This window comes from Gracilinanus agilis, chromosome 4, assembly GCF_016433145.1.
Source record: "Gracilinanus agilis isolate LMUSP501 chromosome 4, AgileGrace, whole genome shotgun sequence".
Classification (NCBI taxonomy): Eukaryota; Metazoa; Chordata; class Mammalia; order Didelphimorphia; family Didelphidae; genus Gracilinanus; species Gracilinanus agilis.
The window spans coordinates 31,150,774-31,221,909 of NC_058133.1; the positions used below are offsets into that span (position 1 = coordinate 31,150,774).

The 71,136-nt window shown below is 45.0% G+C and overlaps 2 protein-coding genes across 2 annotated transcripts in view; both read left to right on the top strand.

Moving 5' to 3' along the window:
• Positions 1–2,582: 2,582 nt before the first annotated feature.
• Positions 2,583–59,421, top strand: STIL (STIL centriolar assembly protein). Its single transcript, XM_044672268.1, has 17 exons — positions 2,583–2,639; positions 5,809–5,866; positions 12,307–12,414; positions 13,760–13,872; positions 16,462–16,649; positions 19,142–19,389; positions 21,047–21,130; positions 23,847–23,933; positions 29,533–29,683; positions 33,076–33,185; positions 34,922–35,039; positions 35,889–36,869; positions 38,958–39,120; positions 44,080–44,305; positions 51,664–51,883; positions 52,961–53,211; positions 58,100–59,421. Exons 2-17 carry the CDS (start codon positions 5,823–5,825, stop codon positions 58,923–58,925), a joined length of 3,918 nt encoding a protein of 1,305 aa, XP_044528203.1. The 5' UTR covers positions 2,583–2,639; positions 5,809–5,822; the 3' UTR covers positions 58,926–59,421.
• A 10,676-nt stretch (positions 59,422–70,097) lies between these two features.
• Positions 70,098–71,136, top strand: part of TAL1 (TAL bHLH transcription factor 1, erythroid differentiation factor) — a 32,430-nt gene continuing 31,391 nt past the window's right edge. The window contains exon 1 of the mRNA XM_044674816.1: positions 70,098–70,207. Coding sequence (XP_044530751.1) covers positions 70,098–70,207 — 110 coding nt within the window. The remainder of the gene's footprint in view (positions 70,208–71,136) is intronic.

Here is a 71,136-nt window from a genome sequence, read left to right on the forward strand (position 1 = left end):
TCTCCCTGTGCTTTCTTATCCTGGAAGATCACTCTACTCCTATAGCCTCTTCCTCTGATCAGTCATACCTCAGGGAACCCCCATTTTAAGGAGAATGTTCAAGCTGGCCATATTCAAGCTTTTATTCTTCTCAGGGTTCTTTCTCACTCTTCCCTCTACCCCAGCTTTTCACCTCTCAGTTATGTAGTAGAATGTCTGCTTCTTTTTTTTTTTTAAACCCTTAACTTCTGTGTATTGACTCCTTGGTGGAAGAGTGGTAAGGGTGGGCAATGGGGGTCAAGTGACTTGCCCAGGGTCACACAGCCGGGAAGTATCTGAGGCCAGATTTGAACCTAGGACCTCTGGTCTCTAGGCCTGACTCTCAATCCACTGAGATACCCAGCTGCCCCCCTTACTTATTATAGTTGTTATTAATCTGGGAAGCTATGATTTAATTCCCTTGATGGCTGGTGCAGGGACACCCAAGTCCTGCCACTCAGCTGGATGTTATAATAACTGCCCTTCTTTTTAACAGTGCCCAGGCAGGATCCCTAAAGGTCAGTGGATGGGTAACCCTTTCAGGTCCCACGTGGGGTTGATTGATTATTAACATTGGGCTTTATCAGCCTTGGATAATGTTCATCTGACTGCGTTGCTCCCTCCCCAGAGTGGTGATGTAATAACTACTCAAGGAAGGTACTTAATAAATTTTATCTATGTTGTTATAAGGGAAAGGAAAGATCAGGAACAGATTGGGAATGGGCGACCTTATCACTAAAGCTAAGACAATAATCCCTCAGGACTGTAGGCTGTTCAGTAATGCTGGTTTCTGTTCTTCACCTCCTCTGGCTCAGCCTGGCCATAGTCAAACCAGAGTAAGCAATCTGTTTGGATGACACAAATATTGATGATCTCTCTCAGCTTCTTACTTCTAGTTGTTGTGCCAGGCCTACAGCCTTCAGGAAATACCAACCTTACCACCTTCTTCTTCTTTTCCTACCCACTTCCCAGTCCCCCCAGGCCCACGATACCTAATTATCTAGAGATGGTTTAGGTACCTAAATATTTAGGGGAATTCAGATAGAAACAGAGGATCCACGGTCAGACCCACAGGTCAGTCAATGTTCAAGATCAATGTCCAAGGCAAGAGTTTAGGCCAAGGCTCCAAAACCCAAAAGCCCAGGCAAAGCCAAAGCCAAAGCCAAAAGGGTCCCTCTCAGCTGGCTGTCAGGGTATTTATATCCTCTGGCCAACTGCCTTTCCTCTTGTCCTCACAGCCTCTGGGAACATTCGGATGTCTCCAACTGTCTTCACCTGTCAAGGTGAGGCTCTCAACTTCCAGAGTTTGAATATGATAGCAGATAGAATGGAACAGTGGATAGAGTGCACAGTCTAGAGTTAGGAAGACTCATTTTCTTGAGCTCAAATTGGGGGCTCTCACTTATTAGTTGGGTGGCATCCAGACAAGTCACTTATCTCAGTTTGCCTCAGTTCCTCATCTGTAAAATGAGCCAGAGAAGGAAATGACAAAACCACCCCAGTAACTTTGCCAAGAAAACTTCCAACGGTGTCATGTGGAGTCAGAAACTACTGAATAACAAATTTACACAGTACTCAGGGTTTGCAAAGTACTTTATAGATATTATTTCATTTTACCCTTACAAAAACCCTTGGAGATAAAAGGCTAATTTTACAGAGGAGGAAACTGAGGCACAGATTAAGCGTCTTGCCCAGTTTCAGACAGCTTAAGTTGTCTGACTGGATTTGAATTCAGGTTCAAATGAAGGTCGGAACTGCCTTGTTAAGCAGCCAGGACAAGGTTTTGCATGCAGCAGTCGCTCAGTCCACGCTTGTAGGCTGAATGACTGAATGTATTTGCCCGTTTCCACCAGGTCCTCCCACTCCTCCATAGCTCATAATTCATAAACGTCCTTTTTTAAAGGGATGTAGGAAGAGGAGTAAAAGAGACAAAATATTTAAACTGTTTTGTTAGCGTAGCAGTGACACGTAGTATCTGATGTTTCAGTCATTCATTGTAAGGAAATCTGGGGATGTAGACTGCCAGCCCTGGAGAATGGCCAGCCTGGGCGGAGAGTGCCCGCCCTCTTTGGAATGCTCGGTAGGTTCTGAACGCAAACGCCGTTTCCTAGACAACACACAAGCTGGCTTGAACTTCCGGCTTCCTTTGCTTTTCCTTCCCCTCAACCCGCTTCTGCGCACGCGCCGTACGGCCCTGACCGTTGGCAAAAGCCAAAAGTTTAAAATGCCTCCGCGCGCGGGGGCGGGACTTCTCCAGAGTGACAGCTGAGGTGGCGGGGCTGAATGGGGAGAGACGGGCTCTGGCTGGGCGCGCGGGTTGAGCGGTCGGCGGAACGGCTCCCGATTGGTCAAGGGCGGGGCGACCTCGGTCTCTGATTGGTCATCCTGCATGGGCCCCGCCCTCCTCCGCCGACGTCGCGTCTCTGTCAGCCTTGCTGTGGGATGTGTCTCGCTTTACCGCTTCTCTTCCCGCCGAGTCAACGGGTCTAAGTCGCACCCCCGCCTCCGCTGGGGGATCCAGCGCCGGCCGGGTGCCGGGAGGAGGGACCCTGGAGACACAGAGAGAAACCGAGGCACGGAGCGAAGCCGCTGGCGGCGGGACGGAGGCGCCCAGCTCGGAGGTAGGCGGTGACGACCCGGGAAGGCTTGGGCTCCTGGGTCTTTGACTCAGCCCACTAACTCTTTTGTAGGCACCTCCTGTGTACGAGGCCCTGCCCTGAGGGCTGGGAAAACCGAGAGAAGCCAAAGGGCGATTCTTGCCCTCTGGGAGCTTCCAGGCTAAGTGGGATGGGAAGTGGGGGCAGCTTGCCCACTGCCGGGTCTGTGCAGGCCAAATGGGCGGTAATCTCGGAGGGAATACTGAGAAACTTAAGGCAGAGGTGAGCAGGGAGAGCTTCCAAACCGGGGGAACGACTAATCCAAAGGCTTGGAGTTGGGAGATTGAGCAAGCAAATCATTGTCCCAGCAGTACGGAACATCTCGTGAGGAGGCGTGTGTGTGTGTGTGTGTGTGTGTGTGTGTGTGTGTGCGCGCGCAGATTGGAAGTGTTTTCGCCAAATAGAGGATTTTGCATGTCTTTGATCCTGGAGCTGATAGGGAGTCATAGAGTTTATTGCGTCTGAGGGAGTGATTTGGACATACTTGAACTTCAGTCTCTGAGTCTCTACCAGAAAGGCTCAAGGCAGGGAAAACTCTGCAAATTATTGCCTAGGGGTCTTTCTCTGTGAACTGATGGGGTTCAGTGAGAGTGAGAGACTAGGCTTGGGGTGAGAGAATGGATGATAATCTTGGGGGGCGGGGGAATGAGTGTGAGAATATTTAAATTTCTCACCCACGGCGTTATGGGGAAAGCCTTTATAAATCTTTTTAGGGCTAGAGAAGTGGATGTCCATTTGATTGGTTAGGGAACTCCCTCTGAACCAATTTCCTCTGTCAATGAGTTCAGTTATCTATGCAGGTCATTCAAGGACCTTTATATCCAGCTCTGCTCTCTTTCCACTTCTACAGCACCAACTGCCTGTTGGACACTTCCCCAGGATTTCTCTTATCCATCTCTTATCCATCTCAAACTCATCATGTCCAACAGTGAGCTCCTTCTCTTTCTCTCCAAACACTCCTCTTCTGAGCAGGCTGCTGCTCAGGGCATCCTCATCCTTTTAGCCTCCCCCCCTCCACCCCCCTTCACAACCTCAGAGCTAACCTCAATTCCTCACTTTTCCTCACCCAACCTGTGTAGACAGCTACCAGGTCTTACAGTTCTTCTTCAGCCAGTGTTTCAAACTCACTGAACCACCATCCTGTACAGACCCTTATCACCTCTCACCTAGGAGTGATATTAAAGAAGACTCTTGGGCTGTCTGCTGGAGTTGCCTAGTGATGTTTCTAGAGCACCAGTCCATCACTCTTCTGCTTAAGAAGTTTCAGGGACCAAATCCGTGATTTCCTTGGTATTATAATTACTTGGTGAGGACTTCCTCTAGTATTGCCCAGTGACTTTGGCCATGTAATATTCTTTGGGGGGTGGGAGTGGGGGCAGATACTTGTTTATCATCTCCTCTTGCTGGACCAGGACCTAATATAATATAGCTCATCCATAGACATCTTAGTTCTCTTAAACTTTTTTTTAAAAACTCTTGTCTTTCATCTTAGAATCAATACTGTTTACTGATTCCAAGGCAGAATAGTGGTAAGGGTAGGCAATGGGGGTCAAGTGACTTGCCCAGGGTCACACAGCCAGGAAATGTCTGAGGCCAGATTTGAACCCAGGACCACCTATTCCTAGGCCTGGCCCTCAATCCATTGAGCTACCTAGCTGCCCCCCTCATTTTCTTTCAATGCCAACAACCCAAGATTGCACTGTGTGTTGGTAGTTATAATAACATCTGCCTCACAGTCCCCTAGGAGGAACAATACTTATCTCCATTTTAAACTAGGACCTCAAGGGATTTGTCTGATGTCCTATTGTCTGACAGAGTCTCAGATTCTGCTGTCAATCAATAATAGGTATTTATTAATTGCTTCCTGTGGGCCAGGTCCATGCGGCTACTCCAAAAATATTGCCCAGAAAATGTTTCCTATAGTCTGAATTACAATAGAAATGGTTTTAGGGTTCTTCCTCCTTGTTGTTTATCAAGGAAGATGAGAGATGGAAAGCACTTGCTAGGCTTCTTGTCAGCTCAAGTCAGTGTCAGCCCTTATTAGTTGAGTGACTTGTAAATTCTCCTTGGGGGACAAATATAACAGTTGTTTTTACTTTGTGAAGCTTTTTTGATGCCTGTTAAGAATATAAGGGGGTGGGGCAGCTGGGTGGCTCAGTGGATTGATTGAGAGGCAGGACTAGAGACAGGAGGTCCTAGGTTCAAATGTGGTCTCAGACACTTCCTAGCTGTGTGACCCTGGGCAAGTCACTTTACCCCCATTGCCTAGTCCTTCCCACTCTTCTGCCTTGGAGCCAATACACAGTATTGACTCCAAGACGGAAGGTAAGAGTTTAAAAAAAAAAAAAGAATATAAGGGGGCAGGTAGGTAGCTTGGTGAATAGAAAGCCAGGCCTGGAGATGGGAGATACTGGATTCAAATTTAGCCTTAGACACTTGGGATCCTGGACAAGTCGCTTAACCCCTGTTGCCTAGCCTTTACGGCCCTTCTGCCTTGGAACCAAAACACCAAATTGATCCTAAAAAGGAAAGTAACCATTTTAGGAAAAATTATTTGAGAGGCAGAGAGGGCTCTCCTGGACTTGGAGCCAGAAAATCCACTCTATTTCATTGCTGGTCAGGCCTCAGTTTCCTAAATCTAAAGATGGGGATAATTCTTGTACTCTCCCCTCATCTATTTGTAGGGAGGAAAGTGCTTTATAAATCTTAAAGCACCCTGTGGATGAATAGTACTATTTCTGAGAGGATTCTAGAAGAATGTCTATAAAATGAGACTTCTTAAGTGTGTCATTATAGTCACACCTCATATGTGATATCTGGGGCTCATCATTCTCAGTTAGTGGCAATTATGCTTTAAATAGTATCTCTTATAGAACCTCCCCCCTCTCCTTTGCAGAGAAAGTTGTTTCCATGGCTATAATACACTGTGTATTGACCGCTTAAGAGGATGAATTGATCTATCCTGCTGGCTTTTTTTTTCCTAAAAAAAAAAAATCTTTGTTTTATAACAAAATAATGACCCCATGGATAGGGGGGAATACAGAAAGACATATAAGAAATGGTAAGTAAGAAACATCAATGAAAATTTATTTTCAAATAGCATCTCCCATTTTTTCCTCTTTGTTTTTCCTAGTGTTCAGACCTGTCATGGAGCCTGTGTACGTCCCCTTGAGCCACCTGATGAATCCCAGGTATGTGGATGTGATCCTGCAGTACTTCCCGTACAGTGTACTCACAGATATTTTATGCATTGTGTCATTATCTTGAGAATTGCTCTTCCATTTCTAATTTCTCCTGGATTTTGTTATTGGGGGCATACAAGAGCTCTTGTTTTTCAGATTTGTTCCACATCCTGCTACTTTACAAAAGTTGTCAGTTGGGTCACTTCATTCCCTTGTATCTTCTCTGGCGTTTCATAAGCATATCATAAGGCCATCTTCCAGTAAGGCAATTTCATTTATTCTTTGCCTGCCTATCTTTATGTTTTTCACTATTTCCCTCTTGTTTTATTACTAGCACTGGCATTTTTAGTACGAGGTCAAGAAGCATTGGGGAAACCTTACTCTTAAATTGGGGAAGTTTCTTATATTTTCAGTCAGGGCCGAGGTTTGGGCTGAGTTCTGCTATGGGGCATCCCTAGAGCTTGACCCTGGGTTACAGCCTGTGAATAGCCTTTTGCTCACTGTATTGGGCTTGTGGAGCTGGTTGGTGGTGGAAACTCTAAATGTTAATTATTCAAATATTAACCTTGGTGCTAATTGATGACATTTTTACTGTGTGACAGGTCTGTCTTCTTGTAGATTTAGGCAGCTAGGTGGTGCAGTGGCTAGAGCATTAAGGGCATAACCAGAAAGCCCTGAGTTCAGATTCTGCCTCAGACTCTGTCACTTTTTTTTTTTAAGAGTCCAGGATCACTTAACTTGTATGTGCCTCAATTTCCTCATCTGTAAAACGAATATAATTCTTATGAGACTTGTTATGAACTCTAATGAGATAACATATAGAAAGCCCTTTGCAAACCTTAAAGTTACTATTTAGCTGTGATACTTTTTATCTGGTATAAATTTCTTTTGAAGTTTGAAATTTGTAAAAGTTTGTAGAAAGCACCTACTTAGCTATCTTTTCAGATCAGATGACAGCTTATAAGGATCCCTTTATATTTTATTTTTAAACCCGTGTCTTAAGTAAGTATTCTAAAGCAAAAGATTGGTAAGGGGTAGTCAGTGGGAGTTATGTGACTTGTCCGGAGTCACACAGTTAGGAAGTGTCAAAGGTCAAATTTCAACCTAGGACTTCTTGTCTAGGCCTGGCTATCAACTGAACTACCTAGCTGCTCCCCCTTAAATCTTTTTAAACTCACTGTCCTTTTGGAAATACAGTTTGGAATGTTGATAATTCTCAAGCATCTGTAAAGGATGCTTCCCTCTTCCCCCCCCTCCCCCCCTCACCTCCCCTTCTTGTATCTTGGTCATCTTCCTGAGGATCCATGACCTACTATGTTCAGAAATCTGTTGCTACCTGAGGCCTGAAGATCCTGCCCTCTTTTATTGCCACTGAAGCATAGCTGAGTACCCCAGTAGGAGACTAAAAACTAGGTGTTTATTCTCTCTGGGTACAGTTCTCAGGCCCTAGCTTGGATTTGAATTTCTCTAGGCTGGAAATTCTTTGACCCTGCACCTGCTTCCCTTTTTCTCCCAAGGGGGAAAAAAAATTCATGTGTTTGTCTTAAGACACTCTCCAGTATTGATTTTGGTTTTTGGCTCTTTAGGTTACCTGAAAGGAACTCACCCATTTATTTTACTTTCTCAATAAAGAACCTATCTAATTAGGTATCAGGTCTTTCAAGAGTCTTCCATTAATATACTTACCTAATCACTCAGTGACTACCCAGAGAATCTCAGAAATTCAGAATTGGATGGGAACCCAGTGGCTAACTAGTCCAATTTATTATTAGTTTTCTTTAGGGAGTCTTTATAGTAAGCCTAAAATCTTCCTCTTTCCTACTAACTGCCTCCCATGCATGGAATCTTGTTCTGCTGCCCAGGGGTCAAAGAGCATAATTCTTCCCTCTTCTACATGCCAGGTCTTCAGACACTTGGATTCAGCTGTTGTGTCTCCTTTGAGTCATTTCTTTGCCAGACTAAATGTGCCTCATGCCTTCAGTTGACCATCATAGGGTACCATCTTGGTTGCCTTCTTCTTCTTCTTGAGTATTGGTTCCAAGGCAGAATAATGGTAAGGGTAGGCAATGGGGGTCAAGTGACTTGCTCAGGGTCACACAGCTGGGAAGTGTCTGAGGCCAGATTTGAACCCAGGACCTCCCATCTCTAGGCCTGGCTCTCAATCCACTGAGCTATCCAGCTGCCCCTTTGGTTGCCTTTTTGAGATGTTTATGAGCTTCTGGGACTAGAGTTCAAAAGAGACAAGGAAAGATATGTAGGTCTAGAAGTCATATGAATACTAATCCCATGGGAACTGATTAGGTTACCAAGTGAGAGTTTATAAAGAAAAAGGTCCAGGACATAACCTTGCATTATATTATACAGATGATGCTTTCAGAGAAGATTGAGAAGGAGTGGTCAAATAGGTAGGAGAACCAAGAGAGATCTGCGTCTTAAAAGAAGAGAGTTTCTAGGCAGAGAGAGTGGTCTGTAGTGGCAAATGCTACAGCAAGATTAAGAAGGGTAAGGATTGAGAAAAGGCCACTGAATCTGCCATTTAAGAGAATAATGATGTCTTCAATGAGAGTAATTTAATTTTTTATGATTTTTAAAATTTAATTAATAAATTTAGAATATTTTTCCATGGCTACATGATGCATGTTCTTTCCCTCCTCTCCTCCCTCCTCCTGGAGCTGACAAGCAATTCCACTAGGTTTTACATGTATCATCATTCAAAACCTATTTCCATATTATTAATATTTGCAATAGAGTGATCATTTAAAGTCAACATCCCCAATCATATCCCCATCGAACCATGTGATTGATCCTATGTTTTTTCTTCTGTGTTTCTGCTCCCACAGTTCTTTCTCTGGATGTGGATAACATTCTTTCTCATAAGTCCCTCAGAATTGTCCTGGATCATTGCATTGCTGCTAATAGAGAAGTCCGTTAAATTCGATTGTGTCACAGTGTGTCAATCTCTGTAAAATGTTCTCCTGGTTCTGCTCCTTTCACTCTGCATCGCTTCCTGGAGATCTTTCCAGTTCACATGGAATTCCTCCAGTTCATTATTCCTTTCAGCACAATAGTATTCCATCACCATCAGACACCATAATTTGTTCAGCCATTCCCCAATTGAAGGGCCTCCCCTCATTTTCCAGTTTTTTGCCACCACAAAGATTGTGGCTATACATATTTTCATACACGTATTTTTCTGTATTATCAATGCGAGTAGTTTCAGGTGACTTGGGATTGAGAAGTGAGAGAGAGAAACGGAATTGGAGCAACATGAATTGACAGTTCTTCTAGAAATTTGGTTGAGAAAGGGAAATCTTTCTAGATTGTTAGAATTATAGCTCAAGGGAGTGGTAGAAGCCAGTGAGGATTTTTTTAAGGAGAGGAAGTCCAGGGCATCTTTGTAGACAGCAGGGAAGGAGCCAGTAGAAAGGGAGGGATTGAAGAGTATGTGGAGAGGAGAGAAAGAATGGAGGGATGATCCCTAACTGGACCCCTAAGGAGAGAAGTTCCTTTTGGGAGGAAGTGAGGGACATAGTGGGATTTGCCATGCCAAGTCAACTATGGATGGCTTTGTCCATAGACCTTACTTAACATGTTACCTTATTAACCAAAGACACAGAAATACACATACTGACAGAAATGAGATTCCACCTGACTATAAGGTAAGGGAGAGGGTGGGGTTTGTGAAACCAGGAAAGAAATCTCTTAGGACCCACCTAAAAAGACCCTGAAATTTGTAAGGGGAATTTTGGGGGAAATCAAGAATCTGTGAACTGAAGAATGGAATAGGTTGTATCAGTTCTCAGGGAGACTTCTCTCTCTTGGGACCTTATGTTTTTGGGACTTGTATTTTTAGGTCATTGGTAGGAGTAAGAGGGCATCTTTGCTTAGGAAGGTTTCTTTTTGAAAGCTCTCCATGTCTAGGCTGGGATGGAGATTTTCAATTTCTCTTGGGAAATTTTACTTTTACTCTGATGGTAAAGTTAGGATTGGTCCTCTCTTTTTCTGTAGAGATTTCTTTGTTGGGGTGGGATGCTCTCTATACATTTAGATCAAGAGAAAGTCAGGGAAATAGAGACATTGTTCCTATCACTTCAAAAAATCTGAATCATGTCATATAATATACAGATCCATGGCTAGTATTCGCAAAAGTTAATTCCTTCCATGCACTGGGAGAACATTTTGTTTCCTCTGCTCTTTGTGTGAATTTCTTGACCTGATTCCAGCTTTGACTCCCTGGACACCTCAGACGTCCCTGGCCTTCTGGATTCTGCCATTAGCCTTCAATGGGTGGGAGGAGTGTGCCACCTGTCTCTTGATTTTCTCAGTATATGGGAATAGTTGGGAACCAGGTTGATAAGGCTGGTTTCTGTCTTTAGATTCTCTTTATGCCAGCTGTTCTTGGTGTAAGATTGCTGAAACAAGATCCTAGAAGGCAGTTTTCTTCTGTTCGACTCAACCTCCATTTTCCTCATTAAAGCTATAATTATATGTTCATGGAAGGGCATTTTTGTTTATAAAACCTAATTTATACCTGACAGAAGCAGCTCATTTATAAAAGAAGAGAACTAGGATAGATGCCATCCCTTCTGGGTTTTATTGCAGACTAGAGGACCGACTGGAAGGCATGTGAGATATGGAAGGACTCTGCAGCTTTGGGTCTAGCTTGATGACTTCTATTGGCCCTTCCAAAGCTGCCCACCTGGGAATCCTATGAAAGCCCCCATGCCAGAGAAGCAGAAGAATTGGGAAACCTAGAATATTCTCTCTCCTGTTATTCATCATCTGGATTTAGGCCTGATTGATGCCCTAGTGTTGAAAGTAAGGTGCTAGTCATGCTTGACAGTGGAAGATGGCTCATTATGGCTGAGGTGACCAGAGGACTTGGAAGAACTTGATTCTTTCCATGTTTTCACCCACTGTGATGCCAGCCAGCTGACTTTTCATCTTCCCTCAACTCTTGAATAGTGTGGTTTTTGAGTAGAGACTTTTCAGGTGTTCTGTGGGGAGATGTCCTTTAGACTGAGCCTCTAATATCAGTGTATGTACAGGGGGCTAAGGACCCTTCTACCAAACACCGTTAAAGTCTCCAACATGAACTTGGCCTAGGGTAAAATGGCCTTTTGGCTTAGCCCAGAGCAGTTGGTTTCCTTCTTTATTTTTGTTTTGCCTGTTTTATTTTGTTAGAGTTGTTTTCTTAGGTAAAACAAAACGGCTCCATCTGAAGACTACCTTGGAGAATTCTTCTCGAGTTTCCCACCACAGGATTGGTTCTGGTGGGCCTTCTCTTACCATGCTCCTCTGCACCTGGTGGGAAACTGCTGTGAGATGGAGTTTTTCAGGGAATTCAGGACTGTCCTTATTTAAAAATATTTGTTAGGGAAGAGAAACATGGGAAGGGAAAGGGATAAGCATTTCTCAAAAGCCTACTATGTGTTAGGCATGTTACAAATATTACCTCATTTGATCCTCACAGCAATCCTGGGAGGTTGATGTTATTATTATTGCCATTTTGCCAGTTGAAGAAATTGAGGCACCTAGAAGTTAAATGGTTTACTGAGTGTTATGTAGCTAATAAATGTCTGAGACTAGATTTGAACTTAGGTCTTTCTGATTGCAGGCCTACTGCTGTGTCCTCTACTCCACCTAGCTGCCTATTACATATCTGCTTTACTTTAGGGGATTTATATTGTTTAATCAGCCATCATCCTAGTACAGTGATGGGCAACCTTTTAAGCTTGGTGTGTCAAAATTCACCAAAAAACTGAGCATAACTCGGGTGGTGTGTCTCTTCGAGGAAAAAACCATAATTTCACAATATTTATAGTTTAAATAACAAAAATGTATAATTGTAATATACAACTATATTTAATAAGCAAAAAACTAATTATTTAACTTGCCTGCTTAGTGACAGTTGTTTTGGCTTACAGACCTCCGGCACAGAGTGTCTACACTACACTACAGCAAATGTTTCATCCTCAGCATTTGGCTCCATACTTCTCTGTATGCGGCTACATGTCATTGAAAATGGCTATGTGTGGGGCAGCTAGGTAGCTCAGTGGATTGAGAGTCAGGCCTAGAGACGGGAGGTCCTCAGTTCAAATCTGGCCTCAGATACTTCCCAGCTGTGTGACCCTGGGCAAGTCACTTGACCCCCATTGCCCACCCTTGCCACTCTTCTGCCTAGGAGCCAATACACAGAAGTTAAGGGTTTAAAATAAAAAAAATAATTAAAAAAAAAGAAAAAGAAAATGGCTATGCGGGTCAGTACTGACCCTCGTGTCATAGATTTGTCATCAGGGTCCTAGTGATTGGAGAATTAGTCCTGGGTTGGAGATCAAGAATTTCACTACATTTCTTCTATTGCTTTTCCTCTGCTTTAGGCTAGAGATATATTTAAAAAGATAAGCATGTCTTAACCAAATCTACATTTATTTGTATTTTAATTAAAGGATTACTTCAAGCAAAATGGTACCACTCAGCTTTCCTCCATCAAAGAGTAAGCTTTGGGATCCAACTCCGATGGGAGATGTCAAGCATTTACATCTTAGTTACTACAGGTATGAAATGTTGTCCCCTGGTTCTCATTAGTGTAATTAAGATAAAGAGGCCTTATAAAAGAAGTTAAATGCTTTTATAATCCTCCTCTTCTCTATTTTTCAAAAGCTCTCAGTTCCCTTTTAACAAATTCCTTTGTTTTTTTCCCATAAGAATTCTCTTTAGCTCTTCTTTGTTGACTTGTTCCTTGGGTCGTGTTTCTCAGGTCCTTGCTAGGTTTTTAGCACTGTGTTAGGCACTGTAATGTCAGCCTTCTCCAGCCCATTTTACAGATAAATAAAGTGAGGCAAAGAGGGTAAAGTGTCAACAAGGTCCTCAGGGCATGTGGCATTGGGATGGGCGAAGAGGAAGGCATTTCTGACGAGAGGAACGATATAAATGCAGTGAGCATGTGGCAGAGAGGAGACCAACCTACCTGGGAGGGAGGGCATATGTTTAAACAGGCCTAGTGGAAACTTGGGTAAGAACTGGAAGGCTATGGTAGGCTGAGGAGTTTAGATGTGGGAAATGAGTGTGATGGGAGGATAACGTTAGGAAACTGTATTAGTCTGGTCTGGAATTGGTAGGCAGGGTGGCTTGGGAGATGGCAGAGCTTATGGTCCAGAAATTAGCCAGGTGCTGGTTGTAGTGTAGATTTAGGCATAAACTGGTCAAGGCCTGCCTCAGAGTTGAGTCAGTGTGGGATACCAAAGAAAGGAACAGAGAAGTAATTTCAGAAGGGAAACTGAGAACTTAGGAAATGAAACCAAGAGATGCCCACATGTGACACTGAGATTTTGAGCCCTTGGGGTCCAGGGCAAGGGTGGTGTCACTGGCAAAAACAAGAAACTCCTGAAGAGGGGAGCAGGGTGGGAGGTGAAGGCCCTTATCCATTAAGGTTTAGTTTTATGTTGAACCTAAGGTGAGCTATCCAAGCAAAGGTTCACACTAGAATGATTGAGATTTGGTATGGAAATAGAGGTTTTTAAATCCTCAGCAGAGAAAAGGTAGTTAAATCCACACAAGAAAGAGCAGTAGGAGAAAACTCAAGATTGTATCTATGGGGTCATAGAAGCTGGAGGAGATCATGGCCTGAGATCCCTCAGGAAGAGTACTAAAGGTAGAGATAATGGTTGGTTTTGCCCATTGGGCCATCTTTAGTCTTCAAAAGGAGGCTCTCAATAATGGAGGGAACAGAGAGAAATTAGACAACTAAAAGGGGCAGTCAGATGAAGCTCAGGTTTTCTGCCCTGGAGAGATCTGTGCTTAATAATGCCTGAAAATTGATTTCTTAAGTGTGAAGTTAATGTACCAGATCTCATTAAAAAACAAAGCTCAAGGTGGCAAATGCATTTCAATATTTTCCAGAAATCCGAAGCTTGTGGTGACTGAGAAGGCCCTGCGTCTTGCTTATCGTCATGCTAAGCAGAATGACCCAAATTTGTCCTGTTTTTTGCTTGGGACACTCATAATAGATGAAGGTAACACACTTAAAAACAATTTAGCATTTGGGGTATGACTGGTGTTTTTGATGGGCTTTGGTGATGTTTTTTTCTGGTTGGATTGATTGCTGAGCTCAGGACCAGGCTCACTCACAGTCTTTCTCCACTGCCATCTCCTGTTCTCCTCCTTGGGGACTTCACACTTCCCGATACTCCCTTAAACATACTGACTTCTCAGCTTTTCCACTTTGTCATTTCCCATGACCCACTTTCCACCCAGCTCAGAGATGGTCATGAACTTGAATTTACCACCACCACCAACCTCTCCATTTCCATGTTCATGAATTTGGAGACTGAGCTATTTGAACCTCATCTTTTATTTTTCTAGTTTTCTGTCAGCCTTGTGATCTCCAACCCTTCTTCCTCCTTGTGAGCTCCAATCCAGCCACCCCTCAGGCTTTTCCCAGATTACACTCTCCTTCCTTCTCCATCTGGGGTGCCGAAACTGTTCAGCTCTGCTGTCCTCTACCCTTGAGGCCTGATTGTAGATCAACTTTACAATCTGCCACCTTGGCTTTTATTTATTAATTTACTGTCGAAATGGAAAAAAGTCATGGAACTGCTGCCTAGGTTCACTACAATTTATGTTACATAATCTCAATTAGACCCTTACTATGGTGAGGTGATCCTTTGACATTGACTCACTGTCCCCCTCTCCACTGTGGCTCTTCCAGACCTTTCCATCCCCCTTCAAACCTCCCAGGGCTTCTTTTTCACTGAGAAAGGTAAAGCCTTGGATGCCTTTTCTTGCTGTCATCCTTATCCCTTTCTTCCTTGAAGAGATGGCCTTCTCCACCCATATCCTTCTGAGCTCGCGTCGTTTTGATTTCTCCAGGAGATGACTCCTGCCATGTGCACATTCACTCATCTTCAGTCTCTCCCTGACTAGTGGCTCTTTTCCTGCTGCCTATAAATATGCCCTTGTCTCTCCCATCCTCAAAAATTCCTCATTTACCTTCTCAATTCTCACTGGGCTACTCCCATAGATCTTGGGAATCTCTCTACAATAAGTGACTACTTTCCTCATTCTCTTCTTTTTATTTTAATTTTTATTTTTTAAACCCTTACTTTCCATCTTAGACTCAGTACAGTGTTTTGGTTCCAAGGCAAAAGAGTGGGAAGGGCTAGGCAGTGGGGGTTAAATGACTTTCCCAGGATCACACAACTAGAAAGTGTCTGAGGTCAGATTTGAACCCAGAACCTCCTGTCTCTTGGTCTGATTCTCAGTCCACTGAGCCACCTTGCTGTCCCTTTCATTCTCTTCTAAACTCTCTGCAGTCTAGCTTCTGACCTCATGTTTTAAATGAAACTGCTCTTTCCAACATGATCAGTAATTCCTTTATTGCCAAATCTAATAGGCATTCTTCCATTTTTATCTTCACTGGCCTCTCTATAGGCTTTGAAATTGCTGATTATCTTCTGATATTTTCTTCTCTCTGTTTTTATGACATGCCTCTCTATAGGTTCTCCTACTTATCTGACTTCTTCTCTGTCTCCTTTATTGGCTCTTCATCCAAATTGTTCTCAGTGACTTCAGATGTCCTCCTAGGGTCTGCCTTAGCCATCTCTTCTTAGTCTATAGTATCTTAATTAGCCATCTTATCAGCTCTCGTTGATTCAATTATCTTAATGCTGTTGAGTCTCAGATTTATTTACCTAGGCCTAATCTCTCTAGAATGCCTTTATTGCCTTAACAATAGCTTTTTTGGACATCTCAAACTTGTTGATCATAGACATCTTAAACACAACATAGCCAAAATGGAATTCATTATCTTTCCCCTAAATCTTCCCCTCTTCCCAATTTCCCTTTTGCTGTTTGGGCATCCATCCTCTCATTCACCCAGGCTCCTAGTCGTGGTGTCATCCTTAACACCTTATGTCTGCTCATGATGCATTTCCAGCCTGTCACCAAGTCTTTCGTTTCTACCTTCACAGTGTCTCATATGTGCCACCTTCTCTTGACTCATAGGTGCCTCTCTGGTGCCGACCCTCATCACCACCTGCCTTAAGTCCTACTACATTCCAGCTGGTTCTTCATTCAGCTGCCAACATAGTTTTCCTACAGAGCCCCCTGACAAGTCACTCTAGCCCCGGGAGGATTGAATCTCAAATCCTCCATCTGGATTTTAAAGCATGACAAGACCTGACATGATGTTAGGTGATGTGACATCACAGCCCCCTCCCTTTCCAGTCTTCTTATACTCTTCCCCCAGGGCTCTAATCCAGCCACACTGGCTTTGGGCTGTCCCTTGAGCACGTTGCAACTCCCAACACCACATCTTCCAGCTCCTTGGCTGACCCCCATGGTGGCCCGCTCTTTCTCTCTCCCACTTTTCCAAAAGAGGCCCCTCTAGTCCCCCACTTCATTCCAACATTATCTTCCATGGACCTTCCCTGCATCTCCTTGTACAGAATCTCTTGCCTGTTATCTCCCCGGTGGACTGTGAGCTCCCACACTTAGGGCAGTGCCTGGCTCATGGTAGATGCTTATGGATGGTGACATGATGATGGGTCAGTGGAGTAGCGATGTAAACTAATATTGTACGTGTTTCTATTTGGATTCTTTAGATGAGGAAGGCGTGAAGCTGAAAATAGACCGCTTTGATCCTGGTCGAGAAGTACCCGGATGCCTCATGAAAGTCCCAACTGCCCCCCTACCTGGAGACTTTGTGATTCCATGCACAGTTAACACTGAGGGGCTTTGCCCCACAGAAATGATTGTCCATGATGCTGAAGACTTTAACTCAGCCTTTCAGGTTAGCTGCATTTAAGAACATGATTTAATCTCTTTTTTTTTTTTTAAACCTTTACTTGCCATCTTAGAATCAATACTGTGTATTGTTTCCAAGGCAGAAGAGGGGTCAGGGCTAGGCAAGGGGAGGGGTTAAGTGATTCACCCAGGGCCACACAGCTAGGAAGTGCCTAAGGTTAGATTTGAACCTAAGACCTCCCATCTTGGCTCTCCATCTAAAGAACCACCTCATCCAATGAATCACCGCTGTTTCCTAACATGATTAATCACAGTGAAGAGAGAGAAAGGACCAAAATAGAAAGTGTGTGCAGATTTAAAACAACTGAAAACAGACTCTTAGCCAGACTCATCTGGTTCAATGTAAAAGGAAGTTGAGTTTGGTTTCTTAAGTAATTTCTAGTACAAAAATCATCTATTTTCATTAGAAAAGAAGTAGATACCTCATAGTCAACCCTGTTCTATAAAGACCCTTTTTTGGTCCCCTCTGGGAGTACGGATGAGGAAGGCCAGTACTTAATGTGCCCATCTGACACTTGCACAGAAGCATGGGAGCTCCAGTCTGGCTCTTCCCACTGTCCTCAGATCCGGAGGCATTTACAGGTGCCTCTCCAGCACTCCAAGCTGCCCTTTTGGTCCTTTGGCCCTGTCTTCCCTGTCCCGTTCTTTCATCTTCAAGGCTTGTGTTTCTGCCTCAGAGCCCTGGGATTTCAGCAGTGTTTCTTCTCCTTCCTGGAATGCCAGGAGCAGCCCATCTCCAACATAGCATGAGGTCTCTGAGCTCCCATGGTTCTGCCCCTGTCTTGGTGAGGTGCCTCTGCCCTTAGGGAGATGGCCCATCTGACTCCTTCCGAAAGTCTTGGCAGCTTGGTTCGATTGGCCCTGGGGTGGCATCTGAGAAGTCAAATAAGAGTTATGAATTTGCCTTTCCAGATAGGGGATGGAGAAAGAGTCAGGCCTAGGGACAGGAAGTCCTGGATTCAATTTTGACCTCAGACACTTCTCAGCTGGAGGACCCTGGGCAAGTCATTTAATCCCCATTGTCTAGTCCTTATAACTCTTCCGCCTGGGAACCAATACACAGTATGATTTTAAGACCGAGGGTAGGGGTTTAAAAAGAAACAAAAACCAAAAACTTGTGTGTGTGTGTGTGTGTGTGTGTGTGTGTGTGTGTGTGTGTGTGTGTGTGTGTGTGTGTGTGTGTGTGTCCTCAGACACTGGTAATTTGCTGAGATTTAGAGGGCTTCTTTTTCAGCTGCAAATCCATGCATGCCGTGGGGTCTGAGACATTGTTCCTGCCACTGGCCTTGTCCTCCTTCAGGAGAGACAGAAGGGGTGGCAGAGAGGCAGGAGCAAGGTCCACATTCAGAAGTCAAGTGTGCTGGGTCTTAGTTCAACATACACAAAGCTGGGTGGTCAAAACATGGGTTTTGTTGCCTTGAAAGGTAGTGAGTTCCCTGTCAGTGAAGCCTTCTAGTGGAAATTGATCACTTACTAGTGTAGGGATCTAGGAAGGCCCCAGGCTGGGCTCCTTCTCTTCCTCTTGGAGATCTTTTAGTATAAGTTTACTGTTTGTATCCTCCCTGTCCCTCAGGCCGCTTTGTTTTTGTCTTTGTGCCAGATAAAGGCTTAGTAAATGAATGTGATGGGGCTAGTCCTTCCAGAAGATAGGATTTCCTTTGTCATGGAAGAGACATTCCAGTGTACCCAACTGCATAAATCCTGAAAATCCAAAGTCACATTTGGGAGGGACTCTAGAGATCAAGTCCAATCTCCAGTACTGGATAAGGAAGGATCCCCATCTCCCCCAGCAGCATCCCCACAGTCTTTTTTTTTTTTTTTTTAAGACAATCAGGGTTAAGTGACTCTCCCAGGGTCTTACAGCTAGGAGTCATATCTGAACCCAGGTCTTCCTGATTCTAGGCTGGATGCTCTATCTACTCTACTACCTAGCTGCCCCTGAGACATAGTCTTTAAACCTCTGCTTGAACATTTCTATTATTGGAGAGCTCATTACATCATGAGGGAGTAAATTTTGTATTCTGTTGACCCAAAATCTGCTTCCCTGTATCTTCTATCTACTGCCTTTGGGAACTGCATGGAACAGGTCTTCCCTTGAGGGCCCCTCAGGTACCCAAGGAATGCTGTTGTCTTCATTTTTCCAGGGAGGCCCTCCCAGACCCTTCCCCAGCCTGGCCAGCCTTTTTGGGATGCCTTCCAATATGTTGGTCTTCCTTAGAATGTGATTCCAAACCTTATTATCAGAGGACACCCAGTAGGACCACTCTCTGCTGAAAGAGGCTCCCTAGGCAGGATGGTTTTTGGGTGGTGATGACAATCCCAGGGCCACGTCAGTGCTTAGTCACTGCAGCATTGCTCAGGAAGAAATGGCAGGCTTGGAAGTGGTGGGCCCAGATCCCTCAGTGCCTGTTGATTGGGCCAGGAGGAGCCCATGTCACTTCTGGGGCAGACCTTGATCCTGGGTCCTCCCTCTCCTAGGCTCTGCAGCAGCATTTGAGCAGCAAAGACTCCCTGGACTTCTGCAAGCTGCTCCGCCTGAGAGCTCATGTGGATTCCAGGGAGCACCTGGACAACCTGCAATTTGACTTCCATTGGGCAGCAGTCACTCCGGCCAGTTCTTTCCGATGCACTCCGGTGAAGCCTCTCCCCATCATTCCAACAGCGCTGGCAAGAAACTTGAACAGTCACATGAATATTGCCCAAATTCAGGGAACTTGTAAATGGGGGTGAGTAACACGTGTATTCATTTGAAAACTGTATTGGAAAGGAAACCCAATAGCTGGGATGATTTTTCCACAGTGAAAGAAAGTGAAGAGAAATTAAGTCAATTTGTACTGCATTTGGAGCTTTTGAACATCTACATTTTTCATTTTTCCTCCAAGAAAAGTCAGGGAGTAGTACAAGTATTTTAAATTTGGGCATTTAGGTGCACCAGACTAGAAGATCCGGAGGACCTGGGTTCAAATCTAGTCAGTCAAGTCCTAGCATTATGACCCTGGGCTAGTCACTTAATCCTGTTTACCTAGCCTTTTTTCTTCTTCTGCCTTAGAGTTGTTACTAGGACAGAAAGTAAGGGCTTTTTAAAAAAAGTATCTTGAATTTGCTTCCCAAGAGATACTTCGTATTCTGAAAATCAGAGACTTGGGATCTGAAGGTGACGGGAAGCTTGGAAATTGATGGTGGATGGCAGGTCCCTCTCCTAGAGGGCTGGAGGTGGATGGATAGACTAAAGGGGCTCTGGAGTTTCTAAATCCTGCCCTTAGCACCAAAAGAATTTTACTATTGCTTAGCCTGTGTGCTCCACCCTTGACTGGTGTATTCAGAGGCACTTGGGCTAGGTCTGTGCATTTATTCTGGGCTCTTTGCCTGCCTCTGAATCAAACTAGCCCAGGCCCTGATCTGCTTAGGCCACTCATGTTAATGGCCAAACCAGTTTCTGTGGTGGGATGACCTGTAGAGCTTTACTTTGCTGAACTAGAAAGCCACCCAGGGGTGCCATCTCTTTGTATCTTTTAATGGATGAGTGAATCACAGGGGATTTGGATGCCATGAATTAAGGGTCACTGTCATTAAGGGTCACTGGAGCTATTTCTCTTCTTGAGATTCATTAGATTGTCTGAAAGTTGTGACCAAAACCTAGACATATTTCAAGAAATCACAAAGGAAAATTGCTTAGATCTGTTAGAATCACAGAGCAGAGTTAAAATAGAGAGAACCCGCTGATCAACTCCTGAAAGAAACTCTAAAATGAGAATCTCCAAGAAGAGTGGGAGAAAGGCCTCATGCAAGGACTAGACTGGAGAGGAGTGAAGACTAGTTGACTGGGGCCCCTTCCCAAAGGGAGGCCCCACAGGGAGCCCCCCGGGGGGGAGAGGAGGGCTGCAGAGCTGAGAGAGGTCAAAGAAAAGTACCAGAAGGGGTTAGGAGAGAACTCAAGCATCGAGGAGCCACCCTGGGAAGGGACCCTCCTAGAGCTTCAGACCCATCTGCTCCCATTGCTCCTTACTGATAATGGCTATTTTACACTCCTTTCCTTTACTACTGCCTATTTCCCTAGCTGGGAAGGCATCCTTACGGTTAAAAGCATATACGTTACAATTTTTGTTCTGCCATTCAGGTGTGTCCTATTGGTGACCCTATAGACTCCTGCATGCCATTACTGTCTGTGGGTTTTCTCAGCCATTTCCTCCTTCTCCAGTGGATTAAGGCAAACAGAGGTTAAGTGATTTGCCCACAGTCACACAGCAAGACGTATCTGAGGCTGGATTTGAACTCGGGTCTTTCTGACTCCAGCTCCAGCACTCTATCCACTTGGCTACCTTGCTGCTTTCTAGATCACAGTAGCATCCACCTCAAAATGGAATCACTTGTCTTCTCTTTCAGGTATCTTACCATGGATGAAACACGCAAGCTGTTACTGTTGCTCGAATCAGACCCCAAAGTTTATTCTCTGCCACTAGTTGGAATGTAAGTGCTGCATTATTTATGGAAAGTGCTTTTGCCAACACACATATAAGAAGCAGATGGACTTGTAGCATGGAGTGGTTTAAGAAATGCTTCTGACTGATTTAAAAGGAAACAGATTCACCAAAAGGTTTTAGTTACCATTTGAATCACCTGCCAAAGACACAGAGAGAATTCCATAAAATCTCGCTTTAATCATCCCGGGCTTTCTGCTGTCAGATGGGGTTGGGGCCATTCTCGTAAGGGAAGATTTATTGAGCCCTCGGACTTCAGCTCCTGGGAGGGACATAAAGGGGTACCTAAGACACAGCCTTTGCTCTCAAGTTGATTTATTATCTAGTTTAAGAGAAAAATGAAAAGAGAAATAGGGAGACCACCGTAGTGTCACTGGAAGGAGAGTGTGGGGATTGGAGTCTGGAGGTGTGAGCTCAAATTATGGTCCGACCACAAAATTTTGCTTTATCTCTCAAAGACTCAGTCTTTTAAGTCTCTAATACCCATCTCCTTTTAAAATATTATTTTGTTATTATTGTTATCAACTTGATAAACATCAATAAACATGAACATTTCCACAAACAAGGAAGAACAGAAAAAGAGAGTTGTATATGAAATTGTGAATCTCTTATAGGTGTCTTGAAAGCACATTTTAAGGGCAGCTTGGCAGCACAGTGGAGGATAGTGTGCCAGGCTTGGAGTCAGGAGGATCTGGGTTCAGATCTGGCCTCACACACTTCCTAGCTCTGTGACTGTGGGCAAGTCACTTAACCCCATTTGCCTAGCTCTTGCTGCTCTTCCGACTTAGAATTGGTACCAAGACAGAGACAAGGGTTTTTAAAAAAAGAAAATATATGTTTAATTTAATGTGATAGTTCTAACACTCCCCTGCCTCATCTTTGTCTCCTCTGTAGTTTAAGAAATAGCCCAATGGTGTCCTTTATTTCCTTATCTTCTTTTTGGAGGAGCATCACTGCTGCTGCTGTTTTTTTCCTCACTCTATAACTCCCCCCTCCCAAAAAAGCCTTCCCTATAATAAATAAATATTGTCAAGCAGAACGAATTCCTCTGCTGACTGTGTCTGACAGTGTATTTGTCTTTCTGCATCTTCCAGCTAGGAGGCAGAAAGCCCGCTTCATCACCGTTAGCCTTGTGGAGTGGTGCTTGGCCACTGACTCGATCCGAGCTTAGGCTGCTCAAGGTTGTTCTCTCTTACAGGCTTCTAGGCAGTGGATAGTGTTCTCCTGCTCACTTCACTTTGAATCTGCTTATCCAAGAATTCCCAGATTTCTTTGAAACTAGCCCCTTCACCCTTCCTCCTTCCCTCCTTTCCTCCCTCCCTCCCATCTTAGGAGCAATACTAAGTATTGATCCAAGGCAGAAGAGTAGTAAAGACTAGGTAATGGGGGTTAAGTGACTTGCCCAGAGTCATACAGCCAGGGAGTGTCTGGGATCAGATTTGAACCCAGGACCCCCCCATTTCTTGGCCCGACTCCATCTCCTGAGCCACCCAGCTGCCCCCCCCACCCCATCATTTCTTGCAGCACAATGATATTCCATCTCCTTCATAGACCATTATTGGTTTAGCCATGCCTCCTCCACCCCCACCCCCATTGGGCTGCCCTCAGTTCTAACAAATAACTGCAGTGATCTCTTTGGGGAGATGCCTCAGAGGGTATGACTCCCTCAGTGGGGAGCACCACATAGATATTGTAGGGCACAGATCTGAAGGGCCTTCTCGAGCAGCTGTGTCACAGGCGCCCCCCTGGTCCTGTTCAGAGCCCAGAAGGGGATCCTCTGAAGGGAGGATTCTGTTGGCACCCCTGAGCTCTCAGGGTTGTGGCAGAGGTGCCCTCTATAAGCCTTAATGCATTATAAAAAGTGAATTGACTGTATTGTGTCATCTGTGACTCAGGACCAACCCGCTTTGTAGAAGGGGCAGCTAGTATGGAAGAGAACAGTAGGGGGAAACTTGAGCGCCGAGTAGGGCCTCGGTCTTTGTCCTGAAGGGTTTGGGGGGGTTCAGGTGAGCAAGTGAAGTGGGAGGGGGCGAGGAGTTACTTTAGGTGAGTTGGGGTAGAGAAGGGTCTGCATACACTGCTGACAGCCCTGGTGGGTGAAGCCTGCATTCCTCTGGTTTAGAAGGCTTTGAAAGTCATTCTCAATGAATGACAGAACCGAATTTGGGCCGGTTGAGCCCCATTTCTCTAGGTGAGTCATTTCCTCCCTGACCGATCCTTGCTCTTTTCCTGCTGGCAGGAGGTGGCCATGAGGGGCTCTGTATGAGCCCCCTCCATCCTTCCTCCCTTCGTCATCCCAGTGATAGTGTTCAGATATTTCCTTGAGGGGGAGATTCTGAGGTCCATTTGAGTCTTCTTCACTACTTCAGGCTCTGGTTCTGTACCTTGGGCTATTCCATCCCTGCTTGGAGTCCCAGGGTAGCTGTGACCAAAGCATTCATTCCCAGCCTGGCAGGGGTGGGGGTGGGGGGCCCAGTGGTGTGATCTGGTAACTGGGGGCAGGGGAGGGCCGGCATGACTTTTATTATCCTTATTGCATTTTCTTTTATATTTGTGTGTGTTTGTGAGATAGAGAACTTGTACCTTGTAAACCCCATGAAGGCAGGGAGACGGTAGTGTATTTGTGTCCCTCAGCATTTAGTGGCATAATAAATGTTCCTTGTGTCTCACTGGAATCCTTTTCCCCTCCTTTTTTCCTTTTGCAGTTGGCTCTGTGGCGTCACTCACATCTATAGTCCCCGCGTGTGGGCTTATTGCCTGCGCTATGTGTTCAGTGCGTCGGTCCAAGAGAGGTAAGTGAGATATTTTCTGACATCCGTCTTTCATTATAAAATGTTCAATAGAATTTGTGTTGGAAGAGACTTCAGGTCCTTTGTTGGCCGCTTTAATTGTCAGGAAAAGCTCCCTTCTACAGAATTGGTGCCCCAAATTCAGAGAATTCACACCTTGTTGGGGCCTTCAAACTTTTTTTTTTTAAAACCCTTCCCTTCTGTCTTAGTATGAGTTCTAAGACAGAAGGGGGCAGTAAAGGCTAGGCTTGGGGGTGAAGTGACTTGACCAGGGTCATACAGCTAGGAAAGGTCTGAGGCCAGATTGGAACCCACTCAATCCACTGAGCTACCCAGGATAAGGGAGATATTCTTTCAGCAAATAGATCCTTCACTGACAAGAAAGAGGTTCCCTTTATATTCAGCTGGAGAAAGGAAGCCTGGCACTGTAGCTGGAGTCAGTCAGGAAGTCCTGTGTTTGATGCCTCCTTTGCTGGGTGACCATTGACTAGCCACAGCTGGCCCCTCTCAGTTCAGTTCAATTCAATAAGCATTTGTTAATCACCTCTCCTGTGCCAGGCACTGTGCTAAATGCTGGAATATAAAGAAGAAAGAGAAAGCCAGTCCTTGCCCTCAAGTCTCCCTATCCTCACAGCCTAATGGGAGAAGAGCTCACACAGTAGGAAGCTGAAAAGGGGAGATGGGGACAGAGTTCTGTGGGGCGGCTGCAGATGGAAAATAGAGAGCTGGCTTTTTCTCTATGGATAGTTAGGCCAAACATTTTTTTTTAAACCCTTATCTTCTATCTTAGTATCAATACTGTGTATTGGTTTTGAGGCAGAAGAGTGATAAGGGTAGGCCATGGGGGTCAAGTGACTTGCCCAGGGTCACACTGCTAGGAAGTGTCTGAGGCCAGATTTGAACCCAGGACCTCCCATCTCTAGGCCTGGCTCTCTATCCACTGAGCCACCCAGTTGCCCCTGGGCCAAACATTTTTGAGGATTATGGACTTTATGCAGGAGCCTTCAGGGGCTTGATGCAAAGAGCACAATGTAATCTGTAAACATCTGAGGATCTCCCCTCTCTTCCCCTTGGCTTCTGCCTTGGATCTCCTTCAAGACACTGATAAATATCCTTGGCAAGCAGACATCTCCTTATTTTAGGCTTCACCTGCTTTTAATGATGACAGGGGCTGAAATAAGATGTTTTCTGTTAGGGCTTTCCAGAAATAGGGAAGAATTTTGAACTATGCATAGGAGATGCTTTTTGGGAGATAAACAGCATTTTGTGCTAATGAATCTGATTTTTTTTAACTGTCTACCAACAATGGGATCTTGTATCCCCTACATTTTCATGCAGTTGCAGGATGGCAAAGAGATGTGTCTGCTATAGAACATCATTTGCAAAAGTCTGCCAGTTCCCTTCTCAGACTTACCAAGCATGCCATGTTTGCTTACTAGTCATTTTTTAGATTCTTGATATGAAGCATTGATTTTCACTGATTACACTTCCACATGAAATCATTATAGTCAGCATCTATGTCCTTTTTCCCACTCGTTTTCTAATTTCTGGCACCAGTAATTTGTTGAATTGTGCCAGATTGAGATGTTTTTATTGTGCACAAAATCTGTTTCTTGTTTGTATTATTCTAACTTTCTATTAATTTTTATCTTTGCTTTAGCAAGCTAACAGTGTAACTATGCAGATAAGTGATTCAGAAATGAATTCTGTATCAGGAATGAATTGTTCCATATCTGTTAATATATAATTTTCATTTTCATGTGTGATGTTATTCAGTGTTTGCCATGTCCAACACCATCCATTTAATTTCTCCAAGAAAGTAGTTATGATATATACATGTGAGAGTTCAATGTTCCTTATTCATTAAGTGTTTACTTGGAATGTGAATACAAAGATGGAAAGAGCCCCTACCCTTTCCTAGCATATGTTCTCCTTATGGGATAAGGCATAGAGTGGTTTGAAACATAGTCATTTGAAATTTTTAAATGACTTATGTTGAGGTAGGTCAGGTACCAAGCCAGTTTACCATATTTTGAAATGAAAGAAAAACAAGATGAGTTTGTAGTTGTCAGTCTTTTGTGGTGTTAAAAGGAGTTTCTTAATCTCCCTCTGTCTCTTTAAGAACAGAATTTCTAAGTAAGAGTTTCACAGCTAAGAACAGCACTGAGAGACTTTTGTGAGTCAGAGCGGAAGATTCTATTACCTAGGAGACAAGGAAGATATATATATATATATATATATATATATATATATATATACATGGGCTTTTTCTCCTCAGAACTTTGAGGAAGTAGGAAGTCTATGTCACCCTCTCTCAGCCAAGAGGGACTGACAGTTTACAATTTTGAATTGGGAAAGAATAGCTACTTTAAGAAGGTTGTTGGTGATTAATGCTTATAAATTTGCATAGGTAGTTAGATAGTAAATTAATTCCTAGATAGGCAGTGTAGTTTAGTTAGGCCTGGCCTAGCCAGGCAAGAAGCACCTGTCCTCAAAGACAGATTAGGATTTTTTAGAAATTTTAGTTAGGATTAAGATTTTAGTTATAATTATAAGATAATAGAGTAATAGTCTCACTTTCCTCCTTCCTATTTCCTATCTGAACTTCTTCCCAGGATAAACTAAGTGTTTGTGTTTTACCGAACTGCTCTCCTAACATTTGTCAAACTCCTGCCCAAAATTTAACCCTTCACAGTGGGAAATAGTCATTCTCCTCTTTGCCCAATTGGTGAAACATTGATATTTAACTAATTTAGACAATAATCATATGCAAAAATATTTTTGCCCAAAATTAAATTTAGAAGGGGATTCAGAGGATGGAGAGCTAGGCCTGGAGTCAGGAAGACCTGAGTTTCAAATACAGCCTCAGACACTTGTAGCTGAGCAACTCTGGGCAAGCCACATGACCCATATTATATTTGCCTCAGTTTTCCTATTTGTAAAATGAAGATAATGATAGTGCCTACCTCCTAGGGTTGTTAAGAATCAAATGAGATAGTTTGTAAGATACTTAGCACAGTGCCTGTATTACCTAGATACACAATAAATGCTTGCTCCTTTCCCTTCTCTTCCCTAAAGTGATTTATGACAATATATTCTTTTTTAAAACTCTTCAGTAATGCTTTATTTTTTCCAATTACCTGTAAAAATAATTTTTAGCATTTTTTCTAACATTTTGAGTTTCAATTCTCTTCCTCCCCCCCTCCCATCTCTCCTCTTCCCTGCCTGAGACAGTAAGCAATTTGATACAGGTTATACATGTGCTGTCATGCAAAACAATTTCCATATTCTTCATGTTGTGGAAGAAGACACATAGGAAAAAAAACCATGAAGAAAATAAAGTTAAAAAAGTATGCTTTGATCTGCATTAAGACTTCTATCGATTCTTTTCCTGAAAGTGGAGAGCATTTGTAATCATGAATCCTTTAGAATTGTCTTGGATCATTTTATTGCTGACAATAGCTAAGTATAATAATGCATTCTAAGAATAACTTATTACGGTTATTTTCCCATGTGCTTAGAAATATCTTAAATGATGAGAGTTGTGGTTTCCTCTAATGATGAAAGCAAGATGGGAATTTTTAAACTATTGCAATCTTAGGGAGAAAAGGAAATGTGTGTTAAAATGTTATTCCCTATTGAGGAGAAGAACAATATATGAATGATTATAATATCAATATATTAAATAATTTTTCTAAATATAAATAGTACATAACACCTACTTCAAATAGTTTGTCTAATTTGACATAGTAAGGGAAAATCATGCATATTTCTTGTGGCATTCCTACTCTTGAATGACTTTTTAAATTTTTGTCATGTTTTTATTGATATCTGTTGTTTTCACATCACTTACCCAGCAAGCCATTTCATGTAACAAAATTTAGAAAGGAGAATGGCTGAACAAATTGAGATATACAATTGTGATGGAATACTATTGTGTTATAAAAAATGAGCAGCAGGATTTTAGAAAAACCTGGAAAATCTTACATGAACTGATGCAAAGTTAAGTGAGCAGAACCAAGAACGTTGTACACAGTAACAGCAATATTGTACAATGATCAGCTATGAATGAACTATTTTCAGCAATACAGTGATCCAAGACAGTTCTGAAAGACTGACAAAGAATGCCATCCACCTCCAGAAAAAGAACTGATGGAGTATGAATGAAGATCAAAGCATATGATTTATCACTTTATTTCGTGTGGGTTTTTTGGGGGGGAAGGGGTTGGTTTTACATAAGTATTCTTCCATAACATGAACAATATGGAAATATATTTAGCATGATCATACATGTGTGACCTAGATCAAATTGCTTTTCATCTGAGGGAGGGGGAAGGGAAGGGAAGTAGGGAGACAATTTGGATCTTATAATTTTGGAAAACATTATGCTAGAAATTATTATTACATGTAATTGCAAGAATAAAATATTTTTAAAAGTTAGAAAAGAAAGAAACAGCTGCTGAATAATAGGTTCATTCACATCTTCTGTCATCTTCTATCTCCATCTCTTGCATTGACATCACTGAATGCCAAAGAACATGCCATATTTATTTGGCCTCCTCATACAATTTCCCATTGTCTTTGCCCTCTGCCACAGACATTAGCACTTGGACCATGGCCATTTTTATGGTGGCCTTACATAGATGAGCATTGCAATATGAAATGTCCAAATACTCTCATGGAGTGATGATTCTTTTTACCCCTGGGCTCATGATAAGACCACCTTCACCAGGGCTGTCAAGAAGAATATGTGAACTCTCCTATTTCTTTCCAACTTCTGCTTTTTGTTTATACCTACAATATCAAGAGGGATTCTTCAGGTTGCTTGGTAGCCATTGGACAAGGACCTCAGTTTTGCATTTCTAATAGCTAAACTAACTTTTGTAGTTAGACAACTGATTCTTGCCATTCTTTGCTCTTCTTTCTACTAGTCTGCCAATGTTAGTGCCGACAGGAAAAGGATCACTATATACTTTTCTCTGTTTCCTGGATTGTCATGGCCAAAGGATTCCCTACCAAGAGGCCAGGTTGTTAGGGATGTGTCTCTCTGGACTTTGCTAGGATGGTCTTGGAGATGCACTTAGTCTGTTGCTAGGACCACAATCGAATCAGTGCCTCACTTGTATTCTGTTATGTAGTACAGGGGCCATATGTGGAGATCCTGAGTTAAAAGGCTTCTTTTATAGGTCATCGTGTGAGAAAAACTTGGGGAATTTAATGGACTGAGATTGGTTATAAGAAGTTAAACCAAGATTCATGTGATCTTGGGCCAGTTTAAGAGAGCCAGAGTTCCCAGATAGTCCCTTCATCCTCTGCCTTGGTCAGACCTCAGCTGGGGTGGTGTTGCAGTGCAAGAACAGGCCCTACTTTTTGGGAAGTTAGAAGAAGGCCGTGAGAGATCTGCCTGCTGTCCTGGAGCAAAGCTTAGAGCAGCAAAGACTCGGGTCAGGATGGAATAAGCATGCAAAAATCCACCTTGAGCTTTAATTAGTGACAGTATTCAATTTTCTTGTTAAAGCAGTTAACTTCTTTGGAAGTTTAAAAAATATACTTTAAGCAGAGCAAATAAATTCTAATCACATGGCATGTTATTTATTTGTAGGGTTTTTTCCGAATCTGGGAGTTTTGTCGTCATTCTCTATTCCCTGACACACAGAGAGCCTGAATTTTATGAGTGCGTTCTGCAAAATGGCCAGGGAAGTGACCTCCGCTTTCAGTTACTAACCAACAAAGAAACTTTACATCTTTTCAAAGTAAGTGGTTTGATTTCCTGCCATGTCATTTGGCATTTATGGTAGCAATTTGACAACATAAAGCTGATGTTCTGACGTTTTAGAAATGTCTTGGATATTAAATCAGTATTCTTGGCCATTGAGGACTCATTGCATTGTTGCCCAGCCGACTCATTTACAGTTGATTTAGTAGCCCTTCAGGTAGATGGCTGAGGCCAGAACAGAGGCCATCAATAAGGCTGTTTTCTATGGACCCTGGGTTTGGTTTTTCTAAAAAGTAGGTCACTGACACATGTCTGTGGCAGCCTCTATTCTGCCAATAGGATGAGGACAAGTTGCAGTGTCTTTACTGCCCCACCCTTTCTCTTACTCTGACAATCCTGGAATGTTTTTTGACTTGAAGGAATGGAGGTTTTTTTCACTTAGGTCAGAATGTCCCACACAAACCAACACAGTGTCTAGTAAGAGCATGTGTGGAAGAACTGCTAGGATTGGTGGACAAGATGACGGGGGCTGCCTGCACAGAGACTGGTTGCCTAGTTCCCCCATTCCTAGGTCAGCAAAAATCTGAAATTGGCCCTGAATCTGTTGAGAAACTGCAGTAACTTCTGGCACCCCAACACTGTACAAAGATTCAGCAAGCAATCCATAGGAAGAAGGAAAGGGGACCACTTGGCGAACCTAGTGCCAGTGCAGACAACTAATCCCATAAGGCCCTCTCATCACCAGGGAAGGCCCAGAACTCTATGGTCCAGATGAAACCAGAATGAGGGGCTCTGGAGAGAGAGCCCCAGGGTGGATGTAAGCCAGTAACAGAACCGTAGCAGCTTCTAAGCTAGGGTATGGCTCAGCATTGCTCAGTCCTGGATAGCCCCACTGCTTGGGGCTCCTGGGCCCTAACACTCTATCCTAAGATGCTGTAGAGGGCCCTAAAGATCTGTTTGGAATCTCAGAGATCCAGTGGAGTGCAACCTAAGGAGGTGAAAGTCTGCCCAGGAGCCCAGAGCACCCAAGGTGAGACAATATAGGGTTGACGACTCACCCAGAAAGTGTAGCAGGGCCAGAGCCTGGCCATGGCCCAAAGCTGGTGAGATGAATAAATCCAAGCAAACGCTGTCCAGTATGAAAAATGATTGGACATATAGGGCTCCCCCAAACAGGACAGTTTAACTCCATAACAGTTGCAAGCAGATAATTCAAGTGAAGATGTGGATTTTTATAAGGACTACATGAATCCCTAGAAGAGATGAAGCAAGAGCAAGAAATGAAATCAGAACTTTTAAGGAAGGAATTAGAATGGAAAGTGGTTAAGGCAAAGTTATGGGATCCCTAAAAACTAGACTAACTAGAAATCAGTGACTAAAACAGTAAGAAATAGCTACATAAAATCAAAAGATTGAAAAAATTTGAAGAAAATGTCAGCCATTTGTTATCAAAGACCATCGTTTGGAAAGCATGTCAAGGAGAGAAAACTCAAATCATTAGGCTTTCCGAAAACTATAATTTAAAAAAAGCCTGGACACTGTGTTTCAAGAATTCATATGTTAAAGTTGTCTGGATCTCACAGAATCAGAAAGCAAAATGGGAATGGAAAACGTGCACGTTACACACATGTACAACACAGAGACTCAACACATACACACGTGTCCATACAGGTATATATATATATATATATATATATATATACTNAGGAATTAGAATGGAAAGTGGTTAAGGCAAAGTTATGGGATCCCTAAAAACTAGACTAACTAGAAATCAGTGACTAAAACAGTAAGAAATAGCTACATAAAATCAAAAGATTGAAAAAATTTGAAGAAAATGTCAGCCATTTGTTATCAAAGACCATCGTTTGGAAAGCATGTCAAGGAGAGAAAACTCAAATCATTAGGCTTTCCGAAAACTATAATTTAAAAAAAGCCTGGACACTGTGTTTCAAGAATTCATATGTTAAAGTTGTCTGGATCTCACAGAATCAGAAAGCAAAATGGGAATGGAAAACGTGCACGTTACACACATGTACAACACAGAGACTCAACACATACACACGTGTCCATACAGGTATATATATATATATATATATACATATATATATATATATATACTCAACACACATGTGCATGCATGCACATGTACCCCTTCTCCCCTTCCATGTAATCTCACTTCTGACCTCATCTGTTACTCAACTGAGACTACCATCTCCAAAATTTCCAATGCTCTCTTAATCTCCAAATCTGTTGGTCTCTTAGTCCTTCCTTGACCTTTCTGTAGCCTTCAGAACTTCAGAACGAAAACTTGGGGTTTTTGAGACAGAGATATCTCTCTGACCAATCCTTTCCAGACTTTTTTTTTTCTGGTTTATTATCCATATCCCACCTGTTCTCTGTCTGTGTGTCTGTCTGTCTTGCTTTCTCTCTGTCTCTGTCTCTGTTCTTCTCTCCCTCACTCCTTTCTTCATCTGCTCCTGTGGGTTTCATTATTATTTCCATACAGATGACTTCTAGATCTCTGTATCTATTTGTAATCTCTTGATTTCCAGTCCTATATCACCATCTGTCTCATGGATCTTTCAAAATGAACATTCCTTGGATACCTGAAATACATCTTGTCCAAAACAAAACTCATCTTTCCTCTGAAACCCACCCCTTCAACTGAACTTCTCTGTCAAGGGTGCTACCATCTTTTGTGGCTCACAACCTCCATGCCATCTTGGATTTCTCACTCTCCCTCACCTTACATGTCCAGTCAGTTTCCGAATATTATTGAGTGTACCCTCACCCCATCTCACAGGGGTCCCCTTCTTTTGATATGTATATATATTTGGGATCCCTAAAAACTAGACCACCCAGAAATCAGTGACTCTGAGACAGCAAAAAATAGCCAAACAAAATCAAAAGATTGAAAACAAATTGAAGAAAATGTCATCTACTTTTAATGAGTTCTTATATATTGGGGGTTTTCCCTCTTGGAACAAATAGATCAAGAAAAGAAGTGGTTGTATTTCCATAAGCAGGTCATTTATTTCCCCTTTCCTCTTCTGCTCTTGAAAGATTGAGTGATGAAGCATTCATTAAGCATTCTTATATACCACTCACTCTACTGAGTGCATTGGAGATTTAAAAAGGGAAAAGCCAGACTGGCCCTGCTCTCATGGAGCCCCTTCTCCCTCTGGGAGAGTACTAGTTAATAATAGTTGAGCTGCAGGGAAGGCCTGAGGGTGCTGCAGAGTGTTGGAAGGCCAGGCCCCAATTCCTGACATAACCTCAGGAAGTTCCATCAGTGTTTGTTCTTCCCTGGCCTCTGGGATCATTTGGATGCTGTTGAGAAAGCCTATAATTTGAAGAGACATGGCTATGGCTGCATTTCTCTTCCTTGAGATCCAACCCTGGGTCAATACCTCTGACTTTGAATTTCAGAATGTCGAGCCTTCTCAGAAAAGCCTTCTCAAGTTTGAATTGAGCTCAGAAAATGCAACTGCAGAAGCAACATTCTTTAGCCAAGTCTCCAGGAATCATGCCTTGAAGAGGTAAGGGATTTTTTTTGTTGTTGTTGTTACCATGATCTTTTATGATATCAAGATTTCATATTCAAAAGTTAAAACCCCAGATTCCCAACTTTTCCTCTAAACATACACCTATCACCTCATAGCTGTTTTAGGACTATTTCATCCGTACCTGTGTATGTCTGTGTTGTTTCTCCAGGGGCAGGCACTTGTGTCTTTGTGTCTGTGTCCTCAGTCCCTGGCACGAAGAAACTTCTTAAATGCTCAGGGATGGACGGATGGAAGGATGGATTGACTGGCAAAACTGCTTTGTGTGTAAATGGATGGAATTAGCTCATCCTCATTCATTGGTTAGACTGTAGCCATCAGAAATAATGTCACCCCACACAACTTAGAATTAAGCGGGGAGGGGAAGGTCTGTTACCCACATGTGATAGTAAGTAACAAATCAAAAACAAGGGACTGCCCTTTGGGCAGTCCAAAACAGTGTTGAGACTGCCATTTGTCCACTTGAAATTGGAGGTGGATGCAGGAAGTGACAAAAGATGCTCTTTTAAATATGATGGTAACTTCCTCTGGAGGAGTGGGCGCTTTGAACTTGGTGTTGAAAGATCTCTGGTGAGACCTCAGACTGATGCCCCTTGAATTGTCACTTGTGGGTAAGTTAGGCAGACTCTCTCTCTCTCTTCCCTTGGCATTTCTGGAGGCTCTAGCCTTAAGGAGGCCTCTCTTATTGGAGGAGGCCTTGTGGCTAGAAGCCTTGTTTAAATTCCACCTGGTCCGGACCTCGGGGTCTGGGTCAGAGTTTCTCTCTCTTAACTTCCCTGTCTTCAACTTTCCTAATTGTAATTAAACCACCATAAAATTCATCCTGAGTTGGGTCTATTTTAATTTGAAATTGTGTTAAGCGATTTCTGGCGATCATACCTTACATATCTAGATTTCCCCTCTTACATTTGGAACATGCCTTGCTCATTGTCATACACACAATTGAATATTTCTTGACTTGAATCTTTCTGTCAGTTCACATTCCTATATTAGTGCTTTCACATTTACCAAGTACTTTCCTCCCAACATCTTTGTGTGCATTGATTCATCCCTTTGTTTTATAATAGGGAGAGGCTCAAACAGGTTCAGTTACTTACACGCGGCTGCCAGTAGATTTGAACCCAGGTTCATCTCAGCCTCAATCAAGTTCCAGCTTCTTTCTACTACATTTTTTTTGTATCAGATATATACATATATATTTCCTTACCTTCATCTTAGAGTAATATAGTATATTGGTTCTAAGGCCCAAGAACTATAAGAGTTATATGGTGGGGGTTAAGTGACTTGCCCAGAGTCACAACAGCTAGGAAGTATCTGAGGTCAGCTTTGAACCCAGGACCTCCTGTCTCTGGGCCTGGTTTTCCATCCACTGAGCCACCTAACTGCCCCCTGAAATATATTCTTTCAGTTTGATCAGGAAATTAAGGGACCAATTTACCTTTCTTTGTATGTATGTAGCACAGTGCCTGGCACACGGTAAGGGCTTAATGAATGCTTGCTGTCTTCTTTAGCAGTTTCTGGAAGGTCTCCTGAAGTCTCTTTCCCAGCTCTTTGAACATATCCTACACTTGGTTCAAAGGCCCTTGATTAAGACTGTTGCTAGGTACAATTGGTCAGTGGAGAGCTTTTCTCCCTGCTTGCTTGACCATACCTCTGGGGACCAGATGTGTCTCATGTATGGCTGATGGCTCTCCCTCTTCTTCTTCCATCAGGGTTTCCCAGAAGGGATCCCCGGCGCAGCAACTCTCTGTAAGTGACCATGATTCCGGGGTGGAAGATGAAGATTTGTCCCCACGACCAGTCCCTAATCCTCACCCAGTGGGTCAGAAGGTATTCTAGCAGGAGCTGGAGTGGGGCTTCTACTGGGAGCTGGCCTTGTTGGGAAGTGATTGCCCAGAGGGCATTAATTAGGTGTCCAGGGAAGGGCCAAAGCTTTAAGCTTGGTATGTCCCCTCCGTCTCCTAATCTCTTCATGACTGTTCTCACCCTTGGAATCAGGGCTTCTGGTTTCTGTGGCCTTGGAAAAGTCATTTTATCTCTAAGGTCTTCAGTTTCCTCATCTATAGAATGGGAATAGGAATACTGGCACTGTCATGTTCTTTGAGGAAAATATTTAAAGGAATTACAAAAATGGAAACTGGTCAGTTTAGGGGTTCTTTGAAGAAGACAGTGGAGCAGGGGTTGGCAACGTATGGCTCTGCAGGAGCAATAAAGTCCATTTTTTTTTCAGGCGCTGTTACAGGAGTGGCACTGTGAGCACTGCACGGCTCTCACGAAATTACATTTTTAAAAATGTGGTGTTTATGGCTCTCACAGCCAAAAAGGTTGCCGACCCCTGCAGTGGAGAAGGGATTTGTCATTTAGTCCTTCCAGTGAGAAGTTGGTTTTGTTTTTGCCTTATTGACAGCATCAAGGCAAACAGGTGCAAAGGCAGACAGGGAGATGGGGGAACCTTCTCTCAGACTTAATGAAGGTGGGCCTGACACCCAATGATCCCTGTCCTGAGTGAGAACAGGCAGTGCAGGGCCATTGATTTAAGCCATGTCACCTTGTAGCCCTTGAAGATGTGCTGCTGGTGATCTTTGTGCCTAGCAAGCTGATTGTCTATGAGTAAAGTGACAGATCCTTTAAAAAATGATTAATTCTGTCTCCATGCTCCCCACCTCCCCTTTTTTCCAGGTATCTGTCATCCATCCTTCAGTTCCTGAGCTCTCTCTGGTTTTGGATGGTAGTTTTATAGACTCAAGCCCACCGTCTAATAACAGGAAGATGGAGAATTGCAAAAACAACCCTTCATTGCTTCAGTCTTCAGGACAGATTGGTGATGAGAGACAGAGCCTCACTTTCGAAGCTGACCAGCCTCCTTTGGGGCGACTCCCAAGTCAGGCAGGCCCAGGAACCCCAGCTTTGAAAGCCCTCAGAGAAAAGCAGTTGCCTCCTCATAGACAAGCTGGGCCCCAGACCAGGAGTCCTTCAGGGCTACTTTGTTCCTCTCCACCCTCTCCCTCAGGGCTTCCCAAAGTGTTATCTCCTGAGGCATCTGTGCAGAAACTCAAACAGCCCTCTGAGAACCTCAGCACTTCCTTGGATGGAGACCCACAGCGAGGGGCTCTTCCAGTAGCATGCTCCCCACTGGACTCCAGGCAGGCTTCTCCTTCACCACAGTGGCTCCCCCATGGTTTTGTCCATTCACCCCAGAACTTTGGCAGGCCCCCTGAACTTCAGGTGCCTGCTCCCCTGGCCCCATCTTATTATCCCACAAACTTCTGTAGCTGCTGTCAGCATCATGGACATCTGCAGTGTGGCCAAATAAATGTTTGGTCAGGGATACAGAAACATGGGCCCTTTCAAGAAAGTCACACTTTTCAAGATGGTGGCTATCCTTTTCATCCAAATGCCTGTCCGAATGTATGCCATAATCCTGTAAATTCTTCAAGCAGCCCAATGATGCTGAGGCAGCAGGGGAGCGTGGGGAATGGTAGTAATATAGACTTGTCACCTGTGGGAAGACTTGCCCCCTACACTAGCAGTCCACAGACTTGCCCAACCTGCATGTCTTCACTCAAAATGCAAACTGATGATGGGATGATGGGATTGTCTCCAGATGCCTACCGCTACGTTAAAGAGCAAGACCGACAATTGAAGATAATTCAGGCTCAGGTTGGCGTGTCATTATTTTATAATTAACTTCTCTAGAAAATGAACGCACATTGTCCATTAGTCCTTGTAGTTTGTTTTCACAGTGCACCAAACTCTTTGGCCTTGCCAAAGTTTAGGGAGTGGAAGAAAAAATATTGAAGATTTGTTTCCAACATTGAATGTTCTAGCTAAACATGAACTCTCTTTGAAATATGTACTCTTTCATGTTCTGGATGCCACATTTTAGGAAGAACAGTGATAAGTTGCAGGGTATTAAAAGTTGGGCAGGGGGTGCTAAAAGTTCTTGAGCTCATGTCTAGGAGGAGGTGTTGAAGGAACTGGGAATGTTTTGTCAGGGAGAAGAGAAGACAAGACAAGATCTTGTCTTTAAGTATTTCAGGTGTTTAAAAATGCCTACCAGTAGATAGAGAATCAGTCTGGAAGATAGGAGGACCTGGATTCAAATATGACCTTAACACATCCTAGCTGTGTAACCCTGTTTAAGTCATTTAACTCTGACTGCTCAGCCCTAACTGTTCTGACCTACTGATTCTAAGACAGAAGATAAGGGTTTTAAAAAAATGCCTACCTGGGGATATAAATGCAAAAGTCCCTGTCCTGTAGGAGCTTACATTGGTGGTGGCCATCCAAGGGAGCTTTGGTTAGCTCCAACATCTTGTGAGCATAGTCATAGGGCATTAGGTTGCCATGCTCTTGTCAGTAGTAATAGTAGTTTTATTTGATTACCATTCCCTGTGTAGGAGATGGAAGGGAGGGAAAGGTGGAAATACAGGTGGTAACGGGGGCAGAATGCAAGGTACCCAGGCTGGACAAGCCCTGCCCTCATGGTGGATAGCTGGATGAAGTAAAGCATAGTCTGGGGTGGGTGAGAGAGAGGGCAGTACTGAAGGTATCAGATCCCCTTGAATTGGGCAGTTCTGAACCATGGTAAGTTCTGTGGGTGAGTGGATTGGGATGGGCATGCAGGGTTTCTGAAAGTCCAGATCAAGGAGGTCACTCTTCCTAGGAAACACAGGCAATGGCAGGTCTCATGTCAAGGGTTCTTTCCTGGAGAGTATTTGTAGGGCTGTCGTATGGCAGAGGGATTAGATTATCTCTGCTGCCTCCTGGATGCAGGATCAGTGGATAGAAGGGAAGGGGAAGGGAATGGAAGGGAAAGGCAAGTAGCATTTAATGGTTTAGTCCTTCACAATTGATCATTGTACAATATTTGTTAGTGTATATATACAGTGTTCTGGCTCTGCTCGCTTCATTTTGCATCAGTTCATAGATAAGCCTTTCCAGGTTTTTCTGAACTCGTCCTGGTTGTCATTTCATGTGATGCAGTAGTATTCCGTTACAGCCATATACCACAGCCTGTTCAGCCATTCCCCCTCAGTTTCTTGTCCTTTGCCACTCTGAAAAGAGCTCAGAGAAGCCATTTCTCAGTCCTTTTCTGCCTCTAGAATAAAGGCTTTGGGCTAGACAATCTCTTAAGACCCCTCCTATTTCTAAAACCTTCCCCCTATGTAACTATATCTAGATACATATTCTAGTATTGAGGAATAGGAGCTGTTTCTTTGTGAGTGAATCCCTGCCCCGTCCCAGGACCGGAGAACTGTCTGTCAGGCCCTTGCTCTGCAAGTGGGATTTGCTTGGAGTCCTGAGAAGTCAGGTGAAACCAGGTCCTCAGAGTTAGTATGTTACCATATGAGGGATTGGGACTCTTTCTACTCCACCATTTTGGGTTAAATTCTTTGTCATTCCAGCCTCGCCACATAACTTTTGTGTAAGATCCCCAATATGATTGTATTTTTTAATTCTTGAATTTATCTGAGGGGAAGAGTGGAGTTCATAATGAAAATAATGATAAATTAGTAGTAATGGATAAGGTTGAGAGGCAGCTCGGTATAGTAGAAGGAATTCTTGGCAAAGGAATGTGTTTCCTGGCTGGTCCTTCTGGGGACAGGATGTCTGTTGGCTGTCGTCTCTGAGAGGCTTCAGTTTCTTTTTTAAATCATCATACCTAGTAACCTCTTTGCTCCCCATTTTGTTGCTGACTGAACAGTTAGTTAACTAATTGGCCTGTTAATTGGTTGATTGGTCTAGATTCAGCGTTTGTTAGAAGCACGGTCTCCTCACCCCTGCCCCAAGACAACCAATGTGGATGGTGCTCTGCAGGCTGAGCAGCAGGTAGAATTTGTTTCAATGGAGCCCCAAGCATCTTCTGGCCAGCACCTGAGGAAAAGTGTGAGCATCGCTGTGAGCACAGGTAACTCCTCATTTTGTGGCACTGAAGAATTGTTCTGAGTTGTTTGCATAAGCAGTATCATGCCAAGATTTCCAGGTATGGGGTAAACGTATGGACAGAGAGACAGCTAGATGGCAGACTGGATAGCGTACCAGGGCTGGCTTCAGGAGGTCCTGGGTTCAAATGTGGCCCCAGATACATCCTTGCTGTGTGGCCCTTAACCTTATTTGCCTAGCCCTTGCCCTTCTGCCTTAGAGTTATTACTAGGACAGAAAGAAAGGGTTTTTAAAAAAGTATGACTAGTTCAAACCCGGCCTCAACCACTTCCCAGCTGTGTGACCCTGGGCAGGTCACTTGACCCCCATTGCCCACCCTTACCACTCTTCTACCTATGAGACAATACACCGAAAGTACAAGGGTTTAAAAAAATATATATATGACTAGAAAGAATGAAGGTCAGAATTTGTACCAGGTATAGATTCATTTTGTGGTTTTTGTCTCGGTTTCATTGTCCATGTTAGAATTCTTAAAGGAAATTTGGGCTTCTTGGTCAGGCAAGAGGGTCATCTTTTTTGTTGACTGTACCTGATCTCACAAGCCTCCCTTTCAAGTATGTGTGAATTCACTTCTCTAGGGGCTGGAGTTAATGCCTTCCTCTCATGTCACTCTAAAAAACAATTTCAGTTTTAGAAGAAATCTGTCATATCTAATTCTCTACCTATACAGGAATCCCTTCTTCCAACATCCCCAGCAAGTCAGTCAGGCAGTCAATAAACATTAACCACCTACAATGTTCTAGGCCCTGTGCTAGGTGCTGAGGCTCCAAAGGCAAAGACAGTTCTGCTCTCGAGGAGTTCATAGTCTAATGGGGGAGATAATGTACATCCAGCTGTGGATGAGCTAGATAGAGGCAGGATGAATAAACTGGAGCTTGAGAAGGGGATGGGGAGGAGTCCCTGGAGTTTATTGGCCAAGGGAGCAACAGGCCTTATCTGATGGTATTTGAGAGGCCTCAGTGAGGGTGGAGGAGACTGTCTGTGAACATTTGACATTGTTGGTCACCCCCACCCTGGAAACGATCCTTTCTCTTCTCTTGCCTCAACCTCTCCAATTGCTCTTTCTTCTTTTCTGGTTCTTCCTTTTCTTAGCTCCATCATGTTTGTGTTCTCCAAGTTTGTCCTTGGTCCTCTCCATTCTCCAGTCTGGCTTCACGCACCACTTCTTTCTTGGTAACTTCTAATCTTGCTCTGGCCTGCTCTGAACTAGCTGGTGAACTCTAAAATTCCTCCAACGCCTAGGCCCCATTGGCCCACTAACTTCCCAGACTAAAGATGGTTTCCACCTGACTTTCTTTTCTTTTTTTTTTTCCTACACTTACCTTCCATCTTAGGATCAGTGCTTGCATATTGGTTTCCAGGCAGAACAGCTCTAAGGGCTAGGCAATGGGGGGTTAAGGAGCTTGTCCAGGGTCGTACCACTAGGATGTATCTGAGGCTAGATTTGAACCCAGGACCTCCCATCTCTAGTCCTGGCTCTCAATCCACTGAGCCACCCAGCTGCATGACTTTCTTATTTCTCTTTGTGGCACCACAGTTCACCTATAGTCTTAAACTTCTCTTGGAACTCTCCTCTCCCTTCTCTTTCATATCCAAGCAGTTATAAATTCTTATTGAATGACCTGCAGCATCCCTCATTCTCTCCATCCTCTCCATTCCCTTTGCCACCCTAGATAGACCTTCACTGAGCTGGCATTCATCCAGCAACTTCTTTAGACCAGGCACTGGGCTGGACACTGGACAGACATAGACAAAAAAAGAACAACCCTTGTCCTCCAGGAGTTTGCCTTCTAACAAGGGAGATGACGTGATCATAATGCAAGGAAACAGAAAATAAAGCAGATAAAGGGCAGTTTGAGGGAAAGGGTACTGGTAGTTGGGAGTGTCAGGATAGGCTCATGGTCTCCTTATTGGGCTTTCCTACATTCTCTTGCCCCTTCCTGTTCATCTTCTAGGTCAGTAGTTCCCAAACTTTTTTGGCCTACTGTCCCCTTTCCAGAAAAAATATTACTTAGCCCCCGGTAATAAAATTTTAATAGCAATTAATAGGAAAGATAGATGCACCTGTGGCCATCACCGCTTCCCTGGATCGCTGCAGCACCACCAGGAGGCAGTAGTGCCCACTTTGGGAATTGCTGCTCTAGGAGGTTCTTAGTCATTTTGATCCAGCTACACCACTTTGTCTCATCAGAAGTCTTTAGGGCTTCCCAGCCGCCTCCCAAATACAAAGTCCCTGATGTTGTACCTGACATCCAGAACCTTCTGCCCTGTGGTGCTGCCAGACCACGGTTCAGAGACCCAGTGGAGAAAACGTGCTTTTGGAATCAGAACATATTCCTGATCTGCCCTTTCCTACTTGAGTGGCCTTGGGTAAATCTTGGCTTCCTCCTCTGTCAAATGAGGTGGTCAGACTTGATGACATCCAAGGCCCTTGTTCCTGCTTGTCCAGCTTTATTGGATACTTCTTCCTCCTTGTGCTTCAGACAAACTACTCCCAGACAATAAAAGGGGGGAGAATGTTTCCTTTCTTTTTTTTTTAATTTATTTTTTGTCCAGTTACTGTAAAAACAATTTCTAACCCTTGCTTTTACAATTTTGAGTTCCATTGAGCTCCTCCCCTCCCATTGAAGGCAAACAATTTCAGATAGGTTAGACATGTACAGTCATACAAAACAAATTTTATTTACCATATTGTGAAAGAAAACATAGAAAAAGAAAGTAAAAAAGATGGTATGCTTCAATCCGCATTCAGATTCCATCAGTTCTTTTTTTCAGATGATAGCATTTTTTACCATAAGGCCTTCAGAGTGGTCTTGGATCTTTGTATCCCCAACGTTATTCACAGTCAGTCTACCTACACATTGCTGCTACTGTAGGAATGTAGTTAGGGATAGTCTGATTTCTAAGGTTAGTTGAAAGAAGGGAATTTTGAGATAAGCCCTGGGAAAGGATTCTGGATAAGAAAGGAACTGGTAGGTAGGATCCTAGCACTATCCAAACTAACTCCACCCAACTTCTAAGTCCGCTGAAGGAGAGCCTTCATTTTCTTCTATAGGCCCTACTTAATCCTCCCTATGCTATCTAAGAAACTCCCCCAAAGCTATCTAACTTAATCTAAACTTAGTACCAATAATTAATAAGAAAGAAAGGGAAAAAACCCTGGGTTCGACTGCTGTATCAAGTAACCAGAGTTATAAATGGAAAACTTTGGATTACCTTAATCAATAGGAATTCTGGCAGCTGGACCACTGGCAGATGAAATCTGGACTCAGAGAAATTGTTTCCCTCCAAGTAAATCCTCTACCTGGATGCCAAGGACTTATCCACAAAATCCTGACCCTCCAGGGAGAATCTCTCAGAGGAAAAACCCTCCTTCAACTTGATGGGAATTGTAGGCAGAGAGACAAAACCTTCCTCCAGCTTGGTCAAAATCCAAGAAAGAAGTGAAGTTCAGTTATTTCCAGTTGTAGACCCACAATTCCTTTCTTACCCAGAATCCTTTCCCAGAGCTTATCTCAAAATTCCCTTACTTCAACTAACCTTAGAAATCAGACTATCCCTAACTATATTCCTACATTACTGGGTACCAGGTTCTGCTTCTCTTCTCACTTCACAGTTCATAGAAGTCTTTCCAGGTTTTTTATGATCATCTAGTTTGTTAATTCCTTATGGCAGAAGAGTGTTTTATCCTAATCTTAACTTGTTCAGCCATGCTTCAGCTGATGGGCATTGGAGCCTCAGAGGAGCTGGCTATAGAAGATTAGTCATCCTCACCCTGGGCAGCTTCGTGTGAATGGTCAGTGGAGGTGATGTGGAATAGATGCCTTCTCACCAGACACCAAGAACTGAGGCCTGTTTCAGTGTCAGCTGATTGGGCCCCAGGGTTGCAGCAGAACTCTGTGATGGCCCAGTGTCAGAACTTCTCTGCACACACACCTGATGCTCTTGCATCCTGGTCAGCCTAGAAGGTCTGGCTGCAGAATGGGCAGGGAAGGTTTAGGGTTTTGTAGCTTAGGCTCAGTTTGTGGCAGGGTTTCTGATCCTGGCTGAAACTTGGTCTGAGCATCTGGCAAGGGGATCTTGTCTGAAGGTAGCATATAGGGCCAGAGGCGCTTTATAGCTGAAGCTTGGGTGGGCAGTAGCTGCAGAGAGCCTTGTAGTGCCGCTACCCCTTTACCCCCCTGTGTCTGGTCTGTGAGACAGATGCTCTGGCTTTGCTGCTGGGCATATTCTTGTTTGGGGATGTAGTGCTGAGCCAGGCAGTCTGTTGGTGATGGACCTCGTACTCATCCAATGTTCTAGGACCTGAGTGGCACCTAGATAATGTCTCTCTGAGATGGTATATTTAGGAAGGATAACTTAGAGGCTGTGGATAGGACCTCACAGGACTTGGAGGCAGGAAGACATGAGTTCAAATCCAGGCTCAGATGCTTACTAGCTGTATGGCCCTGGGCAAGCCAGTTAATGTCTGTCTGCCTCAGTTTCCTTTACTGTAAACTGAAGATAATTATAGCATCTACCTGCCAGGTTTGTGAGTAGATCATCATCATCATCATCATCAAAGTTTTTCTGAAAGTTGTTTAGAATTTGTTAAAAACAAATACAAAATAGTAACTGAGTTCAGAAAGTTAGAACACAGCAGCCATTTGCAAGCTTTAATGTTCTATCACAACCATAACCGATGATTGAGTTTTCTTTTTTTGGGGTAGCATTCTTTTCTTTAATAAAGGCATGGAGGACCCCCTAAGGCAGCAGGGAGGTGTGGTTAACCTTTTGTCACTATTTAAAAAAATAGTATTTGAAGTGGAGAGTGGATGAGATGTCCTGAAAGAGGAACTCGGTGTCATTGCATTAGATCATTCATTAACAAAGATTTTCCAACAAGCCTTTATCAGCACCCTCAACATCGATATCTTGTCCCCAGGGGCCAGCTTGTTCTGGGATTCCGAGCCTGCAGAGCCCGCTGCTGCTCTGAAAGAGGAAGATTCCAAGCTCTCGAATGGAGACATCCATTTGTCTGTTAGTATGAATCATGATGCGACAGATCAAACAAGCTTCACGTCTTCACTAAAAGCCGTGGATATTCCAAGTTTTGAAGAGAGCAGCCGTGTTGTGGAAGAAGAGACGAGTCCATCCTCGGCTTTCTGCAGGTCGGGCCTGTTGTTTGTTTGTCTTCCCAGTTGAGTCCTCTCTTTCGAATTTATTGTTTGAATCTGCTTCTTCAGTCAGTGCTAGCCATGGGCAGAGGTCTGGTGATGGAGCCGAAGGAAAGGACCTGGACTACCAGAGCTGACACTCATCATAGGGCCATGGCTCAGTCACTTCTCTTTGCTGATGATTGCCTCAGTTTTCTCATTTGTAATTGGGCCTCATAGTTTTGTTGTGAGGAAAGCTTATAACTTTGCCTAAATGTGTATTATTATAACAAATGAGAAATGACACTATCTTTGGCTTTTGAGGAATTTATAGTGCAACTGGGAGGAAATAGGATGTATTGAGAGAAGTGTCAGGGTGGTCATATGATAATAATAATAATAACGTTTAGATTATGTTTTAAGGTTGGCAAAGTTTTCTAAGTGCATCATCTCATATAATCTTGCCACACTTTCATAGGTGTGACCCCATTTTGCTGACAAGGAAACTTGAGGCTCACCGAGGTTAAGTTGGTTGCTCCTGGACATGGTTAGTACATGTTGGGGGCAGGATTCCAATGTAGGTCTTGGTGGCTCTGAGCCTGATGCTCTCTGTTGCACCACTGTGCATGGGGACAGCCAAGAGCTCAGGGCATGGGGGGAGAAAAACTTCATTTTGGCATGGGATGGGACTATGGGAGAAGGCGAACCTCCGAGGCCGCCTGTGGGTGAGAACCCTGGCCCTCTCTCCCTACATAGATCGAAGCTCCCAGCAGAAGTTCTTGCCCTGTGAAGTCCTTGTTGGATGTTTTCCCACAGATCCTTTATGGGGCATTCTGGTGGTCCTCAGGCCCCTCCTGTTGGGGGGAAATGGCCCGGCCTTGTGGAGCTTTGGTGGAGGAACTGTTTTTGTATGAAAAGAAGCAAGATGGTTTTCACAATTAGACAGCCTACACATATTAATTCTGACCTCTTGGTGTGGGTGAAAATGAATTGTTAATATGAAAAATGATAAAGGCTGCCATAAATATATAAATTAGTATTTTAATTAAAGCCATGTTGATAGATAAAATCATTAGACCACGCGCTTGTAAGCATTCAAAACTGCCGCCACCTCCATTTTGTTTCCTGTTTCCTCGCCATCGCCTACTCGCCAAAAGATAAAAAAATAGGGTGGCCTATTGAGGCTTAAATAGTCCAGTTAAGTTCCCTCTGACACCTCTTAAAAATACTGCCAGTTGTGTCTTATTGCAAGGCCTCCAGGACCAGACCCTGGGCCTCTGCTGCCCTCCTCCATCATTCTGCCAGCCTCGAGACCCCCACACAGGGTGGAGAGATGGGGGGATGGGGACTTCTTTTTTTTCTGTGACCCCGTAATAGACTTCCTACAGATAAGTAATCCATTTTTTAGAGGATGCTGGCTTGTAGCAATTAGAAACGCATATCGTATTGGGTAACTGGGGCATGGAGCACAATCATTTCACCACCTTCAGCTGAGAATGCCTTCTTTTAGCGAGGAGTCATTTCAGGCAGATCCTGGGGCCTCTGCTTATCTGGCATAATAGCTATATGGAGGGACAGGAAGGAGGTCACATCGCCCTTATTTATCTTACCTAATTTGATCCTATAAACTTCAGACCTTTTTCCAAAAGGAGCAAATTCAACTCCTCTCTTCAATTTGGATTGTGTGTATGTGTGTTTTTTAACTTTAGAAATCAGTTCTGTAGTCACATTAGTAGAATGCAGTTAATTACTTCTTAGTAGCAATTAATCATCTGTATTGATTTCCAGCAGCACACTTGATATAAATCTAATCTTCCCCAAGCACAATGCACTGATGGGGATCCTAGCCGTGTGCCCATGGTGGCCCACATTTGTTTTAGGAGTCCTCGAGGGATCAGGTTCAGGTCTGCAGTATTATTCATGCCCATGGTTTCCACTGCTATGTATACATAGATGACACCTGGATATGTGAGCTCCCAGTGACCCGCCTCTCTCTTTCTGATGTGGAAGCAGCCTCTGTAGGGTAAATTCTCTGGCTGAATGCCTCGAAGCTTGATTGGTTATTGATTGCCTCATCCCAGTGGAGAAGCGTGCCTGGTGTTTAGAGATGCTTTCTTTCCTTTAGAAGCCTTCCTTTGACAAGCTTACTAATATTTGCTGTGGTGGACTCACCTTTTGAATTTTTTTCTCATAAGTTCTCTTGAGGCTTCAAATATTTTTATTTCCTGACTCTTCCTCTCTCTTCCTCAAACTCTAGCTTTTGTTTGCTAAGTCATACAGCCAAATGTGTTTTTTGTCCATCTGGCGGTGTTTTGCTCCCAAATTCTGAAAAACTATTGGACAATCTGTCCCAGGATGTCGAAAGCGCTTCTTGCACTTGTCTCTTTATTCGTTGGGTGCTTTGTCGTTTGCTGACTGCTGTGGGATTTGTAGTTCAGCCTGAACATTAGATTGCCCAGTTATCATTAGTCCTTCTTCACATCTCTTTTTCAGCTTGCATTTGGTTATTTAGTTATTGGTCACAAGGTCAATTTGTTTAGTGTGCTGCTTGGAAGAGTTAGTTGTTGTGGGCCAGATTAAACCTCTGCAAGCTAGACTTCTGCCAGGACTGCCTGAGAGTTCAGATTTTTTCATTTTCATCTTATTCTCAGAGTTAACTAGTTCATCTGATATGAAAACAAAATGGAGTCTGAATTATTTAACCAAAGTAATTCATAGCTGTAAGTTAGTTTGGGAATGACAAAATTGCTAATTTCTGCTAATAATTTCATTTAGCTCTTAGTTATTTTGCTGTCACAGAAATACAGATAACTGGAGGCCATTACCTTCTAGTAGTCAGTCCCCATGACTTTGTTTTTTTAAACCCATACCTTTCATCTTAGAATCAATACTGTATTTGGTTCCGAGGCACAAGAGCTCTAAGAGCTAGGCAATCAGGGTTAAGGGACTTGACCAGGGTCACACAGCTAGGGTATATGTAAGGTCAGATTTGAAAGCAGGACCTCCTGCCTCTCTATCCATTGAGCCACCCAGTTATCCTCTCCCCCCCCCCCCCCCCCATGACTCTGGCTCCTTAGACTGGCAGACCATTCCCTCACTGTGACACCTCAACCCCAGGCTCTGAACCTTGTTTTAAGTTGGGAATTTGTGGAAAGAAAGCTCTCTTTTCAAGAAGTGTTCCTACTGCTGGCCTTAGAAACCATAATGCAGTTCTTCCCAGGTAAGATCTAGTTTCTCTGATCTTTGTTTGGATCCACTGCCTGGGATTCTCCTTCTTGTGTTTATTGTGCCAGTCCGGGAGTCTTCTCCTTTGCCATAGTCTCTACCCAGCTTAGAGTTTCCTCATGGTCCAGATGGGAAGTGTACATCATGGGACAACCTATGGAAAAGTTAAGTATTGAAATTGGGACATGATAGACCGTGGACCTAGGCAGGACCATCCAGTGGTAGTCCAATCCTGTCATTTCACAGAGGAGGAAACTGAGGCTCAGAAGTCCAGTGACTTGTCCAAAGTCCTCTAACAAAGTCTATTTGGCCTTCAAAGCCCTTTTTAACTCTGTTTTCTTAAATCTTATCCAGCTTCCTGGCTGTTCCACCAGGCTGATCCTCCTCTCTCAGCTGTGGACACTCTTGCTGCCCCAGGGCCCTGGAATGCTCCCTCTCTTTTTTGCCTTCCGGCTTTCTTGGCTTCTTAAGTCTCAGCTCAAATCCCTCCTCCTACCAGAAGCCTTCCCTTTGGTGCTTACATCCTTGCAGACGCCACTCTGTCCAGAGTTGTTGGTCCATCGTTGCCCATGTTAGACTGGTAGCTCCTCAGGGGCAGGGATTTTGGCCTCTCTTTGTATCCCCAGGCCAGGGCCTAGCACAGTGATGGCGAACCTATGGCGCACGGGTGCCGAAGATGGCCATGCTCTGTGGGCTCAAGGCCTCCCCTCCCCTCATGCTCCTGAGGACGGTCCTCACTTCCTCCCGCCCCTCTGCCCAGCAGCCAATGGGAGCGCTTCGCCTCTCCCCTGGGTGGGGGTGGGGGTGGGGCAGGGCACAGCCGCCATCACTGGCTAGCGCACAGCAGGGGTTTCTCCAATAAGTTTCTTGTCCGACATCACTGTCACTCACAGAGCCAGCCTCTGAACCAGTTCCCCAGGCTCACGTTTTCTCCTGGGCTGCCCTGCCACCTTGTGGCCGCAGCGTTCTTTCTGCGGCTGCTTTTTTACTACTGCGGCGTTGCTAAACGGCTCTGCTGAGGATTTCAGGATCCACAACGTAGTGCAGAAAATGCTTCCATCCTCGGGCAGCCCCGGGGCCAGCCAGCGGCCCGAGGCCTCATTCGGGTCCCATTAGGAACCCGTGAATTCTGGTGAGCGAAACCCTTCAGGAGCCCCACTTTCCTTTCTGTGTGGCAGTACTTCACGGCGGCTCTCCCTCTCGGGGGACCCTGGGCTGCGCCCTCCCGGTGACATCCTGAGGAGAGTGGGGGGGGGGGGGCTCAGACAGGAGCCGAGGGGCCTTCATCACACCTGGGCCACCTGAGCTGAGCGTTGTGGGGTGCAGACGTCAAGGGAGGTTCTTCAGGGAGTGAGGCCAGAGACAGGAGAGGTGGCAGAGCCAGGAGGATGCTGAAAGCATGACTAAAAAAAGCATTTCATATTAAGCTGCTCTATGCCAAGGGGAAGGAAAGGCACAAACATGTTTTAAGGGTGCTCCGTCCTCTGGGCCACCAGAATTGTTGTTCCCGAGGTGTGAGGTGGTGTCAGTGGGGTGTAGCGACTTGCCAGACACACACACACACACACACACACACACACACACACACACACACACGTGTACACACCTCCTGGCTCTCCCTCAGGGCACCTCATTGCTTCAGCCATGTTGTCTTGGCTGCCTCATGGGCGGCCGTTGGCTGCCAGTGGTGGATGTCTGGCTCCTTCCCTCATGACTGGCTGCCTCCCATACTGGCTGAGGCTGGGAAGTGCCCCCACTGTCCAGACTGCTCTGCCTGTCCACTCACTCATGGCTGGCAGTGGGGAAGACCTTAAGCTAGCATGACAGCCGGGAGGGCCTGGCAGTCATCCATCTTCTTTGTTTGTTTTTGACCCTTCCCTTCTGTCTCAGTCAGTGTTCTGAACCAGCTCCCAGGCAGAAGAGCTGTGAGGTTCAGTGACTCACCCAGGGTCACACAGCTAGGAAGTGTCAGAGGCTAGATTGGAACCCAGGACCTCCCATCTCTAGGCCTGGCTCTCAGTGTTCATCTTGATGGGAGGTTACAGCTCTTCAGTGGAGGGCCCATCTGCCTGGTGGAGGCATTGGTGCTCTCATGTCTTGGGGTGGACTTGAGTCTCCAGGTTCCCTCCTGTGAGCCTGGGAAGGGGGATGATGGCAGGACACTCCCAATGGGGAGGAAGGCCAAGGAGGTCTGGAGGAAAGGAAAGGAAAGGGAGGTGGAGACCCAGCTGTGGAGAGCCCAAGATCCCTGAGCTACAGCTGACATAGCTCTCGTAGATAGTAGGAAGCCACCAAAGGCTTCGGAGCAGGGCAGTGACACTTCACACTGGAGCTTTCAGAAGTGCCAAAAGGGCCCTGATGAGGTCCCAGGACCTGAGTTCAGATAATATGGGGAAACCGAGGCCTGCATTAAATGGGGAGGGGGATGAGGGTAAACTAGACAGTCTGTAGGATCCTTCTAGCTCTAATTCTGTCCTCGTGGCTCTCTGAGGTCAAGCCTGAGCAGATCTGTTCCATTGCCTCCCCACCAGCTCCATTGCTTCTGGTTGACCAATCAGGCCCCTCCTGATGTTGTTCTCCCCCTTTTCCCTCCGTACCCCCCCCCCCCCCCCAACTGGGCCTGTTTTTCCTCTTACACATACTTTGGAATGCCTTCTCCCTTTCCTTAGTCCTTTGATAGCCCCCTCCTTGGAGTCTCAGCTCAGGCACCACCTTTTTTTTGTTTGTTTGTTTGTTTCTTTTTAAGTTTTCTTATTTTTTCCAATTACATGTAGAAACAATTTTTAACAGTTATTAGCCAGCATTTTGCGATTCAGAGTCTCTCCCTCCCTCTCTCCCCTCTATCCTCTGCATGCCCATCCCTAGGCCCCCGGAGACGCCAGGCATTTATTTTGGCTTTGCTGTAAAATTCTGCGTAGCTTTTGTTGTCTTCTCCCTATTAGAACTCAGGGCTGGGACTCTTTCAGGACCCTTTGTAGACTTAGCACCTAGAGCTTAGAGCAGTGCCTTGTACCCTGGGGCAAGTCAATTCACCTAGTTCTCAGTTTACTCCTTTGTAAAATGGGAGGGTTGAATGAAAGAACTCTTCAGACCTTTCCTGTTCTGAGACTTTGAGCCCATGAAATTCTGCCTGTTAGAGAAGATGGATGATGTGTGTCAGACAATGTCCAGGTGAATTGAGGCCAGAGAGAGGAAATGTAATTAGAATAATTAGAATAATAACTCTAATAATAATCAATATAATATCCAATAACCAACAGATGGCATGCTAGAATTTATAAAGAATTCTATATGTTTATCCCAGTTGATCCTCACAACAACCTTTTAAGGAAAGCTCTATAATTATCTTCCTTTTACAAAGGAAGAAATCAAGGCAGAGTAGAAGTGATTTGCTCAGTCACTGCCAGTAAATGTCTAAAGCAGGATTTGAACTTGGGTCTTCTGGTCTCTTCTCCCACCAAGCTGCCCAAGATTCTCACAGAACTTGGGTCCTCACTTTCTTCAAACACTGTTGACAGCTAACGATTCCTCCCAATCCTCTTCCAAATATCCAAGAAAGCTGGCATGTGCTATGGTTGCATTTTGTCTGCTCCATCTTTCATTAATCTCAGAGCTCTTAGCAGTGACCGGTCTCCATCTTGTTTCCTCTGGCTGTTATCCTTTCTACCCCTCGGAGGCAGGAAATTCAAGTAAATGATGTAATGGTGCCGGACAGTCACCTCTGAAAGCCTGTTCAGCAGAGATTTTAGCTAAAGAGAAAGGCAGACTTTGCCTCGGAAAGGATGGGCAAAAAAAGCTTGGCACACATGGAAAATCTTCAGCAAATCCGATGGAGGAATTAGGTCCAGGTTTATTTTTCTGACAAAGTGCTTCTGTCTGCCTATAAGGTGATTCCCTTAAAATAGATGGCCCAGGAGGTTTCTGGCAATAGCATTCCCCAGTATTTCCTAGAGGCATCCATGCCCACAGCAGAGACTTCTCACAAAGCCCTAAAAAATGAGGCAAAGCACAGGGAGCCCCTCAGAGCCCTCCATGGGTTTCCCAGTGGGCAACCTCAGCCCCAGCTCTGGGCTAGGCATGGCTGGGGGGGTTCAGAGTGTGGGTGATTGATGACTCTGACCTGGGCCTGGGGCTCTCTTTTCAAACAGTGTTTCCTTGGCAGTAAGAAAGGAGCCGAATGTGCCAATATTTCTTCCAAGTCCCTTGTTGGAAGAAAGTGTGGTTGTGGATTCACAGCCAGCACCCACCGAGGAGCCCCACAGCCGATCCCCAGCAGCAGTGGGTGAACCCCGAGCAGAGCCAAGCCAAGCGAGAGAGCCCTCGCCGTCTCTGCCATCAGATGATCAGAAGATTTGCCAGGATTTGTTGGTAAGAACAACCTTGAACGCTTTTCTCTTAGGGCAGGAAGCACCCATTTGTCAGAGAATGGGCAACGAGGCTTCCCTGGGCTTTGGCTGCCCATCGCTCCAAGCATCCTGGCTTCCTAGGGCCACCTGGGGGTGGTCACAGGGCCACAGGGACTTGGCCTATGGGATACACCAGGCCGCTAGGCTCAGGGACTTCTTTCCCCAAAGCACATGAATGATCAGGACTGCCTCACCTGGAAATACAGGCTTGTTTCTACAGTGTGGATGTGACTTAGAAGCCTGAACTCAGCAAAACAAATTCAAAGCCTGGCAGAACTCAGAGATGTAAAGAGAACATTCCGGCTCTGCTTCTCCAGCCATGAGATGGAGCGGCAGCCCCGACTTCTTGGGGGAGCTCAGGGAGTGCTTGTTCCCTTGGCTTTGGGGTTGGAGGTAAACAAATGCTGAGGCTGTCCGTGACTCACCACGTGCCTGGATTTCGGAGGATCTGGGTTCAAATCTGGCTTCAGATACTTTCTAACTTTGTGATCCCTGGACAACTCAATTAACTCCGATTGCCTGGCCCTTGCCATTCTTCTCTCCTAGAATTGATAGTAAATTAGATAGCTAGTTAGGTGGCTCAGTGGGTAGAGAGCCAGGCCTGGAGCCTGGAGGTCTTGGGTTCAAATTGGGCCTCAGACACTTCCTAATTGTGGGACCCTGGGTTGGTCATTTGACCTAGAAGGCCTAACCCTTACCACTCTTATGCTTTAGTATCTGATACTTAGTCTCAATTCTAATATGAAAGGGAAGTATTTTTAAAAAAAGAAAAAGAAAAAAAGAATTGATAATGAGGGAAAAGGAAGGGTTTTTTGTTTAAGTGAATTTGAAATTCTGAACACAGTGCATTGTGAGTTACTCTAAGAACTAACGGAAATCATACAAGGTGGCTCCCAGCGCCCATGGCCAGCCCGGCCAGCTGCTTTAGGGATCATTTGCAGCTGTCAGAGACAGCAAACACTGTTTTTTTTTTCCTTTTTTTCTGACAGCACTTTAGACATCAGTTTTTTTAAACTTTTGAGTCTTTTGTTTCCACTAGGGTCAGGTAAACCGCGTGTTAAAAACTTTTTCCAAAGACACTGGGCCTGCATGCACAGGAGTAGCGATTCCCCGCAGTGGCGGCACTGAGGCCCAGAATGGGGATGATGGAAAGACCAAAAGAACTGACCCCAGCCGGATGGACAAGGACAGCGTCCTTCATGCCACTGTTAAGCAGCTGAGAAACCTTGGAGTAAAAATCGACTCCCCAAGCAAAATGAAGAAAAATTCACATAAAGTGGACCAAGCGAGGTAATCTTTTTGTGTGTAAGATAAACGGTCACTCTTGAGACCAAATAACCAGCTTGCTTAACGTGATAAAATGATTATTTTAGAAATAATTAGATTCCTTATTTTTTTTTTCTGGAACTGAAAGCTTTATAGCCAAGAATCTGGTCTGGGGCTTCTGTGGACCTCACTGCCTGATTTCATGTGGAGTCTTCATACTCCTCCCAGTGTGACCTGGTCACACTTGGGGAAAGGAAGGAAGGCTGTTAAAGTCGAGCAGCAACATTTGGGAGACTGGCTTGTTCACTGTCTGAGAATAGGCTGTGTATAGTGATTAGGCCCACAGGGTGGAGATTGGTTTCATTTTTATAATCAGCTATCCCATATTTCTGAGACCCCTCCCTTGCCTGGAGGAATATACTTGCCTTTTGGAGAGGAGAAAACAAAACATAAGAAAAGGATTCTGTTTCCTTATTGTTTCCATTTTATTCTAATCTAACTGCAGAACAGGAAATACAGATGGAAATTCCTAGAGGACCTTTTATTTTATTTATTTATTTTTTTAAAGACCTTACAAGGCAGAAGAGTGGTAAGGGCTAGGCAATGGGGGTCAAGTGACTTGCCCAGGGTCACACAGTTGGGAGGGTCTGAGGTCAGATTTGAACATAGGACCTCCTGTCTCTAGGCCTGGCTTTCAATCCACTGAGCTACCCAGCTGCCCCCCCTAAAGAACCTTTTAGTAGGAAAAAGACTTAAATTACTTTCTCAAAGGAAGTAAAAATGGAGTTCAGAATCCATTCAAGTTGTAGTTTCTTGTGAGATGCTCCACCTTGTGATACTAAATTATCCTGTGATAGAATGGAGGCTTGCCAGAGGCTCACAGCCCCTTTGGAGAGTGAGAAGCTGGGCTGGGACGTGGTTTTAACAGCCTTGGTGAGAAATAATTCAGTTGATTTTATGTGTATGAGAATTGTACTTTTTAGGGAAGTTGTTCCATTTTTATCTAGTTGGACTTGTTTGTAATCTTAGCTCGATCATCAGAAATGCCCTCCTCCCTTCAAGGCTCAACTCCCTGGAGACCACAGTAAGCACTTCCTTCTTGGAGTTTCTGTAGCATTTTGGGTCAAGAATGACCCATCTAAGCACAGCTAGATTATCACAGTGGATAGAGCTTCAGGCCTGGCGTTAGGAAGGCCTGAGTTCAAATCTGGCCTCAGATACTTTCTAGCTCTGTGACCCTGGGCTAATCACTTAACCTGATTGATTGCTTAGCCCTTGCTGCTCTTCTGCCTTAGAAATGATACTAAGATAGAAGGTAAGGGGCTAAGACTGGCCCATTTGCCCTTAATGACTCCTCCGGCCTGGAGTGCTCTCTTCTTTCATGTCCATCTCCAGGCCTCCCTGACTTCCTTTAAGGTCTGCACTTGAATCCTATAAAACAGGAAGCACTTAGAATATTCAAATCCAAATTTTCCTCATGTTGTATTTTGAGTTAGAAGTTTTGATTATAAGCATGACTGTCTACCAGAAAAATAGTCAAAATGTGTTTACAAGTGAATGTCAGTATGATACAGATAAATGTCTCTCTGTATAAATAATCAAGATAACTCGCTGGCTTGGTGTGTATTTTTCTGCAATTACTTTATTCTGTCTTTTTTTAAACCCTCATTTTCTGTTTTAGAAACTAAGACTGAAGGGCAAGGGCTAGGCAAATGGGGCGAAGTGACTTACTCAGGGTCACACAGCTAGAAAGGGTCCGAGGCCAGTCTCCAGGCTCTATCCACTGAGCCACCCAGCTGCCACCCACTCTATCCATATAAAAATAGAAAAGGGTGATAAATATCCAGGAATTTTTTTTTTTTTTTTTTTTTTTTTTAAACCCTTACCTTCTGTCTTTGAGTCAATACTGTGTATTGGCTCCAAGGCAGAAGAGTGGTAAGGGTAGGCAATGGGGGTCAAGTGACTTGCCCAGGGTCACACAGCTGGGAAGTGTCTGAGACCAGATTTGAACCTAGGACCTCCCGTCTCTAGGCCTGGCTCTCATCCACTGAGCTACCCAGCTGCCCCAAATATCCAGGAATTTTTACTGAGTAGACATTTTAAAAAGTATTTAAAAAATGGAACATCTCTTTTGAATCATATTCAAACAAGCCCCCATTTTCCCAGCAGATGGACAGAAAGGACCAGGATGGCCGTGGGGGTCTAGGCCTCTACTTTTTGGGGACATGGGAAGAGCCTTCTCTGTTTATTTCAGCAGAGGAGTAGGAAGCCACCTGGAAGCCACCGCTCACCACTCCCCGCTATTTTGTTTGTGCCATTCCTCTTGGTAGTCTTTGGTGTTTTGGTGTCATGGGTAGAGTTCTGAGTTTAGAAGCAGGGCCCAGGGTTAGGGCCACAGAGCCTCAGGTTTGGTGAGGACCCCAGAGGCAGCCTAACCCAACCTTCAGTGGGCCAAGAGCCAGACAAGGAGCCACCCAGCCTTTGTCAGAAACCTTTCTGGAAGTCAGAACTCCACACCCAGAGGCAGTCCAGTTATTATGAAGGTCCGCTAGGTGGCACCATAGTGCATAGAGCACCAAGCTTGGAGTCAAGAAGACTCACTTATCTTCCTGTGTTCAAATCTGGCCTCAGACATTTACTATCTGTGTGACCTTGGGCGAGTCCCTTCACCTGTTGGCCTCAGTTTCCTTATCTGTAATACAAGCTGGAGAAGGAAATAGCAAACCTCAGAATTGAAATTAAGAAGTAAAGATAACACTAGAAATTGAAAAAGAGAAAAGGCCACCTCACCAGTTGTAGAAAAATCATCTAATTGTTCATTTTTCAAATACAATTATTATATCAAAAATGAGTGTTTACAAAACATTCCTGCCCCTGAGAGAAGGCATCAAGGTTCTCCCTGGACATGGCGTCCTGTCACTACCCTGTTGCTCTCCTCCCTTTCTTAGCCCCAAGGCCTCCCTCTCTCCAGCCTCTGTTCCAATCAGCCGGTTTGCAGCAGCTCAGCGGCCTAGTCACAGAGAATTGCCAAATCACATCATTTCTGCCTTGGCAGCCCTGGTCGGGTCTTTTCCCTTCTTCTCAGCCCGACTATTGTCTGCCCATCTCTGGGCCTCCTCACTGTAGTCCTCCACCCCTGGGGACCTTCCTAAAGCCTAAATCTACCCATGGCAGCCCCAAAGTGCTCTTGTTGGCGCAGGAAGCCCCAGCCTGCCTTTGCACAGATGGCTCCTGCCATACACTGGAGTGTGCACTGGCGTCAGACAGCCACGGCCTCTCCTGTCTCCGTGCCTTTGCCCTGGCTCTGCCTCATGCCTGTACTTACTCGCATGCCCCTGAGGGCCAATAGTCTGAAGCAGGTTGCATGGTGCCTTCGTGCGGGCACCTTTCTGTGTGCCCCCCGTCATGCCTGCAGACACATATCATATGGACGATAACTCATGAGGGAAATACAGGGAAGGACGGCGAGTTTGTGCAGCGGGTGCCCTCCCTTCTCAGTTCCACCTCCGAGAAGCCTGTGGCCGCCATCAGCCCGAAGTGTTCCCCAGGCTCGCCCGCCCGCTCATTAGTGCCCTCCTTGCCCAGATCACTCTTGCCCTGTAGATGGCGCTCTGGTTGGGGAGCATCACTTCACTTTGTCTGTCCCGGTTCTGGGCCCGTAGCAAACACTTAGCAAAGGCTTGTTGATAGGACGGTGGCTCCCACTCTCCTTCCTTGTCCTGGGCATCTTCTGTTCCTTGTCAGACATTTTGGTTTTCCCATTTCTAATTCCTGCTTATTGAATGGCTGAATCACTCACCTGAGAGAACAAGCAGAATCGGGTCTGAGCTGCTCGGTTGTCTCAGCTGGAGCTGCTGCATGCGCAGGTTCAGTCCCTGCCAATTCTCTTTACCTCCCCTTCCCGCTCCCCTCAGAGGCCGGGGCCACACCACCCCGTTGGTCCTCTGTCCTCAAGCCTGGAGACCGCCGTGTCCTGGAGGCCCTGCCTATGGAGGCCGAGTTTGGCCTTGCTTGGAAAGCTTTGGAGCAGGGGCTTGAGAATGGACCAGGCTTCTCCTGGGATGGTCTAGCTGAGGCCACTGAAGCTCAGCTCCTTGTCCAGTCATCTTGGTTTCATTCTTTTTGGCCACCAGAACCACGAAGAGCATTTTGTAAGACTCAGAGGTGTTTCTACGCTACTTGCAGCAGTCCCTGTCCTGTTAAAATCGTAGATTACTGTATTGTCTAATTCCCAGAATTCAATTTCTTATCTTCAGTAGGGACAGCCAGGGGCTCACTGGATAGTGTGCTGGGCATAAAGATGGGAGGCCCTGGCTTCAAATCTGGCCTCGGACACTTCCAGTGTGACCCTGGCACTCACCACTCTTCTGCCTTGGAGCCAATACAGAGTAGTGATTCTAAGGTGGAAAGTAAGGGTTCAAAAAAAAGTCTTAATGACTGTCAGAGCTTGGGAGGCATCTTGACCAGTGGAGGGGGCAGGTGAGGCTGCTTGGAGAGCCTGACACCAGCTCCCTCCTGTGGAACAACTTTGCCTCGTGAAGAGAAGATGGCCACCGCTGGCAGAATGAGCCTGGCCAGCACCCTGTTACCTTTGGGCTGATGTGTGTTAGCAGGAAGAGGGAAACTTCCCTCAGCTGGGACTCCTGCAGGTCGGGTGGGTCAGCAATCGGGTCACCTGGAGCCAGAGCTGGGTCTGATGGTGCCACTTCCAGCCTGGTGGTCTCCGACTGAAACTCCAAACTGAGATTTGCCCTGACCTGAATGGGACGAGCTGAGCGGAGGGGATGCTCGTGGTCTGGACGTTTCGGGGGCAGCCTACCTGCTGCAGAGTGCACAGCCCGACGAGTCCCGAGCACTGCTCCTGTGGCCGTCAGGCATATGAAATAATTGCTTGTTTATCTGTGTCTTTCAGTGTCTTGGCGTGCATCAGTCCTGAAGCGGTCCTCCCCGGATTGAACTACATGTCCTTTACTAACGTTGGCATGAGTGGCTTAAGCCCCAATGGGGTGGACCTGAGCATGGAGGCCAACGCCATCGCCCTCAAGTACTTAAACGAAAGTCAGCTCTCGCAGCTTTCCTTCAGTCGCGCAAACTCAAATCTTTGCGATTCCTCCTTTGGCCTTTTACACATCAACACAGACAAAAACACGGTGGGGCTTAGTTTGATTTCTCCAAACTTGTCGTTTGCAACCAGGAAGTATATGAAGAGATACGGGCTGATGCAAAGCAGTGACGGTAGTGAGGATGAGGGAGAGACGGAGAATACGATAGACGCCGACGTGTTGGAAGTCACAACGAGTCAACGTTTATCAGATCCAACCCTGACACCTGGGCCCGAGCAGCTTCCCTGGCACAAGGACGTCCCCGGAAGAGGCGAGGAAGTGCTGGATCTGAAATACTACAACCAGGAGTTGGTGGGCGCACACTGGCTCCCCAAGCTCCCCATGCCCGTGTTAAGAGACATCACGAACGACGTGACCCAGCCAAAGGCCGGAGCTCCCCCTGAGGACGAATCTGCTGCCTTCATCCTGAAAGACTTGAAGAAAAACCCCTCCATCAAGTTACTGCCTGGCAGGGCTGAGTTTACTCAGCATCCTGAGAAGGGAAATCAAAGGGACCCTCCAGGGCTTCCCGAAAGTTTTCAGCCTTCTGACCCACTCCAAGAAACGAACAACATGAATTCAGTGGGCAAATTCTTAGACGTCAAGCGTCTCAGGCAGCTGCCCAAATTATTTTAGGTGTTGGAATAACTGCCTGCCTTTTCTGGATTGGGGCAGAGGGAGGGTGGGTCCTTGAGAGAGTGAGGCGGCCCACCGTATCAGGTAGCACCTCTGCCCAGGGCGTGGGGCTCAGGCGGTCACCTCGCTGCTCAGGAGGTGGCCAGCTAATGGAGACACAGAGCCCTGGCTGTCGAGGAGGGCCCCTCTTCAGTCACCAGGCAAGCGAGGCGTCCGTCCCGGGGAGGGAACACTCGTGTCCACTCCCCATCTAACTGGTTCTTTCATCAGGTACATTGGGAGGGAAGGGAAGGCATTTTATCCAGTATCGTGGTAAAGGTCGTGTTCTCGCCGACTGTTAAAATAAATTCATTCTCAGGTGGCTCCTATCTCTGCATTAGAGCTGGAGAATTAGGCTTCTTGGTTTCCTTTCTGCTGAAAATGCATATTACTTAAGGACTATCCTTCTGTCTTTCCTCTTAATTAAGATACTTGTTTGTTAAAAATCTTTAGGAAATTAAACTATTGCCATTTGGTTTGGTTGAGGCTTGTGTGACATCATCTCTTTTTAGGGGGAGTGCGCTCTGTACACTTGTGAGGGAGCTTTTCAAGGGTTTGAACACTCAGTAAAAATGTCGGGAAGTAGCACATAGCTTTCAAACGGGCTCATGGAACACCGAGCCGTGTAGAACGGCTCCGTGAAAATGCCGGCTTTCTTCTAAGGCGTTTTCTGTTCTAGAGTAAAAACACAAACTGCACAGTGCCTTCTCGGAGTTTGATGACTAGTGTGTCCCGGAGGAAATAGTTCTTCTTTCCTCCCCCTTAAAATAAATAAATTAACAAACAAAAGCACCATTACTGCAGCTCCCTGTAAGCAAACTAATTCAAGGATTGTTGTGTGGCAATGATCTGACTAGGATTTTAGTTATTTATTAAGTCCGTGGTCAAGACTCCTTTCCAAGGAACATGTCTTCTCCACTTGGTCCAGAGAGACAGACATGGACCAGTTAAGCTGAGCATCATTTCCCCATGCTTGAGATTACAGCTGTGGTCATCATCTCTGCTTTTTTTTTTTTTTTTTTTAATTATTACCTTGTTTTATAATCAATACTGAATATGGATTCCAAGATAGAAGAACCTCTCCCTTTCTGCTCTTCTGCCTTGGAACCAATGTAGAGTTTGATTGATTCCAAGGCAGAAGAGTAGTAAGGCGATTGGGGTTAAGTGACTTGCTCAGGGTCACACAACTAGGGAAATGTCTGAGGCTAAATTTGAACCCGGGACCCTTCCTCTTCAGGCCAGACCCCATCCACTGAGCTACCTGGCTGTCCCATGTTTCCCCTTCTTACATTATCTTTCTATGGGAGGGGTTTTTGTCTGAGTTCACTTCCCCAGGTATGAATTTGATGCATGCCCACAGAAGTGCTATTTTTAAAAATCTGATACTAAAAACATTACAAACAGGTACATGGATGATTTGTAGAATCTGAATTAGACAAGACTTGGTGGCCTAGATCTAGTCCAACCTGTCCTTGATTTAAGACTCTTCCACATACTCAGTGCCAGGCTAGGTACCTAAGGCGGTGCTTAATAATTGTTTATTGACTGACTGACTGACCAATCAGCTAGGGGTTTTGGGGGCTTTCCCTTAAAGTCCTTCAATAAGGGGAAACCGATTCTCTCCCCAAATAGCAAGCCCCACTTTGAGAGAGACCATGGTTAGAAAGTTTCCCCTTATATCAAACCAAAACCTACATTTTCTTTTCTTTTCATTGGGATGCTGGAGAGGCAGAGCGAGTCTGGTGCCTCTTCCAGGGAAGGGCCCTTTCAGTATGTGAGGATAGCCCTAGCGTCTCCCTGGAGCCTTTTCCAGACCAAACAGCCCTAATGTCTTTGGACCAATTCTCATGGTCCCGGCCCCCAGTCAGTGTCGGTTTCTATCTCTACATAGTTTTCAGTTTATCACTGTCATTTCCAAAATGTAGCACCCAAAGAGGGGCAGCTAGGTAGCACAGTGGATAGCGTCAGGCCTGGAGTTTGGGTTCAGATATGGCCTCAGATACTTCTTAGCTGGGTGACCCTGGGCAAGTCACTTAACCCCCATTGCCTAGCCTTTCTGCCTTGGAATTAATACCTAGTATGGATTCTAAGGTGGGAAGGTGAGAGTTCTTTAAAAAAAAACAGAACATAAGAAACCAGATGTGGCCCAACCAGGGCAGCATACAGCAAGATGATGACCCTCTAGGTCTGGCCACTGCATTTTTAATGTCTAAAATTACATTTTGGGGGGTTGGGGGGGAGCAGCTATATATTGCTTAACTCTAGACCTTGCAGTTCACTAGAGCCCAGTGTCTAAAATGGTATCAGATTTTTTGGTGCCCAGGTACACCACTGTATCATTGACCTTTCCATCCACTAGACACTCCCAGACCTTTTTCAGATAACTACTGTCCAGCATACCTCCCATACCTTTTATTTGGTATACTTGAAGAAAAAGATTTTTTGAACCTAAGTATGTTGTTCAATTTGTTTTCAGGCATATCTGACTCTGTGACCCCATTTGGGGTTTTCTTGGCAGAGATCCTGGGGCAGTTTGCCATTTCCTTCTCTAGATCATTTTACAGATAAGGAAACTGAGGCAAACAGTTAAGTGACTTACTCATATTGAATATTGAAAACTTGGATTTGATTTAAAAAAAAAAAACAATGCTGGATTTGAATCAGTTCTTCCTGATTCCAAATCTGGCACCCTGTACACTAGGGTGCCACCTCTCTGCCCAAACCCAAGTGTAAGACTACATTTATCCCTGAACATTAATTCCTTCCAATTTTCCTCTAAGTAGTGAAGCTTCTCCATCTCCATTTACTTAGAGAATATCTCCATTTAGCTATCCCATTATCAGTTCAAACACATTAGGTTTAAATCAAACTTATTTTCCCTCCTAAGCAAGTCTACCTTTCCCATTTTCCCAAGTCCATTTGCTCACTGAGACACGAAAGCTCGACTTCATCTTGAACATCATAATTGCCACTTACGTAGCACTTTCCATATGCCTCATTTGATCTTCACCCTGGGAAGTCAGCACTGTTGTTATCCCCATTTTACAGATAAGGAAATGGGGCCACGAGGTTTTTACCCAGCACCTGCAGAGCTAGTGACTGAGGCAGGATTTGAACTCCATTCTTCTTGGTCTCGGTTCAGCACTCTATCCACTTTGATGCCTCGCTGACATCAAAGTTAACCCCAAGTTCTGTTGATGTCTTCTGGGTTGACCTCTTTCTATCCACTCCCATAATCTATCACCTGGTGCTTGGATTGCAGTGACAATCTAGCCAGTCCCCCCTTGCCTCCTGTTTTTCATCTTCTCTTCTCTTCTCTTCTCTTCTCTTCTCTTCTCTTCTCTTCTCTTCTCTTCTCTTCTCTTCTCTTCTCTTCTCTTCTCTTCTCTTCTCTTCTCTTTCCTTTTTTTTAAAATACCCCTGACTTTCTGCCTTAAAATCAATACTGAATATTTGTTCCAAGGCAGAAAAGCATTAACAGCTAGGCAGTGGGGGTTAAATGATTTGCCCAGGGTCACCCAGCTAGGAAGTATCTGAGATCAGATTTGAACCCAGGACCTCCTATCTCCAGTCTTGGCTCTATTTACTGAGCCATCTAGCTGCTTCCTTTCTCCTCTCTTTTCATGCTACACAGACCCCAGACTAATCTTTCTAGAACACTCCTATCTCTCCAGATCAAGTCCAAATGCCTCCCTCTGACTTCCTAAGTTCTTCATAGTTTTGGTTTATCCAGCTTATTTCTTTGTTTCTCTTATACACAGATCCTGGAACCAAGTTTTTATCCTGTTTCTCTCTCTCTCTCTCTCTCTCTCTCTCTCTCTCTCTCTCTCTCTCTCTCTCTCACACACACACACAGTCATAGACACAGACAGAGAAATAGACATGTACACAGTCACAGAGACACACACAATTACAGAGACAGACAGACGCACACACACACACCAGGCTCACTTCTCAATATTCTTTCTTTGGAATTCCGTCTCCCCTAAAGCTCCCCTAAACAAATCCTCGCCTCCACTCCAGGAAGTCTTGGCTGACCGCCCCAGCCCAGTGAGTGAGCTCCCCTCCACGACTTGTCTGTATCATGCCTTTGGCTACTTTAAAACACATTATTCTCTTCTCATGGGAATCCTTTCTCCACACTTGTTTCCAGAGCTGCCAATCTTTTCTCCCCCCAGTCCTGAGCTCCAGGAGGCCAGGGACTCCGACACACACTTCCCTACCTAGCCAGAGAAGGGACTTTAGACGCTGCGCAAGAGTGACCCTTTATTGTACTTTGAGTACTTTAAAGTTTGGGAAGAGCTCTATATAGGAACTCATTGAACCCTCATGACAAGCCTGATGGGGAAGGAGATGCTATTATATCATAATGATGTTGCACATAATCTGTGTTGTTATGCACAATTTGCACATGAGGAAACCCAGGCTTAAAGAGATTAAGTAGTGGCTGGCCTACAAGTCAAACAGCTAGTAAGTGTCCTAGTTGGGCCCCATGTATTCTGGTCTCGTGCTCTTTCCACTAGGGCTTTCTTCTTTTTTTTTTTTTTCCTTTCCACTTTCCAGTTAGGTGGCTCCGTGGAGAGGATACCAGGGCTGAAGTTGGGAGGAACTAAGCTCCAATGGGACCTCAGACCTGTATTAGCTGTGTGACCCATGGCGATTCACTTAACTCTGTTTGCCTCCATTTCCTCATCTATAAAATGGGCTGGAAAAGGAAATGGTGGAGCATGTTAGTATCTTTGCCAAGAAAACCCCAAAGGGGGTCACAAAAAGTTGGACATAACTGATTAAACAACAAGCTCTCTTGGTGCCAAGTAGCTATCTCAATGGAGCAACTTGGTCTAATAGGGCAGAATGACATATATACAGGTCTTACATGTGAAAAGTGATTAGGGAAAGGCAGCCTCAGAGAGAAGACCTAGGTTTGAGTCTATTTCTGGTAGATTTTGGCAGTGTGTCCCTGGCCAAGTCACTCGACTTTTCAATACTCTATAGCAGTGATTCCCAAAGTGGGTGCTACCGCCCCCTGGTGGGTGCTGCAGTAATCCAGGGCGGCAGTGATGGCCACACTTTTTTGTATTATATTCTATTCTGAGTTCAATAAATAGTTTCATAATTTCTAGGGGTCACTAAGTAATATTTTTCCTGGAAAGGGGGCGGTAGGCCAAAAAAGTTTGGGAACCCCTGCTCTATAGCAACTAACTCACTAAGATTAAGGCATGGAACAGTTTAGTAGCTGGTCCGCCTTGGTAGTTTCCTCACTGCAAGTTCTCCATATCAATCAGATCATGGTTCTGACCCCAAAATGTGCAGAAAGGAGACCTAGCAAACAGCTAAAGCAGGGGTTGGCAAGGTATGGCTCTTGAGCCATATCTGGCTCTTCCTGCAGGAGCCATAAAGCCCCGCTGTTACAGGAGCGGCACTGTGAGCACTGCACGGCTCTCACGAAACTACATTTTAAAAAATGTGGTGTTTATGGCTCTCACGGCCAAAAAGGTTGCCGACCCCCGAGCTTGGGGATCTAGGGAAGGCCTCCTAAGAAGACACGGCACTTCCCAGATGGCCTGAAGTGGAAGGGGATCCGGCCGCCTTGTCCAGCTTGGCCCTGAATGAGAATCCTCTGAAATAACACCAACAGCTCCCATGTATGTGGCACCATCGTGCGAGCTTCCCCACAACCCCGGTGGGGAAGTGCCGGTGCCCATTCTTCAGATGATAAAAGCAAGGCTCGGATGGAAGTGACTTGCCCAGCATCACTCAACTCATTCGTCTTCAAGGCAGGTTAGCTTTCTAACCCAGGTTCTTTCGAGTCCGAGTCCAGCTCTTTACCCAAAGGCAGCATAGACCACACGTGCTCTGGCTGTCTTGGCTCAGAGACCTTCAGTGAAGCCTCCCTGAGACGGTCTATGCCTCTTTTGAACACCTCTAATTTTGCAGATTTTCTAGAGATCAGACCTAAACGGGTCTCTGTGATTTCTCCTTATCACTCCTGGTTCTGTCTCCTGTCCTGCCCCCAAGCCAAGCCAAGGCTGACCTCTGCCCTACAACAGCCCTTCAGATTTTTGAAGGCAGAAATTTCTCCTTTCCTCCAAAGGTCTCCAGATCCTTCAACTGATCTTTGTATGACATGAACACAAGACCCTTCACCAGCTGGTGGCCCTCCTCTGGGAACTTATAGCTTTGTGGTACTCAAAATTGATCCCAATCATTCCGATGTGGTCTGACCAAAGGTACATGATGTGGGACTCTCATCACTCCCCTAGTCTTATTGCTCTTTTTTTAACTCTTATTTTTTGTCTTAGTATTCTTATGGGAAAAACCAGGGGGTTAAATTAAGTATTTATCTGGGTTCAGAAGGGTGAGTGGGAGACAGGAATGGACAATAGTCTGGGACCAAATAAGTAGGGAAACTGGGTTTAGCTGTTTGGGGAATGGCAGTTGACAGGAATGACGTTGGGCCTTAAATGTCAACACCGATCCACCCAGCCTGGGGGTCTGTGAAACCAACAAGTGGGTAGACTGACAAGAGGTTTTATAAACAAGGGTTTAATTCAATGTACTATAGTCTGAAAGAAGGGAAAAGGGGTTCTATTCTACCAGTCTATGGGCAAGCCTCAGGGTCAGGGAATGGACTTATCTATACTAAGCTGGAGACTATAGCAGGGCAGGGCACAAATGGGGATCAGGAATGAAAGTGGGATCCTCACTGCTGAGTCCTGTCAAAATCCAGCGATGGTACAGCTTTCCCAGGCCTTCAGCCAGTACTCCTACAGTTGGGTAAGTCAGAGAGCTAAACCAACCTGAGCTGACCAGCAACCCAGGTTAGGTTTTATAGTCTCAACCAAACCTCCCACAGGCAGATGACTTTCTTCCTTCTGGATATCCACTTCCTCTGAGGTCTCCCAGGGGGTCAGTTACAATTTGTCCCCAGCCAACATGGAGTCCATCTCGGAGAGAGAAGCCACACTTCCTACTTCCCCATTCCATTTAGAGTTCTCCAGCCCCGCCTGCTAAGTCTCCTAAATACTCATTTATCAATCTTCCTCACAACAGTATAAATTCTAAGACAGAAGAGTGGTCAAGGCTAGGCAATGGGAGTAAAGTGATTTGCCCAGGGTCATACAGTTAGGTCTTAGGTGGGATTTGAACCCAGGACCTTCGCTCTCTAGGCCTGGTGGTACTCCATCCACTGAGCCTCTCCAAATAGAGCTCTTAATGCAATCTAAGGTCACATAAGCTTTTTTGGCTGCTCTAGAAGACTCACTTCCCATTGAGCTTGAAGTCCACTAAAACTCCTGTGATCCTTTGTGGACACATTGCTTTCTAATCCTGCCTCCTCCAGCAGAACCAACTGTAAGACTTTTATAGTCACCTCTATAAAACCTCGCCATATTGTGGAACTAGAAGACTTGAGTTCAAGTCCTGTCCTTGATAGGTACCGGCTGAATGGACGTCAGCCAGTTCCTTAAGCTCTTGGCCAAACACTTTACAAGATAGTAAGTGGGAGACAAGTTGGCAATCTGCATCGCTGGAGGGAGTTTAAACACTGGCTGTGACCTAGGAGGGTGAAATCATAGACTCAGGCCTTTGCCTCATTGAAGTTGACTCCAAATTCTCACTTCTCAAGATCCTCCTGAATCCTGGCCCTGTAATCCAATAGGTAGGCTACTCTTCTGAGATCTGTGTCATCTGCACAATTTAAAATTGTTGTTGCTAACACCCAGGAAGCCCAGGGGATAATCATATAATCTAGGGAGCAGATAGCAAGCTATTAAGTATAAAGATTTGTCTGTCTATCCCTTGAATCTCTTTGGGAAGTATGAAGGCATTTTCCTTGATTAAACTGGAAGGGGGTCTTGGCCAGATAACCTTTAAAAAAAACCCTAAAAAAAAAAAACCTAAAAAGACAAATTTGCCAACTCTAGCAGCAATGGCAATTGGGCAAGAATGCAGTCCCTTATGGTAAATCATTCTTTCACCTCTTAGGAGAAGGAGAGCATTTTCTTCCTCTTCTCTCCTCCCCTCCCCAAAAATAGCACCCTTGACCAGGGCCTTTAAAGTTTGGCTACTTGTTCAGCAGGACTCATTGTATCTATTAGAGAGCAGAGATACAATCTCCAGAAAAACACAGAGACAGCAGAGACAATACTTTATACAAAGAAGCAATCATTAGGTTGGACATGGCTGTTCTAAGAGGAGACCTGCTGGCAGCAGAAAAGAGATCCAGCTATGAATTTGATAGAGAACTAGACCCAGTAATTGTGAGCTGAACTGAAGAGAATAACAAACTTTGGGGGACCCCCCCTGCCCACCCCAAATAGCTTCTATACCCAGTGAGGAGCAAACTGAGGATTTCACCAAGGAAGGAGGATATCCAGGCTCTGAAGGTCAGGAGGTGTGGGCTGTCATAAGTATTCCTTACATGGAAGCTTCACCACCATTGTACTCCCAATACTGTGTCCACTTTTGTCATAGACACTGTGTGTTTGTGGAAGAGTGAAGCCTGAGTTTATTGAGCAAATGCTTGGTAGCTTTTGTTCTTTTTATACCATCTTGGGAAAGGAATTTACTTCAAACACTTTGTGTCTACTGGCTGATTGTTGTTGGAAAGCTCATCAGTAGGGGCTCATGAACTATAATTTTAGAATAGGCTCATAAGGAACTCTAGAACCTGGGAGTCTTGGCCCATCCTCTAAGGACCCTATACATGAATGTTAATTGGAAGTGTAGCCAGAAGGGGCCCTACTTTCATTTCTCAATATAGTCCTCCCTACTCTCCCAGCGAATCATCTCTTGTAACAGAATTAAAAAAAAAAATTAATTAGCAAAATTGACCAGCACATCAGTTAAGTCTGAAATTATGTGCAGTGTTCCATACCCACATTCTCTGCCTCTTCAAAGAAGGGTAGAGTGTCATCCTGTTGAGGCCAAATTTGAAACTATAATATTTCATAGCATTCAGTTTCAAGTTTTACATCATATCTCTTATTTCCCTGGTTCTTTCTGCTTCCTTCACTGAGTAACAGTTCATACAATTCTTCCTAGACTTTTCTGTGTTCCTCATAGTCATCATTTCTTATAGGGCAGCAGTAATCCATTACATTCATATACCATGACTTATTTAGCCAGGGGGCAGCTGGGTGGCTCAGTGGATTAAGAGCCAACCCTAGAGATTGGAGGTCCTGGGTTCAAATCTGGCCTCAGACACTTCCTAGATGTATGACTCTGGGCAAGTCACTTGGACCTCATTGCCTAGCCCTTATGGCTCTTCTGCCTTAGAACCAATACACAGTAGTGATTCTAAGATGGAAGGTAAAGGTTTAAAAAAAAACCCAAAACAATTGATTTAGCCATTCCTCAATTGGCAGTTCCATCAACAGAGGATTTAGTATGCCTGTTTTTCCACAGCCCTTGCAACAATGATGCTTTATCTCTTTTGCCATCTTTGCCAGCTTGCTGGGTTCTCCTCCTATTTGGACTTACCATAGCGTCTGACACACAGTTAGAGCTCAATAAATGCTAGTTGTTTAATAACTGATCTATCTGGCACCTCCTCAGTCTCTTCTGTATTTCAGTGGCTATTCATCCATAGCACACCCCCTAACTGGGGGTATCTCCCATGGCTCTGTCCTGGGCCCCCTTCTCTTCCCCAACCCCCAATACTTGCTGACTTTGTTGGCTTCCACGGATCCAGTCATCTTCTCCGCCACGTCAGATCCACGTGCCCAGCTCTCCTCTCTTGGCCATTTCAGACTGGATATCATCGAGGCACGTGGAGCCTTTCTTTTTCTCTTTGGCTTCCGTGGGGTGCAGACCTAGTGGGGGGATCTCGGGGTCACCGGCTATGGACCTTTACGCGTTTAAGTCAAGGCCGAGTTTACCAACAGTCATAACATATATCTGAGGGGTCTGCAAAGCGATCGATTCCTAAACATTCAGTCGAGTAGATTGTTCGAGTATTATTGCCCATTTTTACAGAGGAGGAAGTGACACTTGGGGAGCCTGAAGCGATTCAGCCCCTGTCACAGCACCAGAAGGCATCAGGATGGGCCTGGCAGCCAGGCCTTTTGGCTCCTCAGCTACGACTTTGGCGACGCTCCAAGGGAAGCAGCATCTCACGAAGGTGACATTTTAAGGGCAAATGTCTGTTCTACCTGAGAAGCCTGCTCTGACTACAGCACTTGTACAAATGCTCGGTTAAGACAGAGCTGACGAAACGACTTTTTGTCTTTTAGCTGTTTGGTCTTGCAAATAAAAACATCAGGTTTAGATCCACATTTTAAAAGAAAAAGAAAAAAAAAAGGTTGGCATGGCAGTGGCTAGAGCCCCAGGCCTGGAGTCAGAAAGACTCATCTTCCTGAGTTCAAATCTGGCCTCGAGCACTTACTAGCTGGGTGACCCTGGGCAAGTCACTTAACTCTGTTTGCCTCAGTTTCTTCATTTGCAAAATGAGCTGGAGAAGATGGCAAACCACTCCTGTATCTTTGCCAAGAAAACCCCAAACGAAGTCACAAAGAGTTGGACACGACTAAACAAAATGACAAAAGTTTTCTCATTTGGTCCTCACAACTATCCTGGGGATGGGGTGGGGAAGGTCCTATTATGCCAATTTTACAGATGAGGAAACTGAGGCAGGTGCCTGGGCAGGTGCATGGGTGAGTATCAGAGGGATTCCAGAAGTGTCCTGGGCAGGGAATATGGAAAGAAGCCAGCCAAGAATTCAATCAATTCCATTTTCTTCTTTGGAGAACGAGGGAGGTTGGACGGGCTTTCCAAGCTCGGGGAGGCTTCCAGCTCGGCGCCACTCTTCCAGTTTCCCGGGGGGAGAACTCTAAGGGAGGTTGGAGGACCTTCTTAGAAGAGGCAGACGGTAGACTGAGCAGAGGTGGCATCGGCGTCCGCTAAAGAGGAGGGAGTGGCTTGGCATGGAGGAAAGCTGCGGCTGCCGCCGCTCCCATTTCCGGGCATCCTGGGCTCTGGGCTCCCCGCCCATCCCCCCTTGTGTCCACCACCTCCGAGGGAGAGGAAAAAGAGGGAGAGAGGAGGAGGAGGAGGACAAGGAAATCCTGTTTTCCCATTTCCTGGTGGGAGGGGGAGGGAAGCCAGCCAAAATGAAGAGACAAACAGGACGCCATGGGCTTAGGCTTACAAATGAGGAATCTATTTCGGATTCCCCTTTCCCAGAGAAATCAAGAGAAAGGTGACAGTGGGGACCTGGAATGTCAGAGCTGGGGAGCTGGCGGGTGAGGAGGGGGGTGGTTAAAACCATTGATGGTGGGGTCAAGAAGAACTGAATTCGAATCCTGCCTCGTACACTCAGTTGGTTCTACTGACTCTCTCAGCCTCTGTTTCTTCACTGGTAAAATGGGTTGTTGGCAGGACCAAATGAGAGGGTCGGTAAAGCGCTTTGCAAACTTTACAGCTCCTAGACAGGTTATGATTATGGGGTGGCAGAGCTGGGCGAGCCCTCCCGATCATTGTGTCTAACACTCATTTTCTGGGGAAGAAAATGGAAATTCAGAATCCAGGGGTTTGTTCAGTCACCCAGGAGAGGGGAGTGGAGGTGAAATTAGAACCCGGGGCAGGCCTCATTCTTTTGTACCCCTGCCCTGTTGGCCTCCCGGGGGGGGGGGGGACATAAGTTGATACCCACTTTTATTGATCCAAGATCTGTATGTAGATATGTATGTATGCAGGCAGTTCTGGGAGATACACTTAAAGGGAAGAGACCGCCCTGCCTCCGGGGGTGGGGCGGGGGGCTCCTGAGCACACACTTTTCCTTACATATAAAGCTACTTGTGCCCAGGGATCATGATGCATGTGTGTGCTGGTCTGAACACACACACACACACACACACATACACACCATGTCTAGCTTTGGACACAGGACCCACTGGCACAAACACACATCTCAGGCCCCTCATGACAGATGAGGAATGGGACATGAGTGTGACCCACTGGAGAGGATGGATGGGACAGGTGTACTCTGGGAGGCCTTCCTGGAGGTGGTGAAGTTTGAGCCTTGAGTAGCTGTGGTTTAGGCAAAAACTGAGGGCAGTGGGTTTGAGCGATGGTGAGACCCTTCTTCTAGGGCTGAGCACAGAGCCTGGCCGGAGGAGCCACTTCATCAATGCAAGTTGACTGACTCCATCCTGTCCCATCAGGACTAACT

Coding starts and splice junctions, on each gene's coding strand:
- STIL (XM_044672268.1), top strand. CDS start 5,823: ATGGAGCCTGTGTACGTCCCCTTGAGCCACCTGATGAATCCCAG. Junction 12,415..13,759: donor TTACATCTTAGTTACTACAG/GTATGAAATGTT, acceptor AATATTTTCCAG/AAATCCGAAGCTTGTGGTGA. Junction 23,934..29,532: donor AGTGCGTCGGTCCAAGAGAG/GTAAGTGAGATA, acceptor ATTTATTTGTAG/GGTTTTTTCCGAATCTGGGA.